Below are 71,156 nucleotides of genomic sequence, written 5' to 3'. Positions count from 1 at the left end.
CTGCCACACCTTGGCAGCCTCTGAATAGACACTCGTCACCCCAATCTGTTCTTCCCTTCCCATCGGTGGAACCCTGGCCATGTCAGGATGGGAGACCGGGGCTGGAGTCTGGGATAGAAGGGAAAGAAGGAAGAGAACCAATAATTGTCCTGATAACTGGGCATCCACCATAGCCTCTTCTGAGCAGACAGGGCCAGCGCAGAGATGGCGAGGGGGCCGGGGAAAGGATGTTGAAAGGAAGAGCCTGGTGGTCACGCTGGGTCTCTCTCCTAAAGCCTCGGGGCACCTGTCACCTCTGTAAGAAGAGTAACACCCTGTGTTTGTCAGGCTTCTTGCAGGGTCCTGGAGAGTAACAAGCACACCATCTGAGCTGGGATGTGGAACCGAGGACGGTGAAGTGAGCTGACATCTGCGGCCTGCCAAGGACACGCACCCCTGACTGATGCTCTCCACGTATGCTCCTTCGCTAAACCCTCAGATGCCCTCAGCAGGACTAGGTTTCCACATGAGGAAAGAAAGCCGTGGAGTCAGGAGCCAGGAGGGCAATTCAGGAAGGCACATCCGAGCTCCTTAAGATGCAAGGTCATCCGGGTCCTTTACAAGTTTGAGGTTCCTTGATTCTATTGGTCTGTTGTTGTGAGTCCAAGAGCGAGGTGTGCCTGCCTGGGGACGTAGATGCGAACAGTAGTTTCCTTCAGGCTAGTAAAATCACAAAACACAGAGGCTTAATTTCTAAAAGTTCCCTCAGAGGTAGCATTGCCTTTATGAAAATGGTAAAGGATACGTGAATAGACAGAAAGAACTAGTTTTGTCAGAAGGGATTCCGTAGTTTGTTTGCACGTCTAGCCTCTAGGGTTTGACATAATTAAGGAGCTTGCCTTTTCCTGGAGTGTGCACACAATGCGCACACGCACAACATACATGTGTACACACACAACACTCTGGGTACTGTGCTAAGCTACCTCTGGCCCCGCATTAGTCACATTCTTTCTTACAGCACAATGCCCTCCTCTCTCTGGGCTGATTGTCTTTTATGATTAATGAACATTTTAAATACCCACAAATTCTGCCGACCGGCTTTGAAAAGCACTAAACAATCTCCCAGCTGTCGTCAGGACGGGCTTTGGAGTCCGCGATGAGAAAGTACCCAGGGGCATCTGTGGAGGAGGGGCCGGGTGCTGGACACAGGCTACTGAGGTCCAAGCCGTCCAACTTGCTAGCTGTGGGACCCGAAGCAGGTGCCTTATCCTCTCTGAACCGCCGTTTCTCCATTTGTAGCCGGAAATACGATAGCATCTGCTTCTGAGAGTTGGTGTGGGGATTAAATAGTTAGCCCAGAACACTGTTTAGAATAGCACCTTTGGTGTCATAAGGCAGGAACTCCAGATCCTCCTTCTGTGGGCTCAGACACCCAGGATCTGCAAACTGTCAGGAGGTTTGGAGCTTCGTGCCCACAGCAGCCACACACCAGATTGAGTCTGGGGACTCTAGTGGTCTGAGCCTTTAGTTTCTGGGCTCCTGGGTGCTGGTTCCTTTTTCAATTTCTCCAGTGAAAGTAACCTGTTGGGCCTGTGAACCTTGCTCTTGGACCCTGGCTTGTCTGGCTCAGCATTGACTCCATATCTGCCCAGTTCAGGGGTCTGTCTCATTCCCACCCTTGTTCGGGAGCTGTTTCCACAATACAGATCCTTCCAGAATTGCATTGCTACCATCTCCCAGACGAAGTGCCAACCCTGTTCAGAAGCTCCTGCGGCCCCAAGATGAGAAGCAGGAAGTCAGAGGAATGGTTCAAAGACTAAGCAAAGTACACCATTTGAACTCCACTGGACAGAGTTTCAGAAACAGTGGCCCCTGGAGAATGGCAAATTCTCATTGGGCCGAACGCAGGGAAATGATCCCGCCCGCCCCACAGGCATCCTGCATGTGGCCCATTTGAATGTGTTGAGATGCACAGTAACCCTGACAAAGATGCGGGAGCGTAATGGCCCAGGGGGATGTGCTCTGACTAGGGTTGCCACCCGCGGTCACTGGTGATGACTGCCCTTTGATTGGTGCCCTGGAAGTCCTGAGGGAATCTTCCTGACCTCCACTCCCCAGGCTCTCCCATGGTGGAAAAAGCCCCCAGATCCCCTATATTAAATCTCTCTGCTTCCCTACATAACCCTGAGCAAAGCCCCTCGGTGACAGCTCTCAGGGTCCAAGGCACCGCCAGCTGGAAAGACCATCCACACTCCTTCCCACACACCCTCTGCAGGAGAATTCTTGCTCACACCAGGTCTTTCCCTGATGCCAAGCCTTTTCTATCTGCAGGCTGGGAGCTCATTTCTCCAGGAAGTCTTTCTTGACCCAAGGACCCAGTTAGGTCTCCTTTCTTCATGCTTGCTACACCGTATGCATCGAACATCTTGCTCGATGTCAAGATCCGTGAACAAGCAATTATGTCTGTTTTGCACCCCATTGTACCAGCACAGGGCCTATATACATAGACTTTGTATTCATGAATAAAATAGATGAAAAATGTCGAAAGGCTTTGAGATCATGATTCCTGGGATAGGGAAAGAGAATATATGCAGCTCAAATCCCCGAAGTCTGATAAGGAATGCATATTGGCACAGACTCTGAGCTGGGTGGGCTCCACGAGGTACAAAGGTGAGCCCACTAGGAGACCACATCCAGGAGGTGTGAACATGTATAAGCGTCTGGTGGTCTTTGTGCAACTGCATTCTGTTAAGGTTTCTGGTGACTTCTGCCTCCCTTTGTCCCTCTAGGAGCCATATTTGTGCCTGGAGGAAAAGCAGTGCCAGGAAGGAGACCATTCCCAGATGTCAGGAAAGCCACCTCTGCACTCCATGGATGGCTTATTTTAGTTCCTGAACTTTCCTTTTCTTTTTTTTTTTTTTTTATTTTTTTTAATGTTTATTTATTTCTGAGACAGAGAGAGACAGAGCATGAGTGGGGGAGGGGCAGAGAAAGAGGGAGACACAGAATCCGAAGCAGGCTCCAGGCTCTGAGCTGTCAGCACAGAGCCCGATGAGGGGCTTGAACTCATGAACCGCGAGATCGTGACCTGAGCAGAAGTCGGACACTTAACCGACTGAGCCACCCAGGCGCCCCAATGTTTATTTATTTTTGAGAGAGATAAGAGACAGACTGAGTGCAAGCAAGGGAGGGGCAGAGAGAGAGGGAGACACAGAATCTGAAGCAGGCTCCAGGATCCGAGCTGTCAGCACAGAGCCCGACAAGGGGCTCGAACTCACAGACTGTGAGATCATGACCTGAGCCGAAGTCGGACGCCTAACCGACTGAGCCACACAGGCGCCCCTAGTTCCAGAACTTTCAACAAAAGGAACCAGTTGGTATCTGTTCCTTGAACAGCGTACTTAAAGGATGAGTTTACCTCATTTAACCATTTTTATATATTTCATTAAGGTCTAGGAAAGAAATTTTTTTTTTTTTTTTTACTAAACAGAGTAACAGTCCTACCTGTTGTCACCATGAGTGGGGAGAGGGGGAGCTGGAACACCACTGGACGGCCAAGCCCTGTTGAAGCTGTGACCAGGTTTTAGCTTGTGAAAGTTCTGCAAACGTGCTTTTAAAACCCTACACGATTTTGTATAGACTGCCCTGGAGAGCAGCAGAGTCCAGCTTTTCCACACCATGTGTCATCTGCGTCTGACTTACTACCGCTGCCCCTCGGCCCCCCTGGCCCAGGGCTCCTCACCCTCTGCCCCCAGGGTACGTCTGGGGCTACATCTCACCCACCTTCCGAGAAGCAGAGCTGTGGGCAACAAAGCTTAAAGCGGAGACATCACCAGGAGTATACACACAAAAGCAGGAGACAGGAGAGGAGCCAAGAACAAGGATCAAGTGGAAGAAGCCATAGGGAGGAAAAAAAAAAAAAAAAAAAAAAAAAAGCCACCAGGTCTATCAGAACAATACTGGACCTCTGCCGCCCTCTAGCAGACGCTGGCCGCACCACCTCCTCTGCCGTGGGAGCCCAGGAACAGACAGCAGGCTCAGAAGCTGGGTTCCACCTCAGACACCGCCACTTTCTAGCAGGTGACGTGGGGAAGTTATTGAAAACAGCTGGGCAGTTATCTCATTTGTAAGGAGGGGGTAATACTAGTCTTCACCTCCTATAAGACTGTTAGGAGGTTTAAATGGCCAAGATGGGGAAACAGGGACCAGATTTAACCTCCCCCAGCAAGAACCCCTGGGAGGTGGGGGGCAGGTCTGACCAAATAGCTGAAATAACAGCTTTCAACACACAGCAGATCAGACACGAAGTACGGGGAGCCCTGAGAGAGAGGAAACAAATGATCTCTCTCATTGCCCATCTCACTGACCAGTTTCCACGGCCCAGGGAGGGGGCCCGGGCATGGCTTGCCGACTCCACGAGTTGAGGAGACAAAGCTGAGAGTCTGAAGAAACCAAGGCAGATACTGAGGAACTGGAACAAGAGAAAGCTGCAAAGAGACACAACCCTAGAGCACTCCAGTGCTCGCCCGGGCAGCACAGATACTCACACTGGAACGACACAGAGAAGTAACATTAGCATGGCCCCTGCACAAGGAGACGCGCAAATTCGTGAAACTCCGGAGAACTCCAGAGAAAGGGTCCCCTTTAAGTATGTAGCAGAGTACCGATCGGCACACGCGTGTGCAGAAACTACCCGAGCCCAGGAGAGGACCACCTGACTCACCGCAGGGCAGGGTACCCAGCACTCACACAGGACGGGAATAGCGTCTCTTCCCTCAAGGCAGACCGAGAACTTCACAAACCACGAGGCATTTACCTGGAGTCTTGCTTGAGGACTAGGGAATGATTACCCCCAGAGTAAACACAGTTTCAGCCCCCCTAAGAAACTTAAAGGCATGACCCGAAAGGGTCAAACTCTTTCTAAGTAACTTAACGGTATCCCAGGACTAAGCTCCAAAAAACATGCAGTAAAACAAAAATATCCAGCACACAACATAAAAAGTAACAATGTTCAGCATTCCATAAAAAAATAAAATAAAATGGCCACACATGCAAAGGGGCAGGGAACGTAACCCATAATGAGAAGAAAACTCCATCAATGGACTGAGTGCCAAAACAGGGCACATCAAAACTGGTGGGAGAGGGATCAAGCAACACGTTGAGGGGAATTCACAGCACCAAACCAGGTTTGGAAGCAAGAAAACTTTCAAATCCCTGTTTATCAGCTTCCATCTTAAAAAAAAAAAAAAAATAGAAGAGCAAGTTATACTGAATGTAAGCGGGAGAAAGGAAATAATAAAGCTCAGGGCATACATAATGGAACAGAAAATAGAAGAACAACAGAGAAAAATCAGTGACATTAAAAACTAGAAGGTTTTTTTTTTTTAAGAAGACCAATAAAATTGATAAACCCCTGGTCAGATCACAAAATAAGAGAAAAGATTCAAACTACTAATGTCAGGAATGGTAGTTGTGATATAATTATAGGCTCTACAGCTGTTATAAATAAATAAAGAAGAATATTGTGAAAAACTTGAGGCCAACATAGTCAAGAAATAAAATGAAACAGACAAATTCTCAGAGAGCCGTTATCAATGCTCGCTAAACAGTAACAGATAACCAGACAGTGCCCTGTATCTATTTTTAAAAGTCAATGTATACTTTAAAAATCTTCTCACAAAGAAAAATTCCAGGTTTCATTACCTAACATTAAGGAAGAACTAATACCAATTCTACATAACTCTTCCAGAAAATTGTATAGGAGGAAGTATTTCTCAAGCCATTCTAGGAGGCAAGTATTGCCCTGATACCAAAACCAGACAGACTTTATAAGAAAACTACCGACCAATATCCTTAAGAAAATGAATACCAAAAACAAAAAAACAAAAAAACAAAAAAAAAGCTAAATTTTAGCAAATTAAATCCAATGATATAAAAAGATAATACATCATGACCAAGTGAGATATATTCCCGGAATGCAAGGTCACTTTATGATTTGAAAATCAATCAGTGTAATTCACCGTATTTATCAATTAAAAAAGAAACACCATATAGGCATCTCAACACAGTAAAAACACTTTCAAAAACTCCAACCTTCAGGGCACCTGCGTGACTCAGTCTTTAAGTGTCTGACTTCAGCTCAGGTCATGATCTTATGGTTCGTGGGTTTGAGCCCCATGTCAGGCTCTGTGCTGACAGCTCAGAGCCTGGAGGCTGCCTCGGATTCTGTGTCACTCTCTCTCTGCCCCTCCCCTGCTCATGCTGTCTCTGGAATCCAACCCCTTCTCACGATACTGCTGCTAGCCTGGCCCCAACATCTGATCTCCTAGCTTCCACCCTACCCTTCAATGAACTGTCCCCAGAGCAACCAGAATATCCATTCCATGTCAAATCTCACATCTCTCTTTTCTTTCCTCGCAGCATTGGCCAGAACCCCAAACACCACATCAAACAAACAGTGATAGCAGGCATCCTGATCTGGTTCCTTAAATTGGAAGAATAGGAGTCTAATGTTTCTCCATTAAATATTAGGTTTCTGGGGGATTTTTGAATATAACTTTGGCCAAGTTAAGAAAAATTTCTCCCATTCCTAGTGTGATATTTTTTAATCATAAAAGTTGAACTTTGTAAAATACTTTCCTACGTTAATTTAAATTGTTCTGTGATTTTTTTTCTCTAGAATGTTAATACAGTTAACATTTTTTTACCAAAAGTTTTAAGATAACTTCAGATGATGAGCTACCTTTGTAGGTTACACCCTATGTGAGCATGATATATTTTTTAACATGTTATTTCATTCACTTAGCTAAGATTTGAGATTTTCCTTCTACCGTAATTAGTGAAATTGGAGTACTGTTTTCTTTACCTTTATTGTTCTTATCTGAATTTTGAATTAAACATTACATTAGACTCACAAAACAAGCCAGAAAGCTTTCTCTTTTTCTAGTGATGGAATCACTTATAAAAATTAGGGATTAATGATTCCTTGAACGTATTCTAAAACTCACCTAAAACTCATCTGGACTTGGGGCTTTGAAGATAGGAAATCTTTAAATACCACTTTAATTTCGTCAATAACTATTGGTTTAGGTAACTTTTATAATTTCTTCATGAACTAATTTTGGCCCTTATTCTTCTTAAACTGCATTCTTTGCATTTGTTTTTTTTAACTTATTAGCACAATTACGCATAATTTAATGTTCAGGCTATGCTGAGTTCACTTACCAGCCTGTAATTATATGTACAGGCCAGTCTTCTTCCCAGTTGGAAAGAGAGAATTGGGGCCCCTGGGTAGCTCGGTCGGTTAAGCATCTGACTTCTGCTCAGGTCATGATGTCGCGGTTAATGGTTTCGAGCCCTGCGTCAGGCTCTGTGCTGACAGCTCGGATCCTGGAGCCTGCTTCTGATTCTGTGTCTCCCTCTCTCTCTGCCCCTAGTCTGCTGATGCTCTCTCTCTCTGTCTCTCAAAAATAAATAAACATTTTAAAAATTAAGTATAAAAAAAACAGAGATCGTTTTCTTTGATAATGTTCATACATATCTCTAGAACTGTGCACAACTGATAATGTCTCCATGAGATTGTGCGCCCCATGTCCTCCTCGGAGAGTCTGTGAAATAGCCATTTCAAGAAGCTCTGTCCTGCCTGGGTTCTTTCTACAATAAAATATAGATGGATCCTTCACACTCTTCTTCCTTGCCTTGCAGTTTCATGCCACCAGGGACTGCTACTGTGTCTTCCACATTCTTAAGATTTATCTCTTCCCATTCAGTGCCCAGTGCATTGCCCAAACAACCATGTCGATGGACTGATTACAATTGGAAGTGTTCTCTCTGCTGCATTACAATAAATCCAGGATTAACCAGAGAATCGTTATCTACAACTTCCAGTTGTTGGAAATATCTCTCTAGTATACCTTCACTTTTAGAAGTAACCAGCTAAGGAGTGCCTGGGTGGCTCAGCCAGCTAAGCCTCTCACTTTGGCTCAGGTCATGCGTTCATGAGTTCGAGCTCTGCATCATTGGGCTCTGTGCTGAGAGCTCAGAGCCTAGAGCCTTCTTTGGATTCTGTGTCTCCTTCTTTCTCTGCCCCTCCCCTGCACACTCACTCTCTCTCTCAAAAACTGAATAAATATTTTTTAAAAACTTTTTAAGTAACCAGCTAAAATAATAACTACCATTCATTCAATGCCTACTATAAACCTGACATAAATCAGCACTTTGGGTATGCTAGAAGCTTTATTAAAGCCACAGAAGGAAAAAAATCTTAGTAACTTTCTTCCACTGATTGGGAAAACATGCCTTACTTGTGTTAAGTGACTTGCCTGAAGTCATTTAGTGAGTAAATAACAATGGGGACTCAAATTGAGATCCATCTGGTTTTAAACTGCTAACTGAAAGCTGGAATTTTTCTCAATAAAGAAGCTTCCAAGGAATGACCCAAATCAAATGGTTTCTGCCAAATCAGGTATACCTACAAAATTTTAAGCTCCTGGCTAATATTTTAATTCTTGGATAGCTATTAAGTTTCATGCTTGTACTAACTCCTGCCTACTGGAAGTTAACTGTCTGCAGTCTTATACTGAGGAAGACTGTGCAACTGCGTTTGTGCTAAGAGACGAAGATTGCAAAGAGTGAATCTAATGTTTGTATTAGTCAAGACTGTCCAGAGAAATAGAGCCAGTGGGATGGATAGATTAAGAGAGAAGAGGAGAAAGAAAGAGAGAGAGAGAGGCAGGCTGGGGGTGGCTGGCTGGCAGACAGGAAATTCTAGCAGGAGTTGATGTTGGGGTCTTGAGTGCAAGGCAATTTAAAGGCAGAATTTCTTCCTCCCCAGTGGACCTCAGTCTTTTCTCTTAAGCCCTTCAACTGACTGGGGACCACCCATATTATGAAGGGTACTCTCTTTACCCAAAGTCTACTGATTTAAATCTAAAAACTACCTTCACAACAACATCTAAACACGTGTTTGACCAATCAACTCAGTACCATGGCCTAGGATAGTTGACACATAAAATTAACCATCACACAGTCACAGACCAGGAAGAGCATATTCTGGACAATAATGGATCTCAAATTTTAGCATGTATGGGAATCCCCTGGAAGGCTTACGAAAACACAGGTGTGGAGCCCCAGCCTCTGACTTTCCGATTCAGTCGAGGGGGGCTGTCTTATAACAAGTGCCTTGATGCTGATGATGCTGGCCCAGGGACCACACTGCGAACCCCTGCTACATAGTTGCTACTTTGCTCTAAGTGATGACATTGAACCATCATGAGCCATCATCACAGAAATGTATGCTTCTGATCTGTATTGTATAACAACAATTTCGAGTTTTTCCAACACTTAAAGTTTTCAACAAGAAGGACTTCCTTAACCCCCAGAAAAATGTCCACCCAGCCCTGAGCCCCCTCATACGATTATATAAAGAAAGTTATGTGACTACTCACGTACCAGTAATCAGTTAATTCATAATTTAATTAACTTAAATTTAATTTATTGCGAAGCTATAGAGACACAGCCCTGCGGGTCAGCCTGGACGTGGCTGAAGTGCGATGGAAGGGTACCACGAGTCAGGACACCTGGGTTGGGCGAGATCACGAGGCTCACAGTTCGTACCACTGCTCAAAGCCAGAACTCCCAGTTCCTAGTGCTTCCCTCCCTCAGGCCTCAGTTTTCACATCCATGAAATGAGTGGGTTGGCTCAGGTCTCTCCAGACCTAATTAGTCTTCCACCCAGGTCTTAACACATCTTGATTCAGTTCAATACAGACACTCAGAGAGTTCGTGCTGGCCAAGGGGGATGGGCTGCTCTGTGAGGTAGGTAGGAGGTTCCTGTGAGTGGAGGAATCCAAGAGGGAGGATACTTGGTGGGAACTTCATAGAGAGAATTCAGAGGGCAGACTGGACACATCTGTCTCCTCTCATACTGTAAAGTTCTCCGAATCCCTGAATTCCAGCCCAAATTCCTGGGATGGAGCTTAAAAGGAAGAAACAAACCTTCAAGAAATACAGGAAGGTGCCATTGTTGCTAGAATCATGACGGATGCCCATTATAAAAATATTCACGGTACTCATGCATCTTATGTGCAGAAATCCAAAATCATATTGTTAAAGCAGTTTCGGGGTTTCAGAAAATAAATAAGTAAATAAATAAGTGTCGGGTCTCTACACCTCCAGGAAAACTGTTCCCACTTGGATTAATCTGGAACTGAATGTCACATTTAATCCTTCCAAGGCTTGGCAGGGCCTCAGGCAGGGAATGGTTTGCATTCCATCCGGAAAAGCGGCTTGGGTGTTGAGGAACCGGTAGTCTGAGCAGGGCCCCATCAGGGTGGCCAGACCACAGTGTTCCTCTGGGAGGACTCATGCAGCACAAGTAAACTGAGGGTCACCCAGTCTGAATCCCGAAGGCAGTTCCCCACCCCCACTCTCAACCTGGCCCCGCTCATCCCTCTGCCAATGTTACTGCTGGAAACACCACCATGCGGTAAAAAAGCTACATTTATTCACAGCTGTGAATTCCCACCGAACCACACACAATGCTAAGACTCAGCGCCTGCGTTCTAAAACTCAATGGACACAGCCTCAAACTTGGAGCCCGAAGACCTCCAGAACACCAGGCTCCACCCTTCAAGGACCATGCGATTTCGGCAAGTCAAATCACCCCTCTGAACTTTGGTTTCCTCGTCGGTAACCAGGGGTTATTAAGACGTTTGACCAGGGGCACCTAGGTGGCTCAGTTGGTTAAGCATGTGACTTCGGCTCATAATCTCATTGTTCAAGGTTTCGAACCCCACGACAGGCTCTGTGCTGAGCTCAAAGCCTGGAGCCTGCTTCAGATTCTGTGTCTCCCTCTCTGTCTGCCCCTCCCCCATTTGCGTGCTCTCTCTCTCTCTCTCTCTCTCAAAAATAAATAAACATTAAAAAATAAAAAATAAAATAAAAAAAGATGTCTGACCAATCAACTCAATACCATGGCTTAAAGTTGACACATAATGCTGGATCTTCCCACCTACATGAGAAAAAGATAAAGTCTGACATCAGAGCCTGTGCTGTGGTCATGCCTGCATGGCGACATTGTCCCATATGGACATCAATGTACGTTTATCTTTGCACATAGATATACACACGCACACATTTCAATTAAGTAGATACAGCCCCATCTTGCTAGAGAGAGTGATTTTTGTCTCGTATAAGCTCCACTCTCCCAGTATGCAGGAATGATCGGTAAATGTCAATCAATGCATAGAATGGCACCGAGAAGAATGGTGGGCTTCTCCTGTGTTCCTAGAATGTGAGATGAGGGGCTCCTGGATGGCTCAGTCGGTGAAACGGTGGACTTCGGCTCAGGTCATGATCTCACGCTTTGTGAGTTCCAACCCCGCTTCGGGCTCTGTGCTGACAGCTCAGAGCCTGGAGCCTGCTTCAGATTCTGCATCTCCCTCTCTCTCTGTCCCTTCCCTGCTCTCTCTCTCTCTCTCTCTCTCTCTCAAAAGTAAATAAAGGTTAAAGAAAAAAAATTTAGACTGTGAGATGAAACCAAAAGCCATCATCAGATTAGCTGTTATCTTCACAATGAGGTGGATGAGTTGGGGGAGGGACAGGGACCAGTGTTGCAGAAAACCAGACCTTTTATCCAGCTTTGCAGACAACACCTGATCCCACCCCGGTCCTCCGGGTCTGGGCCTCGATGACTAGACTCTGGCCACACCTGCCTCCCCACTCCCCAGGGAATGAAGGTCCTCTCATTACTTGAAGGCCCTATTTTCCATCCCCCAACACACGTACTGATGATGTTCCCACATTCCAGCCCCACGCCAACCCAATTTGTCTAGAAATTGCCCTTTGGTTTCTTCATGTGACTTGAGGAAGCACAACAGCAGGAACCAGTGTTCACAAAGACAGTATATCATTACAGTAAGGGGAGAGAGGGAAAGATTTAGGGTGTGAGGGGTTGGAATCCAGCAACACAACTACGGGATGTGAGCGCTTAGAATGCAGAGGAACTCACGGTCCTGAGGACGGGCCAGGTAGGGGGAGACAGAAGCAGTGGCTGACCCACCAGGGCCCTGGCCTGGAAATGGAACCTAAAACTGCACCTGTGGGAAAGGTGGCCCAGCCTTCCCTCCAGGATGGTGCCTGAAAAACATCCATTGTTTGTGGCCAGTCCTTGTCACTCCCTTAAAGTACGGGGATTGTGAAACCAAAGCAGCAGAATCAGTTGGGCAGATCTTCGTGCACACATTGGGTTGAGCCGTGTACAAAATGTGGGTGAGTATAAAATACAAACAACCCCCGCTGTGTCTAGGGAGATGCTGCCCCACCGTGGGCCGCGGGAACAAGCAATACTGCGAGGTCATGGCAACCCCCAGCTCCCCACGGGGGCAGAGTGCTGTTTCCTGCTGCTTCCCTCCGTGTCCTGTAACTACCCCCCACATTGGGGCACAGTGTCCAAGGGCCCAGTCCCAGCTCTTTGCACTGCAGCTCACAGCCATCTGTCAAGTGCAAAGTCTTCCGCTCCAAACTGCCACCCCCAGGGAGCCTATGACTATGAGGACCACTGCTCCTCACTCTCGTCCCCGGAGCTGCAGTACTCCTGCATGGCCGAGGGGCCCACAGGACAAGGGTCTCTGGCCAGCAGTGGGAGTGACAGTGCCGTGTGTCACAGGCACTTCCCAGGATCCCCCCAAAAGGAAGGAAAAGCTAGCAACCATCTCATTAACCATGGCAAGAGGCAAATCAGAGGAATTGGCCAAAACGGCCTATGAAACAAAGTATCATTTGTGAGAGACCGGTGTTCTATTTGACTAGAGCAAAGTAACTGCATCATTTTCAATTGTTTATGCGCAGGGCTGAGCCAAAATCTAGAAAATATCTAAATGAAAACAAAGCCGTGAACTTGGCAGTTTCCGTTGATCCGATGGCTCATTTGCCTTTGATCCACTGACTCCTATTCAGGGAGATGAACAGAGAATTCCAAGTAACAAGGTCTCTTGTCCTTCAGCGTGGTTATTGGATTTCCAGATGGCATATTGGAAGGTATGACAAATGGAAGCAGGCCTGGAAATGAGATAAAACAAGGGGGCTTGAAGGCCAAAATTAGACGCCGCACAGCACGGTCTGACTTAATAGCAGTGGCGAAAACAAAACAACCCCTTGTGACCGAGCTGGGTTGAGAAAACAGCCAGGTCACAGGACCCATTCCTGCAGGCCCTGGAGCAATGCACAGCTGGGAATGTACTAGAAACCTGGGAGGGAGCAGCCCGGTGACATTGAAAGTCCAGCTCGGAGGAGGCGGGGAGGCCCCCCCTCCCCATACCCCGGTCCCCTCGGTGCCCCGTGCTGCCCAGCCAGCTGCAGGGATGGGACGTCCGAAGCGGAGCACCCCCGGGCCTGGCGGAAAGGTCGCCTGGACACAGCAGCACCACTGTCCGCTGCAAATGTCCCCTTGCCCCAGAAACCCAAGCCCTCAGCCTTTCCCAGAGGCTCCCTGAGCCTAAGGTCCTGGATCCGTAAGCAGAGAGGCCACAGGCAGTGTGGAGGAGGGCACACGTGCCTTTCAAGCAGAGAGCTCTGTGCTCAGATCCAAGGGCCCCACTTTCCAGCTGTGACATCGATGAAGGCTCCCAATTCCTCCGAGTCTGACGTCCTCATCTGTGGGGGGAGACAGTGACATCCACCTTACAGAGGACCCAGAACAACCTAGCGCTCAATAGGCTTGCCTACTTTGTCTCCTCTCCTGTCTGGTTGCCTTCAAATCTCCTCTCCTGTCTCAGGGCCCCTGCTCCCCCAGGGACACTGAGGACAGGTCTGGGGCTCATTCCCTCTGGCTTCCCTTGTGCCCAGCATGGCTGAGATGAGTGTCCTGAGAGAATTTCTTCCTGCCCACACCGAGGCCTCAAATCCCCCACACAAAGCTCCAGAGGCCATTCTCTGCAGCTCAAGAATGTTCCTCCGGAGCCACCTCCTACTCTCTGTTTCAAACCCCTGACGTCAGTCTGGGTTTCCTACATCCTAGACCCATGTCAAATCTCATGTGGCCTCCTTCCTCCCCCCGACCCATCTTTCTTTCTTTATTTCTTTTTTAAATAAAATTTATTGTCAAATTGGCTAATACACTGTGTGTAAAGTGTGCTCTTGGTTTGCGGAGTAGATTCCCGTGGTTCGTCGCTTACATACGACACCCAGCGTTCATCCCAACAAGTGCCCTCCTCAATGCCCATCACCCATTTTCCTCTCTCCCCTATCCCCCTACCCACCCTCAGTTTGTTTATTGAAGAGTCTCTTATGGTTTGCCTCCCTCCCTCTCTGTAACTATTTTTTCCCCTTCCCTTCCCCCATGGTCTTCTGGGATATGTGGATCCTTCTTTCCTCCTTGTGCATTTATCTTCTTTCCTTCCTTCTTTTCTCCTTTCCCAGTCTCCACCCCCTTCTCTTTCTCCCTCTTCCTTCCTGCTTCCCTATCTCCCCTTGCCTTGCTTCTCCATTGATGACTGCCTTCCTGGCCTTCCAAGCTTTGATTTCATTTTACTCCCAAAGACATGGCCTCTTGTCTCACTCCGTTTCTCCCAAATCCTTCACTCAGGGCCCTGGGAAGTCATGCCCTCAGCTAGGCTCTGCTCCCTTACCTCCCAAACACTATCACACAGTTGACAACTGTAGTGAGCATTCAATTTACAAAAGTAAAGTGCGGGGAGGTGGGTTTATTCTCTCCAATGAGACTCTCAACACCTGTCTGTTCCAGGCCTGGCTTGCCAGCCCTCTCCTCAATCCTGTGGGCAAACTCGCATCCCTCCAACACATTTTCTTCTAAGTTACTAGCACAGGTCCCTGTTGCTTCCAACCAAAGAACTTTCACTGTGTGAGCAAGAGAGGACAAGGTGCCCAGGACACCAGCTGCAGGGGAACCTTGTCTGAGTCTATTCCAATTGTAGCAGTGAGAATGATTAGCGCCCAAGCTGAGCCAGGAGCAGTGTGTGTGCAGAGAAGGGGGCGGATTAAAGAGCTATTAAGAAGACGAAGACACTGGAATCTGATGTGGAGGATAAGCCCACCTCCAGGCTCCTGGTTAGGGTTTTGGATAGAAGGTAGTGCCCTTGCAAAGGGAGAAGGTAAGGGGTGGGGCGGGAGGTGACATGACCTGCTTCAGACACAGAAGGACTGATCTATCTATAGAGAACCCAAGCGACAATGGATTGTATGGTTCTGAAAATCATCCCAAGAACAGATTATTTGCCAAGGATGTTGAGGAGATGTTCCTGCCTGGGGTCCCAGTGCCAAGCAGGTACCCAGTGGGGAACTTTGGTGCTAAGGTTGCTAAGGTTGGACAAGGAGCCAGAGTGAGATGGCAGAAATCCTGGAGGAGAAGGGTGAGGGCCCAGCCCCAAGTCAGGCTCTCCACCACTCTGTGGCCTCAAAGGCAAGCCACTTACTGCTTCTGAGCATCAGTCTGCCCATCTGTAGAGTGGGGAGAAAACAGCCCCCTTGCCCTCCCAGCAAGGGGAATGATGAGTGTGGGAGGGCCTCTGGGCTACAGGAATAGAAATGGTCCTGTAGGTAAGTCAGGTCATGGACAAGGACCAACAACTTTAGATCAGGGCTGGGGCTGCAGGGAGGAAGAGGAGGAAGCTGAGGGCCCTTAAACACAGAGTGCCATCACACCAATTTATTGAGTGTGGCCTACCTTGAGCAACCCAGCACAAATCACTTCTTCCTCTTCTCAACCAAATGTGAAAGCTCATCAAATTCTTGCCCTGGCCTCCAAGTCCTGGTGGATACACTGTTTTTCTCTCTAGATTTTTAGACTTGAATCCAAGCTGAGGAAAGTCTGGTTAAAGACAGGTTTTCTCTGATTCCTGAGACTGGGGACCAGAAGGGCTCCAGACAGTAGCAAAGTTTCACTGACAGCCGGAGATGTTCCCTTCTGAGACTGGCTGCCTGCGGCTGAAAGACTTCTCTGTGCTGGGGGACCATGCAGTCCCTGGGCCCACGTGTGGCACAAGACACTCTGTGAAAGACACGGAACAACACCCGTTCTTCAGCCACTGGAAAACAGAGCCACTGAGCAGACCAAGGGGAAGCTGTGGACGCTGCAGGTGAATGAAAGGCATGACTGAATGCTGTCACCTGGAACAGTAGTGTTCCACGTATGGCCTCTGCCTTTCAGAGCTACAGTAAAGACCAAAGGAAATGGAGGCACATAATTGAGGACCAGCCTGAGTATCCCCCACAGGGACGAGGGGGAGCATTCCTTGGGTGATTGGGGACAAGCATTAGAAAGAGCAGCTGATGTGTTCTAGAATACTGAGTCTGGAAAGGCCCCAAATCATGTCATCGCTTGGACAATGATTAGTGAGAGAGCCCAAACCAGGGAGAGGGCAGCATTTACTACACTGGGCTCCTGCATACTTGGAGCCTGTTCACATGGCAGAGGCCCACTCACTTGACCGTTGACCTTAGAGAACTCACTTCACGTTTCCCAGGCTCAGTGTCCTCTCCTTAAGCCTTGGTATCCATAAAGCATTAACAGAGCGTTGACACATGATAAGTGCTCAAAAGACTGTAGCTTTCATTTTCTTTGTTTTCTAATGTTTATTTATTTTTGAGAGAGAGAGAGACAGACAGAGCACCAGTGGGGGAGGAGCAGAGAGAGAAGGAGACACCGAATCTGAAGCAGACTCCAGGCACTGAGTTGTCAGCACAGAGCCTGACACGGGGCTCGAACCCACGTGCCATGAGATCATGACCCGAGCTCAAGTCAGACGCCCAACTGACTGAGCCACCCAGGTGCCCCAATAGCTTTCATTTCCTTAAGACATTACTCTTCTCTCCTTTGTCTTTCTTTCTAGCAGCAAAAGCCCAGGGAGAGCGAGCTCTTCCCCCGCCGGTGACAAGCTAGACTTTCGTTAGTACTTTACCTCTCCAGGTCTAGCTTCTTGTCTGCCAATGAGTGGTGAAAACAGATGATGGATAGGGCCACTTGCTGCAAAAAAAATGTACAGAACTGTGAGTCCAACATTGTGTGGTTCTCTGGACTACATGCTTAGGTACCTGGGGAGTCTCCACCTACTAGGAGTTTCCCTCGTACTTCCGTGGGCAGGGAACAGGAAGGGTTGCATTAGCAGCTCGGGCTCATTACCTACATATCCTGGTGATAAAGTCGGCTTCGGATTCTAAACTGCAACAGACTCCAGGCTCCACAGCTCAGTCTGAGAGACAAAGTTCTAGACACTCTGGGAAAACATCATTTCTGGAGAAAAAAAAAAAAAAAAAAACTAGCAAATAGTCCAAATAACATTAATGGATATTTTTAATGAGACAAAAGTTATGAGCGTCTCTCCTTTCCTGTTATTAGTACTTTAAAATATGCAAAATATTAAAAAAAAGCTTGCAAAAACATCCCTAAGTACCACCCCATTGCTACTTAGTCTTGCTCATCGATGACATTTCCATTTCCGTTAGAATATTCTTACAAGACTTCTTCACATCATCTTCCTCAACTCCTCTTGCCTGCTTCTCCTCCTTGGCTCTGTGACACATTCTGGAATTCAGCCCTTCTAAGAATCAGCCCTGAGAAGCCTGATAAATAGTATCTGGCAAATCCATGGAGATGTCCGCTTTCATCGCGAGAATGGTTTTAACACAAGCATGAGTGCCTTTCACACGGCTCAAGGAGGGCTCTCTCATCACTCTTCAGTCCTAACATTGGCAGATCCCACCCTTTAAAGGGCATCTTAGCATTACGTGCCCACAGAAAACAGAGGAACAGTCAGAGGAGTAGCTAAGGGTCAGCCTGTGGGGTCCTCACTCACGTAACGTACGTTTCAACACCACGTCTCAGATCCTCCACCCTTAGCTGGGGATCCAACAATTTAACTGAGTTCTGACACGAACTACCCAGAGCTAGGGCAGACCCCGCAAGTTAAGAGATCGGTCCCACAACATTATCCTTGCCTCAGATGCCAGTGGCAAACGGAGTCCCCAGGCCACCTGCACTTCTGCTCTGCCATCTATAAATTCAGGGTTTCCACAACGCCTCTTCAGCCTTGGTAATTCGCTAGAATGATTCACAAAACTCAGGAAGACTCTACTTAGAGTTACGGTTTTATTATAAAGGATACAAAGCAACAGCAAAGGAAAGAGACGCACAGGGCAAGATATGTAGATGAGGTGCACGGAGCTCACCTGCCTTCTTCAGATGTACCACCTTCCCTGCACTTGATGCGTTCACAGACACAGAAGCTTTGTTGGCCTCATTGTTCCAGAGTTTTTAATCCAAGTTGTTTTTGTTTTTTTTTTTTCATGTAGGCATGATTTGATTACATCGTGGCCATTGGTGATTAAAATCAGTCTGCAGCTCCTCTCTCCTCTCTGGAGGTCAGCGGGGTGGGGCTGAAAATTCTAATCCTCCAATTCGCCTGGTTGGTTCGTCTGGCAAACAGCCCCCATCCTGAGGCTTTCTAGAGAACTGCCAAGAGTCACCTCATTTAGCTAAACTCAGGTAAGCTCAAAAGCAGGGACTCATTATGAATAATAAAAGACACTCCTACCACTCAGGAAACTCCAAGGATTTTAGGAGTTCCTTGCCAGGAACCAGGGACAAAGATCAAGAATCTAGTTTTTATTGTACCACACAGCTGTGGCTGGGCTGGAATGTCACCTGGCTGACTGGGCAAAGCATCAGGTTCCTGAGTGGTAAATATCCCAAGACATCCTCAAACCTTTCTAACAAGTAGGCCATGTGCATCCAGAAGGACTGTGTGAAAGGAGCCGAACCAATGCAACAAACAAGTTGAAACTCTCCACAATGAGATGCTACCTCACAACGACTAGTGTTGCTAGAATCAGAACCATCCGGAGCTTGCCTGCACATGGATGGGCACACCCACTAAAGAGACACGTTTGTTAGTTTCTATAAAGTTAACACACATCTATGCTATGATTCAGCAGTTCCACTCATTGGCATTTACCACAAGGAATAAAAACCTATGTCTACAAAGAGAACTGAACTTGAATGGTCATTATAGCTTTTTTCATAATAGTTGAGAAAACCTAGAAACAGCAGGTGAATGGATAAATGAAAAGTGGTATAACAGAAAGGAATGAACTACTGATAGAAAAGCCCAAATGGATGAATCTTAAAATGTTAAGAAGCTAAGGGTGTCTGGGGGGCTCAGTCGGTTAAGCATCCAACTCTTGATTTCAGTTCAGGTCATGATCTCACATTTGTGAGATCAAGCCCTGCGTGAGGCTCTGTGCTGACAGCATGGAGCCTGCTTGGAATTCTCGCTCTCTCCTCTCCCCCTTCCCCGCTCATTCTCTCTCTCTCTCTCTCTTTCAAAGTAAACATTTTTTTAAAAATTAAGAATCTAGACATAAAAGGGTACGTACTTCATGATCCGATTTATATTAAATCTAGAATACTGAAAACTAATCTAGAGAAAGCACATAGCCATTGGCAGTTGATTGGAAAGGGGTATGAGCTCTCCCTCAATGGAGATTGAAAGCGTTCTATATTTTGTTTTGAGTGGTAGTTACACAGGTATACATGATTATCAAAATTCTCCATACTGAAAGCTTAAATTCTTCCATTTTACTGTTAGTTTGTACCTCAGTTAAAAAAATTAAAAAGTATAAAGCCCTCTCAGTGAAGATCATGGTCCGAAGAACTGTATGGAGGTCTGTCTCTACATGGGAAGAAAGGACCCCGGGCTATACAGGAAAACTCCTGTCTAACCCTACAATCCCAACCCTGAATTCCAGAATTGCATTAGTTGCTGGAGACTTGCTAAGGAAAAGTTCCAATGTCTACGTGGACCTTGCCTTTCCCTGAATCCTCCAGAGGCACTGTTTATGAAATATGTTCTCCGAGTCATAATCCTTGCCTGCTTCCCCCAGCCTGAGCCCCCAAACCAGAAACTCCTGGAACACAATGGGGTGTGTCACCCACCTCTGTGTCCCTCATGCCTGGTGGCGGATAGCAGACCATAGGTGCTCTATAAATATTGAATTGCACTAAGCCACTAAATATCACGGTTGGCTATGGACGACTCCGAAAACTCAATCTTAGATGCCAATATACCTAGTTTGCCAACATGCATTGACTATAGTAACCATGTAAGTATACAAGTTCTTGGTGGGAGCCAGATAGCTTTCTCCTCATGCCACACACCAAAGAGACAGCAAATACAAACCACTCACTCAGAAATTATGTTCTAAGGGAAGCAGACAAATGGGGAAGTGTCTCTCTCTCTCTCTCTCTCTCTCTCTCTCTCTGCCAGAAATTCCGTAATGTTGCCATGCTGATGAGAACAAGTACATGTGTATTTCATGAAATGATTTATTAAGGCAAAAACGAGGTCCTTCTCTTTCATCCATCTCACTTTCTTTTGCACTGAAGTGCAAGGAGGAGACAGAAGGGGGATTTATAACTCCCCTTTAAACCCCTTCACCCCAAGATAGACCCCCCCCCCCAGATAAGTCTCTTAGGTGGGTCAGTTTGAAGTTACCAGCATCACCGTGGAAATGTCTCCACTGCTGGTAAATAACGATAATTGCCAGTATAGAGTGAACGGGATTTGAAAAACAAGGCAGAATTACATAGAGCCCTAAGAGGAAGGATAAAGAGATGATTTGAGTTCAAAAGTGGTCATACATGCACTTGGGTTATGGGGATGTACAGAAGCAACCACTTGCAAATCTAATATTGAAGCTTGACCTCAGCAGTTGGGATTACCTAGTAATGACACTCACATGACATCTTTCTACAGGGTATACATACACCGTATTTGGATTATCCAAGTTTAATCCCTCAACTACATGAGAGAGACCCTAAGAGGGACACAGGAACAGCCAATGATGCGGCATGTTTCACAGCAGTGGGAACAAGATCAGTGTGACTGCAGGTCATTTGCAAGAAATAGCTTCTGATCCTAGCAAAGGACCCCTCCAATCTCAGCCCCAGAGGGAAGGAAGGAGAAGCGGGGCTGAGCTTGTGGACCTGAGGAAGTATCCTGTGGATGTATTACATTTATTACAAGAGAACAGACCTCGAGAGAAAGACCTTCTTGCAAAAGACAAATGACTAAAGCCATTTTGTTAGCATATTAAATAGAAATGAGGTTGATTTTGTAAAGGCCAAGGCTACAAATCAATTCATGTAAGGTCCTTTAACAAATGTTCATAGAGTACCTACTATAAATCCAGCATTGTGTTAGCCACCGGACCAAGGGGACTAAGGTGTATTCAACACGATTCCTGCCTCCCAGGAGCTCAGAGAACAAGCAGTTGGGGGACACAGACACAGAAACAACTCAGCCTGCCCAGCTCTGTGCTTGGTGCCTTGCAAGTACTCACAACTCCTAGTGCCCATGGTGATGATGACGACAATGACATGACAGTGTGATGAAGGCAGCCATTGAGGTACAGTTGAGGTTTTCTGGCCACACAGAAAAGGAATGGCCAAGTCTGCCAGGATGGTCAGGGAATGGGTGCTCAAGCTGGTGAGCACAGGAAGAGACTAGATGCAGGGGACCAGAAGAATGTCTGAGCCAATTGCAAAGGGCCTATGACGACTCCTGGGAGCCCAGAGTCCCTTATAGAGAACTGAAGGGATGACCCAAGAACCCAGAATCCTGGCCCAAGAATCAAGCCAGTTCACATTAGAGCTTTGCACTAACACCATTGCTACGAGCAGGCTTCAGGGAAAACAACATTAGGGGTTTTTTGCCCTTCCTTGAAAGGGGCTCCTTCCCATTTCAAATCCACATCTTTGAGATGAATATCAGAGATGAAGACTGGCCGACAACGAGGAAAAATTCTTCTACAGCGATCTGTGCAATGCCAATCATAAATCTCACCAATGCCTGGGACTTCACATAGTGAAAAGCCACAGAAGGATTTCAAATGGCATTTGATCAGATTCCAGGGGCTTTCCAACACCATCTGCACTTTGTTTTCCATAAATGAAAAGGATGCATGGATTACAGACTGAATATTGAGTATGTGATGCTTTGTATCTCAATTCCACAGATAGCTTTCTCCATCCTGACATTTCAGGATGATCTGTCCTTCAGGGTTTCAGACTCTGAAGTATGCCTCTAGCACTTACTTCCGTCTGGATCCAAGTTACAGTACAGCTTTCCCAACTGTGCACAAGCCCAGAGGAGGACAAGACCAACCAGGGAGAACTCACTCAGCAGAAACCAGGAAAAATCCAAGTGCAAGCTGATGAGGTTCAACCCCCAAGCCAATGGCCCTTGGTACAGCCCCAGTCAAGACAGACCGGCTGGGTCACAGGCGGGTGTGTGCTAAAGTTGACTCGTGTTGTCTAGTGAGAGCTAATGGTTAAATCTCCAGGTATTTAAAGGGCTAGCTGTTAAAGCCACCATTTAAAATAAAATTATATTCAAGTAAATATATAATGAAATGCAACAAATATTCAAAACTGAGTACTAGCACCCCCTGGAGCTGCACAGACAAAATACTGTATAACAGTGTCCTACGGTGCCCCTTCCCAGCTCTAGCATCATGTTGGCAGCTTGAAACCACCATGGTGGGAGTATTTGCACCACAGAAATGGGCAACTGCTACATATAAGGGTCCTCCCCCCCACCAGATGACTGTTGTTGAGCATTTACTAGCCAGCACATTATTGCCCCCCAGCCTGGTGAAGGACCACATACTTGCCCTGCGGAAACTGTTGAGATTTTACACTGGGGACTGACACGGTTCCTTCTGTGTCTCCGAACGACCGCCCCTGGCTGTGGGGTGGCATCTGGAATGGCAAGAGGAGGTGTCAGAGGGGCCAGATCAGCTAGCAGCTGATGGCCCGCAGCAGAGGATAAACAGGCAGGCCCCCGGGCTGGCACAGCCCCAGAGAGATAAGAAGGAGGCACGTGAAAGCGATCCCTGGGAAATGGGAACCACAGGGCTGAAGGAGGGCTAAAAGCAAAACTTGGCTTTGGGGTGTTAAGCCTGAGTGCTCGATAGGTGCTGATATCCTCAGCCAAGTTAGAAGTCTCAGAATGAGGTTTCGACTGAGGACCAGAATTGAGAAAAAAATGAGTCCCTTTGAGCCGTTTGAAAGCAGAAGTAATGGGTGTCGCCCTATGACCCTGAGCTCAGGTGTTGCCTAAGCAGAGATTGGAGGAAAGATGTCCGTGTCCTTGGCTAAAGATTATCCCCACCCTGCTCAGCAAGTTTTCACCTCGTTTTACAATCTCGGGGTGTCAGAGCTGGAAGGATATTTGTGACCCTCAGACCCTGTCACCTCATCATACGGATGAGATCATCACAGCCAGGGGCTTAGGGGAGGTACACGGGCCCCAAGCCCATCACCCTCAGGTTTCCCCAGAACCGTGACATGCCCCCCCACCAGGGGTGGGACCAGGGTCTGTGAGGGGCTCACCTGCCATTCAGCGGGGGGAGGGGGGTACCTGATTTGCAATCAACCTTGATGGTACAGGCATGCTGTGCTCAAGACGGGGTGGGAAGCCAAGTCTCTCTGGATGGCCGCCCCAGAGCTCCCTGGGGAGGGAAGAAGGCTGCTGCAGGGGGGCTGAGGGCACCCCACAGAGGGAGGTGAAGGCCGCCCCAGCTGTGAGTGTTCCCCGGGGTGGATAAGGTAGGGCAGGCCAGGAGACTAGCAAGAATTCCAGCCAAGAAAATGACTCCAAGGGGGGAAGCCCCGCAGCCATCAAGAGAGTGCTGGTGTTCAGAGTACAGCTCTGTGGAGGCCATTTACGCAGGAGAAGCTTCATGTTTATGGGGTCCCCACTCGCCCATCCAGGCGGGCTGAGATGATGCGAAGAACAGGGAGCCAGAGTGAGAGGGTGAGGCGCATGCTCCCTGCCAGCCCAGGAACCAGCCTCAGGCAACTAGTATCATTTGCTTCTCCATTCACTATCAATGTCTGTCGTGTGCCAAGCACTGCCCCATACTGGGGTGAGCGGCCCCACGTAGTCCCTGCCCTGAGAAATGCATATCCCCGTGGAGGGGAGACAGATCGTAAGCGGGCACACCAATGAGAACACGTGTGCACATGTCACGTAGAAACGAAAGGAGAATAAGAGACGCTGAGCAAATTCCCTGTGTTCTGTGCCTCTGTTTACCCATCAACAAAATGGGACTGATGTGGCCACTGACCTCCCCCATCAGGTGAAGTGCAAATGGGACCTGCCGACGTCCCCCAGAGGGCCGGGCGAATGAGCCGAATGCAACCACAGGGGGCTTTCGCCCTCTTTTTTGAGTTTTTATTTATTTATTTTAAGAGAGAGAGAACACATGCGGGCATGAGTGGGGAAAGGGCAGAGAGAGAGGGAGAGAGAGAGAGAATCCCAAGCAGGCTCTAAGCTATCAGCGCAGAGCCTGGCACGGGGCTCGGTCCCTGGGGCTCGATCCCATGAACCCTGAGATCATGAGCTAAGCCAAAATCGAGTCAGACACTTAACTGACTAAGCCACCCAGGCACCCTTAGCCTTTTTTTTTTTTTTTTCACTCTGGGAAATTATGCATGAATTCACCATTTTAGCCATTTTTAAGGGGCTAAATGTTATGCAACCCTAACCACCATCCACCTCCAGGACTTTTTCATCATCCCAAACAGAAACCCTGGGCGCATTAAACCTCAGCTCCCTATTCTCCCGCCCCCAGATTCTGCTAACCCCTGTTTTAACTTTCTGTCTATGAATTTGCCTCTTCTAGGTACCTCACATAAATGGAATCACACACTGTTTGTCTTGCATCACACTTATTTCACTTAGCTCCACCCAGAGGTGGAATTGCCGAATCATCACACGATAATTCGATGGTTAGCTTTTTGAGGGGCTGCCAGACTGTTCTCCAAAGTGCACCATTTTACCATTCCTACCGGCAATGCGCAAGGGTTCTCATTTCTGCACATCCTCACCGACACCCATTATTTTCCACTTTTCGAGTAATAGCCAGCCTAACGGATGTGATCTTTGGCTCTCTTTTATGTACTAACAGATAGTGTTAGATTGCATCCTGCCTGTATGGCCATTACACGCCTACATCGCTATCTACGCTATTTATTTACAGTACATGTTTTTATATAGGGTTGGATATACCAGCCTATGTCTTCTGTGCCCTATGGACAATTTGAGGCATTGTCAAAGGTAATCTCAACAAATTTATAAGTGTCTCTGTTTCTTTCCATAGCACGAGTGGTTACGGGGACTGGCACCCTGTCTAGAAAGCTTGGTGATGTGTCCCTGTCAGACCTAGGGAGTCTAAAAGTCAGTTCCAGTACTGTCCTCTCCCCTTCCACTCCGCCACTGTTGTGCACGCCACAGACTCGTGCCAGGGAGGATGGCAAGTCCAAGGGCAACTCATGCAGGCTTCACATTCATGTTTATGGGCCACTGCTCAGTTTCAAAATGACCGGAACCAATGTGAATGAGTAAACAGGGGTAAATAATACAAGGTCTATAAACTGCCCCTAGCCAGACTGACCTTGCTGCCCACATCTGATCTGCCACATACCTTAACCTCCAACAATAAATAACACGTGCCTGGAGCAGAAGATACAGCAGTAGTTTAAGGTTTTGTGGGTTTTTATTTTATTTTATTTTATTTTATTTTATTATTTATGAGAAGAGAGAGAGAGAGAATAAGCAGGGGAAGGACAGAGATAGAGGCGGGACAGAGGATCCAAAGCGGGCTCTGTGCTGACAGCAGAGAGCCCGATGCGGGGCTTGAACCCACAAACTATGAGATCCTGGCCTGAGTAGAAGTCCATCCAGGCGCCCCAGTAGTTTGTATCTCAAAATCCAAACAAGTGCCAAACTGCAGCCAGTTCTATAAATATAAATCCCACCTCGTTCATATGCTGACTCTCCGTGGTCTGAAAAAGAACAATGAGCAAGAAGATGCCTTCCTGACTAAGAGTTCCACACGGTCAGGTCCTGAACTTGAGCCCTTTTAGGGACTTCAGCAAGGAGTAGGCAGAGATTGGAGGAAAGAGGTCTGTGTCCTTGGCTGGAGATCATCCCTCCCTGCTCAGCAAGTTTTCACCTTGTTTTACAATCTCAGGGTGTCAGAGCTGGGAGGATGTTTGTGACCCTCAGACCTCGTCACATTATCATACAGATGAGATCATCACGGCCAGGATTTATGCAAGATAAGCAGGCCCCAAGCCTGTCCTCCCAGCCAGTTCTTGGGCCTGACTTGCCCTCCAAGGTCTATTAAGAACATTACTGCCATTCTGGCCTAGGCTGAGAAGGAATTGGGGACCCTGTGGAGAGAGCATAGGGAGGGACATAGCAAATATCTCCTGAGTCTGAGCATGAGTTGGACTTTTCATCAAATAACAGCAGCTATGTCTTGCTCTGTGCAGTCCCCGAGTGGGGCAGGCCACTCCGCCAGGTCTGGCTAATAAACACCCTACAACTAAGTCACTTAAAACCGCTTATTATCTTACAATTCTGCATGTTGGTGGTTGAGCTGGGCTCAGCTACACGGTTTTCTCTTCTGTTGCTGGGTCAGCTCGGGGGCTGGCTGGTCTGGGATGGCCTCAGCTGGGACAGCTCATCTCAGCTCCTGTCCTCCAGCAGACTGGCCTGGGCGTGTTCCAACAGCAACTGGGTGAGTTAGGAAAGAGGGGATGTGGAAGCATGTGAGACGCTGAGGCCCATAGCTGGCCCACCTTCTTTTCTACTGCATTCCGTTGGCCAAAGCGAGACCCAGGCCAGCCCCGATTTGGGGGGACCAGAAGGAGCTGCAAAGGCACATTGCAAAGAGCACGGGTACAGGAAAGAGAGCAGGATTCTGCCACCACCCCCGTGATGTGATACAGGTGATTCAGAACCACTTGCCTTGGAGAAACCTGTGGGTTTGAACAGAGAGAACTTCAGGGGTGATTCGTGTAGAACGAATACCAGAGGGCCTCTTCTGAATGTGTGTTTGGGCCATTTAAACCCCTGACGCTCGTGCTTAGTCCTATGGAGAGCGAGGACTTCCAACTGCACAGAATGCATCATCCCCCGGCTTAGTGGTTAGAAGCAGGTGCAGGTTATCTGCTTGGGAGCAGTGTGACAGTTCTTATACTTGAGTGTTATGGACTAACATCTGTACTCACCAAAAAAAAAACTGAAGTGACAAAGGCCCAGAGAGACTAAGTAACTTGCTTAAGGTCACACAGCTAGTAAGTAGCTGAACCCTGAACAGCCCCCTAGCCCTGCTTTAATCAACCATACCACATGATATCCTGGGTGCCTGTGGCTGGAGGAAAATGGTCCACCGATTGGGGAAGTCATAGAATGAACCCTGGGGACTGACAGCTCCAGAGGAAAGCTTTGGGAGACTCCCAGCTGCCCGTCAGGAAGAAAGGGGCACTGGGAACTGGGCTTCCAGACACTGCGGCTTCCCCTCTTTCCCCAGACGGGGACCTGGAAGGTATGTGTGGCCTCTGTGTTGTCGTACCTGCAGTCCCGGAGGATTAGCCAACTTTTCTGTTCTTTTGTCTTATTGGTCTGTGCATTATATAGAATTGCCAGTTCTATATAATGCACAGAGCAGAAAGGCAGTGAAGGGCAAATGAGGGAAATCATTTTGCAGTCCATCAAAATGTAAGTACCGGATCTTCATTTAAGAAAAAAAAAGAGGGGCACCTGGGTGGCTCAGTCAGTTGAGCGTCAGGCTTCCACTCAGGTCATGATCCCAGGGTCTGTGGGTTCGAGCCCTGCATCAGTCTCTGTGCTGACAACTCAGAGCCTGGAGCCTGCTTCGGGTTCAGGGTCCCCCTCTCTCTCTCTGCCCCTCCCCTGCTTGTGCTCTCTTTCTCTCTCAAAAATAAATAAACATTAAAAAATATTTTTTAAAGTGTTTTTTTTTTTAACGTTTATTTATTTTTGGGACAGAGAGAGACAGAGCATGAACAGGGGAGGGGCAGAGAGAGAGGGAGACACAGAATCTGAAACAGGCTCTAGGCTCTGAGCCATCAGCCCAGAGCCCGATGCGGGGCTCGAACTCACAGACTGCGAGATCGTGACCTGAGCTGAAGTCGGATGCCCAACCGACAGCCACCCAGGTGCCCCAGAAAATATTTTTAAAAAAGAGCTTGGACTAAAACCAATCTCAGATTATATGGGTCACCTTGGGGTACCTCCCAGGTCTCACATGTGGGACCCAGGCCTTTCTTCTGCTATATGTTTCCTTGCTGAACACAAGTAAGAGCCAGTCTAATACGGGACAAAGAGACCTTCACTGAACACTGCCATGTGCCAAGGCTGGACCCAGTGCTTCATGCTTGAAATTAAACGGTGAGGACCCCACCCCACCCCCGCCCTGCAGATGGGGTAGGGAGCTAAGCTGGACCCCACGTGACCAGCAAGAGATAGCACTGCTCCCATTAGACCAGGGGTTTCATTCTGGCTGCACCCTCCTGGAACCACCTGGAGAGTTCTAACACAAACAATGCCCAAGCCGGCCTCCCCAGAGACTGGTTTATGGCACTGAGTCTCCTGCTTTTTGTTTGTTTGTTTCCCAGTTGATTTTAATGTGCAGTCAGGATTTAGAGCCCCTGTGTTCGACATGCTCTCAGCGTCACCTGCACATGGAAAGTCACATCTGTGAAAAAGGTATGGAGCCTGGGTCCCACCTGCAGACATTCTGATTAAATTGGTCTGAGGTGTGACCTGGGCATCAGGATTTTTTTAAACCTGATTCCTATGAGCAGTCAAGTTAAGACCCACTGTCTTAGGTGAGCTTAGGGAAAGAGTGAGTCTGGATTTCTCCGAAAGGTCAAAAGACCCCATCACCTGGGTGCTTAACCCCCCAGGGAGCCATCCACCCCATTGTCTGGGGTCAGAGTCTCTGGTTTCCTTCCCCTCCCGAAATACCCCCCACACAGAGCAGCCCTGCAGCGACACCACAGGGCTCAGGCCCGCCTGTGGCCTGCACTGGAGACCAGAGCATCTCTGAGGCTCTTCCCCCGCAGTCCTGACTTCCTGCTTCACTGTTGGAGCCATGAGCCCAGCTGTTTTCCCCGAAGACCCAGCCGGAGGCTTTTCGGTTCTTCCTGGTCGATTTTCTGGGTCATGTTACCTTTGCAAGGGCATTGGCAGCCTGACATCTGAGGAAATCGAGTTCCCATTTCTCCAAGGAGGCCCCTGAGTGGCTGGGGAGCCCTGGCAGCCTAAGAAGAAGCCGAGCAGAGAGGGCAGAGAGGAAGGTTCAGCCTCAGATCACCCCGGAGGACCAGCTCAGCGACCACAATGAGGGCAGGGAAAGATGACTGCTCCGGAACAGCGTTCTAAACCCCAGATTGCTGGACCACCCCGCCAAGAGTGCCTGCTTTGGTAGGACTGGGTGGGACCGCTGCATTTGCGTCTCTAATGAATTCCCAGCTGACACTAATGCTGCCCAAGAGCATCCTTTGCAAACCACTGATCCAAAGGCTGCTGGTTTCTACCTTTCCCACGGTTGCAGCTTTTCCTCCCACAGGATTCTCTGCAAGGCTAAATCCGATACCCCAACTTCTTGTGCTTAGGCTCCCTGCCCCAATCTTCTGTAGAAAACAGGATTTGCAGAGGGAAGATGGCCAGTGCAGCAGGCAGAATAATGGCCCCCGATAATGTCCATATCCTAATCCCTGGGACCTGTGAGTGATGAGTTACATGGAAAAGGGAAGTAAGGCTGTAGGTGGAATTAGGCTGCTAAGGAGCTGACCCTAAGATACTATCAGTTACCAGGTGGGCCCAGTGCACAGTGCACAGTGGAGCCCCTTCCCCATCTGGGAAAGAGATGAGATGAAGGAAAACATTTGAAGGTGAGACACGGGATGCAGCCACATTTGATGGCTTTGAAGGTGGAGAAAGGTGGCCACAAACTAAGGAATGTAAGTGCCTTCTCGCAGCTGACAGCCAGCAAGGAGACGGAACCCTCAGTCCTACAGCCACAAGGAACTGAACTCTGCCAATAACCTGAATGAGCAAGGAAATGGGTCCTCCCACGGAGGCTCCAGAAAAAGGCAACACCTTGATTTTAGCCCAGATACCAGATTTAGCCCCATTGCAGACCAGAGCTCTGTGGTTCTACATCCCTGTGTGCTATCCTATGTCTGTGCCCTGGTGTAATCCCCACCATCCCAGAGTTTCCAGAATCCCCTTCCAAGACAGTCTTTGGATCAGGTAAAACAGGTGGGAATTACACAGGCAGAAACTGTAGGTGGAAGGAACAGAGAGGTGAGGCATCACAGGAAAACAGGAAAAGTGAGACCTGTTTAATTTTTTTTAAGGTTTATTCATTTTTCAGAGACAGAGCGTGAATGGGGGAGGGGAAGAGAGATGGGGAGACACAGAATCTGAACCAGGCTCCAGGCTCTGAGCTGTCAGCACAGAACCAGATGCGGGGCCCGAACTCATGGACAGCAAGATCATGACCTGAGCTGAAGTCGGATGCTGAACCAACTGAGCCACGCAGGCGCCCTGAGACCGGTTTAAAACCTGAGAACATACACATGAGGAGCTGACCAAGGTGGCAGTCAGAGTGGGGGACTTCGTCCCAAGCGGGAGATTCTGCAGGCGTCCCCACTGCCCTAACACAGCCTCTCTCCGGAAACGTCCCTTGATGGGACCTCACCAAGCACAGTTCAGCTCATCATTAGGCAGCTCACACAGTGGGAGAATTACTACAAGTGGTGAATATCATCGCTGAGATGGGGAAGGCCCCTGCCCCACTCACCCTCCTTCCCAGCTGGGGAGAGAGTCCCCTATAACCAAGCTGGGATCTCCATGTCCCTTGGCCTTTACGTGGGCCACAGTCATGACTGATGTGGGTCCAGGCTTCCAGCAGGTCTTAGGGATCGGCTTCGGTGCCTGTGGATGGCATGGGCTGGCATGATGGTTCTGGGACACTGTGTCTTCTCCATCACTGAGGCCTCCACATCTGTGGCTTGGAGTGTTTCTAAACCATTTCCGCTAAGAAACCCCTGTGTTGTTTCTCGCCCGTGCCACTAAATTCGTGCAGCTTTTAAGGTTTTTAACTGTATACAGCTTTGTTCTCTTCTGCAGTACCAAATAGTAGGCCTTCCTTATATAAGCATTTATAATGCAGGTGCATTATTCCAGGACACTTTTAAGTTATCGCTTCTCGGCCTTTTGGCTAAGATCAAGTGCAGGACACTTTTAAGTTAAAAAAAATCAGTTATTTAGCAACATGCATGTTATCATGTTGTGGCAAGAAAATATGGGGGTTTTTTTGTCTACGCATAATAGTATAGCTAAAAGAACACATTCTCATATATTAACATCCAGAGAAGGGGTACTTTCTTAATTTTTAACCCTGCTTCCTTTTTCAAAATGCATTTTATTTTTTTTCCAACTAATAAAAAAGTAGCCAAGCTTAATATTTCAAGAGACAATAAGAGGCTTAAAGCAGCAAATCAACCAAAACAACAGTTACAAAAAGTTGTCCCCTATTTCTCTAATCCCTCTCCCCAGATCCACTCTCCAAAGATAAGCATTGCCATTTCTTCTAGCAAATTCTTCTGATATTCACTGTGCTATCTTTTGGTAATATATTCGTGTTGCAATTTTTCATTGATCAGCTGTAGGCATTAACCTTTGACCTCCCCATCACGGTCTCTCCTTTCATCTTCCTAAAATTTAATCATTCTAGAGACTTCTTTTCTTCAGTTCTCAGAAGTTTTCTTGTGTTGCATCTTCCATACTTCGTGCTCCCCACCCCCGTCAGCCTTTCTGGAAGTCCTGGAGATCAATAGACATACCCTTAGGCTTTCTCCTCTATTTCCTTTTCTTTATTTTTTTGTTGTACTGGATTTTAGTTTCTAACTGGTCTATTATTTTATTTTGTTTGGGTTTTGTTTATTTTTCATTTTGAGATTCTTTTGCTCTGGGGTTGCTATCGTGTATTCAAAATACAGTGTATTCTGTCCTTGTTTCATAGATGTGATACCTTCCATATGTCTCTCAAGATAGTAATTATAGGGTTTATTGTTTTTAAGCTTTCTATGTGTCCTCCATTGTCTGTACCTTCTCTCTGGGTCTTTCTTTTCTGTTTGTCTGGGACTCTCTCTGTGATGTTGGAGCCTTTCCTCAAATATGACCTAATACCTATGACAAGGTACTAAAAAACTGATTGGAAATGTGGAGACTGATGTGGAGACTTTGAGGACTTGGGGTTTTCACCAGAAGGCCATGAGACTTTTTGGTCTCCTAAAGTTAACTTTCAGGTATTCTGTGGGGCTATTCACACTTTCCAGGAAAGCTTCTCTCTAGGGTCCCAGGTCTGCCTCTGCTGTTCTAGAGTCAAGTCAGGGAAAGAGCTGGAGAGCCAACAGTTCAGCACAAATCTGACTTTAACCCCTATCTTCTGTCCTGTGCCTCGCCTAGCCTCCCAGAGCCTGACACATTGCCATTCAGTTCATCTGGACAATAAACTTCTGGTCTCCATTGGATGGAGGAACAGGAGATGAGCAGGGCAGAGAGAAGGGATGGGGGGGGGGGCAGATGGCATGGGGGAGGGAAAGGACCTGAGAGTCCAACTGCTCAGTTTCCAGACTTTCAACTATTCGCCCGTTTTTAGCTCCAAGCCTGACCCTGGCTCCCTGGTCCGTGGTGTCCCTGAGTGCTGAGCCCCTCAGGGATTTGCAGGGCGAAACACTCACTGCTCACAGGAAATACCCACTGCCGGCCAGTAGGTCGAACCGTCCCATGTTCTGCAAAATCAGTTGCCACTTCTCCATCCACCTCCACTTGAATTCCGCTGTTTGCTCTCATCTTGTGTCCATAGAGTAATCGTTTTAAATTGTCACACTCCATTTGAGTGGGGAAGAGCCAAATGCTTATCATTAAAAAAAAAAAAAAAAAAAAAAAGCCACATTCATCTGGAAGCCCCTGTGTTTTCAAAACTAAACCTTGGTGTTGTTGGTTTTTGGTTTTTGACTTTTTTTTTTTTAGTTGTATCAGAAAAAAAAAAATTAGCAATTGGGTGATGTGAATGAATGAAGAGACTCAAATGAATAAAACATGGTTTCAGCACTTAGAGAAGATACAAATGACCTTGCTTGACTTCTGAACAAAGTTCACCAACAGGACTCTCATTTTTCCTGACAGAGCCTTAGACATCTTTTGAGAATTAATTTAAACCAAAAAATCAAAATTTTCAAAGACACTATCATGAAAAGCACGGACATGGAAGGGGATATTGTAGCTTCCCCTCCTAACTTCACCCCTGCCCTTACATTTCATGGCGGGTGTGGTTTTTTTGGGGAGAGCAGAGCCAGAGCCTTCATGAAGGAGCCTGTGTTCTTTCTCCTGAGCTCCCCTTGGGGTTCTGATTGATGTGGAAACCCCTTCCTTCCAGCAACAACAGAGGGGAACCTTGTCTGAGGCAACTTGGCGCCTTTGACTAAAATATTATTTCCTCCACATGTTGGAGTTCACTCCTGGGAGCGTTGGGGATTTAACCTCCTAAATGCTACAAACCTGGACAGGTATTTAGTCTCACTGTGCCCCCTGGGAGGACTGATGTCAGAGACCAATTTCCCAAACTCTGTGGTCATCAAGAGGGCCAAGCCCGTGAAATGTTTAAAACCTCTTGTGGCCTCGCACTGTAAATCTGTGTCTCGACAGACAGTCCCAGGAGACCTGGCTGCGACGGCAGGGCCGTCTGACCACGTCCGACGAAGCTTGCTCAGCAGAGCAGGTGGTCCCCGTGTGTCAGGCCCCCATCAGGCATGGCCATCCCTCACTCTGTCAGTCTACCCTTTCAGGACAGCTTAATTGAAATGGAGTCCAGAGTTATAAAGTCCACAACCTCAGTGACTTGGAAAGATCTGAAGGGACCACCTGTTTCACTGTAAGCGTGACAAAACCAATCCCCAAGAAGCATGACCTGTCCTAGTTCACACTGACCGTTAGAGGCAAGTTGGAATTCATCCCCGGGTAACCTGGCCTGAAGACCACCGCACCATCCCCTCTCCCAGAACCAGTGTGTTAAAATGGCAGCTGCCAAGCATGGCAGACCCATGCCGCTCAGTAGCCCACCCCCCCACCCCATTCCAGAGCAGGTGTCTCTTCCTGCCCTGCACAGACCAAAACATGGTGGACCCTGGGCAGCTCTGCCTCCCTGTGAACTCAGACTCACAGAGGAATTGTTAACACAACCCTGTACAGTAGCACAGGCCTCGTGCAGATCGTTGGTAGCCCCTGCACTGTGAGGAAGCATACACAGATGGCACCAAACTTAGAGAAAGAGGGAGAGGTGAAGGACAAACCTGAGTTTGCCTGAAAATGCATCCACTGCACCCTTTACACTGTCGAGTACGTGGCTTTGCCTACTTCCTGTGCTTTGGCTAAATTGATCCTAAAGAACTAAAATATAAACGAAGGGTCCCCTTGGACAAGACGTCCTCATTCATTCAAGTATCTACCATCCCCGAGTCCATAAATCTCACCAGCCAGTGGAAGAGGCCAACGTTAACTCGGCAATTGCTAATACAATGCGACCGGCTGCTGGGGTGCTACAGGTCTGAGGATCTCTGTTGTCTTCTGCAGACACTGAGATGAGGGCCTGAAGAGGTCAAAGGTTTAGATCCGCTCCAGGGATTTGTCTCCGGGGCCAGGCACTTCCTTTGAGTTATGCTCATGAGCTTCCTACTATTTTGTGCAAGCTTCCTCATCCCCCAACAAATGAAGATTAGCACACCCCCACATTTCATCCTTTCCTGACTTCTCATGCTCCCCAGTCATCCTGGGCATCTAGAAGTTTCGTGCTGCTTTTAATGGCACACAATTTATGGCCATCCCATATGGCAGAGTATATCTGTAAAGCGTCCATATGTAGCAACGCACAGAAGCTCTAGACAAGGCCAGAGGCAGCTGCAACCCAGCCTCCGGGGACACTCATTCCCATGAACCATCGTGGGAAGACAGTGGAGAGCTTCAGCAAGTCCACCATCACCTCCTCCAATCTGAGAGCAGTTTCCTTTAGAAGCCCTCCTGGATGAACTGCCCCAGGGTTACTGGAATGGTCTTCTCTCACTGGGCAGCCTTATGATAAAGGCACCTGTAAAACCAGAGGGCACAGCAGAGGGAGCCAAGCAGAGACCACTGGGCTCATTGTCTCCTCGTTTCTGTTTTGTGTGATCTTGAGTAAATGCACTTAATCTAACATGACTGCTTCCTCATCTATAAAATGCGAATAAAAGAATAGGGTTGTATATACAGCACTTAGCACAGCACCTGGAATGCAGTTAATGTTGAACAAACACTAGTTATTATAATTGTCCCTGACGTTATCACTAGTTTTCACAGCCCTGGAGGCAGGACATTTATTACCAAGCAGCTTGAATTATTATAAGCTGATTGAGTCTGACTGCCTTCCTATGGTTACAACACACAGGGACTCTGGTTAGTGTGCCGTGAAATGAAACAATATAGCAAACAAAGCTCTGGGTGAGCCCTGTCATCCCAAAGAACAGCTTTTCCCTCTATTTCCCTGAGGTCAGGGCTGGGCCGTGCCCCTAATTGGGAGTGTCGTTGGTTCACTGGGTGGAATCCTATTGTTACAAAACCTACAAAAGGTTGACCACAGTGCAGAAAGTTTTCTTGGTTCACTCCTAATAGTAGATCCCGTTTCCCGGCATCTGCTGTAGACAGGTACTTTTGACACAATACTTCTATCCCAGTGAGACACCTTGTAGACCCATTTGATAGATAAGAAAGTTAGGACTGAGAGAGGATAAAGAATGTCTCAAGCCACACAGCTGTTAACTGCGGAACTGAACTGGCCACCCCTCCTCTCCCTCTCTGCACTGCTTCTCTGCCCTGGCCCGGCTGTGGACAGATGCACAGAAGAGGAACCAGGAAAGGTAGGAAATTCTGGCTCTCTTCCTTTGCATTCTAGGTGCATCCCTGGCACTTCTCAGGGCAATTGTCTGGATTCCTTTAAGAATGACAGTCATCTGGAATCACAGACTCAGGGGTCCAAATCGTCTGATCAGAGCTTGAGAATTGCCCTCAGTGTCAGCAATGTAAACGTGCGCACACACACACACACACACACACACACACACAGACGGTATTCTTGGGGGCTCCAGGGAGCTCATGACCTCCCACACCAGCCTATCTTATGAGTGGGGAACAGCTGAGAGAACACCTTCCCCTACTGTGAACTGAAAGTTTCTCCCCATAACGCCCACCCATTAGGGCAAGTTTAAATTCTTCCCAACGCAGCCGGAGTGGAAAGTGTGCTTTCTCTGTGCCGTACCCACGCCACACTGTTGTCAGGAGCAGTGGGGCCCCTATCTCTCTGGTCCTTATACTGCTGTAGTCTGAGGCTCCCTTCCTGCTGTGCAGGGTACTTTTCTGCACTCTTTATACAGGTCCCTCACAGCCGTGCTCAGTCCTGGGTCCTTCCCTCCACCCTTTCACAAGCCTCTTGGAAGCCCCCTGATCTCTCAGGGAAGTGCCCCCTTCTTCTTCCTCTGAGCCCATGAAGGACTACAAAGTCAGACCTGAAGGTCTGGGAGCTTCCCCCACCTTCACAGTTAGCTTCTATTTCAGGGCCTCTGGCCCTCGGTTCCTGGAAATCTTTTCTCTGAATTCTGAGATGTCTGAGGACCTTGTCTGCCAGCCAGATTTCTCCTTTCCCCACAGAGCTCCACAAATCAGCTTAGTGACAGCAAGGCCAGAAACTCTGCCAGAGTCTTCTTTGCAGTTTCCTCAAGCCAGCATACAAGGGGTCTCGTCCACTGCGTGCTTTCACAACGGGCCATACCCTCCTTCCTCCACCAACCCGACCTGCACTGGGCTCTTGAGCTGACAGTGTGAAGCCTGCTTGGGATTTTCTCTTTCTCCCCGTCTCTCTGCACCCCCCAACTTGTGCGCACACACCCTCTCAAAATAAATAAGTAAATGTTTTTTAAAATGTAAATAAATAAATAAATAAATAAATAAATAAATAAGGAACAGGTAAGTTTAGCAGCTCCCTAAGGACATCCAGTGCCCAGTGCTGTTGCCATAGCACTGGACAGACTCAAGTGCTTGTTTCGCCCTTTGCCTTGACCCCCTCATCACCAAGGAGCTGCCCATCCTGATACAGGTGCACTCACGGAGGGGGAGCCCAGCCCATCCTCAGGCCCCTTGTTAAAAGCGAGGGACACTTTCCCAGAAGTACATCAACACATACCCTTTCCAGGCTGTTTGGCCAGAATCGGGTCACACGCTCACTCCTAAAACAAAGGCACCAGGAAGGGAAGGCTATAATCGGGCCTGTGGAGTTCAACAGACCGTGGCAAGCAAGTCCTGGAAGGAGTCTATGTCTTCTGAGCAGGCAGATGTCAGACACCCAGCAAAACCAGCTGCTGTTAGCAAGGAGGAAGCAAAGCGTGCTGCAGGGCTGGCCAGAGCTTCCCGAGGAGCTGAGAGCACAGACCCCCACGGGGCACGGAGCCACAGGACTGCAGACCCCCCGGCCACCCGCAACAACATCTGTGCGGTTCAATGTGTGCTACAGACACCCAGGTACCAGCATGTGGAAGAGGGGATGTGGAGCACCAAGACCTGTGAAAAACTGGGAACTTTGTGGGGCGCCTGGGTGGCTCAGTCGGTTGAGCGTCTGACTGCAGCTCAGGTAATGATCTCACAGTTCATGGGTTCGAGCCCCTTGTCGGGCTCTGTGTTGACAGCTCAGAGCCCGGAGCCTGCTTCCGATTCTGTGTCTCCCTCTCTCTTTGCCCCTCCCCCACTCACACTCTGTCTCTCTCCTTCAAAAATAAATAAACATTTAAAAAAATTTTTAAAGAAAAACTGGGAACTTTGGAGTTGATAAACACAGCTGACCCAAGAAGTAAATATGTCAAACCATACATTTTTCAATCTTTTTAAAATTGTTTTCTTTCTTTTTGAGAGAAAGAAAGAGAGCACATGAGCTGGCAGGGGGCAGGGGAGGGGAGGTACTGGGGGGGAGGGGGGGGGGAGGGTACAGAGGATCTGAAGCAAGCCTTGCTTCATAGCAGACAGCAGAGAGCTCCATAGGAGCTTGAACTCACAAACCATGAGATCGTGACCTGAGCTGAAGTCCGACGCTCAGCTCACTGAGCCACCCAGGCGTCCCCAAACCATACATTTTTAAACTTGATCTTAAAGGTCACATGAACAACAGTGATTCTTAAACTGATTCAAATGGGGGAGATTAAAAAAAAACTTGGTAATCTTTATGGAATGTTATGAAATCTTGACCAAATTAATCAATCATATTAGAATAACTTTGTTATTTTTATTTTTTTCATCATAATAAGTCTTTAATCCTCATCCTCTATATCCCCCATGCCCCCACCCACCTCCGCTCTGGTAACCATCAATTTGTTCTCTATGGTTAAGAGTCTGTTTTTTTGGTTTGTGTCTCTCTTTTTCTTTGCATGTTTGTTTTGTTTTTTAAATTCCACGTTTGAGTGAGATCATATGGTACTTGTCTTTCTCTGACTATCTCACTTAACATAATACTCTCTGGCTTCGACCATGTCATTGCAAATGGCAAGATTTCATTCTTTTTATGGCTGAATAATGTTCCAATGCGTACATACACCACATCTTATTATCCGCTCATCAGTTGATGGACACTTGGGCTGCTTCAGCAATTTGGCTATTGTAAGTAATGCTGCAATAAACATAGGGATACATGTACCCCTCTGATTTTGTGTTTTTGTATTTTGGAGTAAAATAACCAGTAGTGTGACTCTTGAATGATAGGGTAATGCTACTTTTACTTTTTTTTTTTTTTTTTAATTTTTTTTTTTCCAACGTTTTTTATTTATTTTTGGGACAGAGAGAGACAGAGCATGAACGGGGGAGGGGCAGAGAGAGAGGGAGACACAGAATCGGAAACAGGCTCCAGGCTCCGAGCCATCAGCCCAGAGCCCGACGCGGGGCTCGAACTCACGGACCGCGAGATCGTGACCTGGCTGAAGTCGGACGCTTAACCGACTGCGCCACCCAGGCGCCCCTCTTTTTTTTTTTTTTTTTAACATTCATTTATTATATTATGTATATAGAGAGACAGAGCATGAGTGCGGGAGGGGCAGAGAGAAAGAGGGAGACTCAGAATCCAAAGCAGGCTCCAGGCTCTGAGCTGTCAGCACAGAGCCGGACGTGGGGCTCAAACTCACAAACCATGAGATCATGACCTGAGCTGAAGTCGGATGCTTAACCGACTGAGCCACCCAGGCGCCCCTACTTTTACTTTTTTTTGAGCAACCTTCATTCTGTTTTCCAGAGTGGCTGCCCCAGTTTGCTTTCCCACCAACAGTGCAAGAGAGTTCCTTTTTCTCCACACCCTCATCAACACTTGTTTCTTGCGTTTTTTATTTTAACCATTCTGACAGGTGTGATGTGATATCTCCTTGTAGCTTTGCTTTTAATTTCCCTGATGGTAAGGGATGATGACGAACATCTTTTCAGGTGTCTTCTGCCCATTTTTTAAATGGATTATTTGTTTTGGGGTGTTGAGTTGTATCAGTTCTTTACGTATTTTGGATACTAACCCTGTATCAGGCATATCATTTGCAAATGTCTTCTCCTATCCTGTAGGTTGCCTTTTAGTTCTGTTGATTGTTTTCTTCACTGGAAACTTACAATAAATTTACTAGAGGGGCGCCTGGGTGGCTCAGTCGGTTAGGCCTCTGACTTTGGCTCAGGTCTGATCTCACCATTCATGAGTTCGAGCCCCGCATTAGGCCCTGTGCTGATAGCTCGGAGCCTGGAGCCTGCTTTGGATTCTGTGTCTCCCTCTCTCTCCGACCCTCTCCCTCTCACACTCCTTCTCTCTCTCTCTCTCTCAAAAATAAATAAACATTAAAAAAATTTTTTTTAAATTTACTAGAGAAAAATATGTATTCGTTATATGAAGGCGTATGATCCTCACCAAAGCAATAAGCAAAACAGACTATGCCTGAGCTTTTTGTTATTATTAGAATTTAGTTTGGGGATTTTTTTTTTTTCCTAATTTGGTTGTTCGGCTGTTTATTCCACTTGAGCAAAGGGAGAAAAGATTTCAGAAAAATGCCTGGGAGGAATGCTAAAAGTTTTCATCAATGAGTAAATTGTGAATTAGTAAAAGCCCACGATTGTCAGCTTTTAGAGGCTGGGCTTCCTGGAGCAGCTCTCAGAACATACCCTGAGAATCACCGATCCAGCCAAACCCTCTCATTTATCGTCTGCAAAAGTCACTAAGGCTAACAAACATCTTTGGGTTTCCCCAAGGTCATCCAGTTAATTATTGACACAGAAAGTCCCCTCCCAAAGAATCACAGTGTTTCCCACATCACACGTCAGGGATGCCTGTCGGGGATAAAGGAGGGTCCATGTGTGCTATGGGCCTGAGCTAAGTATAACTGGTCAGAGTCCAAATCTAACATGGCTGCAAAGCTTTCTAATCCACCTATATGCAGAAGAATAGAAGCTTGGAGCTCATTTCATGAGTTGTTTCTGCTAGTGATTTAAAGACACAGCTTTCTCTTCCACACGAAACGGTCACCTCTAGACAATGACTTCCCCGGACCCTGTGGGCCTGAGGTCCAGGTGTGACTTTCTCAGAGCTGACCAGTAAGGAAGGGCCTGGGCTGGCTCCTCGGCTCTCCCCTCCCACCCAGAAATGGTTAATTGCCAGCTCCAGGCTGCCTCCAGCCCAGCCCTAATTGGCCCGATCTCAAGCGGCCGTGCTGGAGCGGCAGCAACTCTGGGCCAGGCCGGAGCTGCGCGGAGCGAAAGGGGCACTCTTCCAAGGTAATGATTAAGCTGAGCTTCTGGCAAGGGCACAGGCAGCAGAGCCGGGAAGGTGAGCCCTGTTCACACCTCGGCCAGGCTGTGGTGGCCAGGACTGGTTTGGAAGGCAGGGCCCCGGGGCACGGGGGCCCAGAGCCGACAGCCACAGCCTCCCCCTGCACACGGGCATCCAGGAGCATCTCAGGCCGGAGCTTCTGCTGCCTGCCCTACTAGGACCCTGTCCTCGACCCTGGCACCATGAAGCTGCAGATGTTCTGGACTGGGCTGGAATACACCTGCCGGCTCCTGGGCATCACCACTGCTGCAGGTAAGACCCCACCTCCCCGCTACAGTCCCCTGCGCCCTGGACACAGCAGACATGGCTGCTCAAGGGGTGGGGGCCAGCAGGCTGGGGACAGATGGACACATCGGGCTACATCTGCTCTCACTTTTCTTCCCAATGCCTCCAGAAACACTGTTTTGCAGGGCAGCGGCAGGTGCAGTGGGGTGAGCCTGAGTGAGGGAGCCTGATGCCAAATCTCCACTTGGTAACCCACCACCCATGTGACCCTGGGAGCCCTCAGTGTCCTCATCTGGGAACTGAGTAGAGAGGGTCTGCTCTACCTCCTGGAGGGCTATTGTGAGGTGGAGGTGGGGTCTGAAGGTGAAGGTATAAAAAACCAGGCCAATGTGAGAATCAGATGCCTCCCTGTATAGTTATAAAGATGATCAACAGAGCTCAAACCACAGCCCTATTTCATAGAAAGAGAATTCCCAGCACTTGGGGCAGGCTGAACTCTAGGACTAACATAGAGATCCCCGGCTTCCCTTGGCCCACTCCCACCTCATTAACAGAAAGTCCTGTAGAAACCCAAGCCCCCTCCCTGTGGCCTGACTACAAGAACACAGTGTGGGTCTGGAGAAGAAATGGTTCCCTAACCTGGGCTCCTCTCCCTTACCCGGCCTGATCACAGGCTGCTTGACTTTCTGGAAGCACAGACAGAGCAGAACCAGAGCACCCACGATCCTGAGTTCTGCCTGCTCACTTCCCCAGTGCAGACCCCAACCTTTAGTCCCATAGGCCCCACATGGCCAGAGTCTGTGTGGGGGAAGTGAGAAGGCAGCGTTCTGAGCTCTTAGCTCTGGTCCCACTGACCCTTAGGAAAAAGAAGAGACACACATTGATCACCAGGTCCTTCCTTGCCACTGGACAAAATCCAGGATGGGTCTTGGCAAATAGGAAATGTCCCCCAGCTCAGACTCCAACAGTGCTGGTTCCAGCCCCCCACCCTGTCATCTGCTGATGTGTGACCTTGGGAGAGCCACCCAGACCCCCTCGGATGGCACTTTCTGATCTGGACCTCCTGGCCAGGTATTTTGAAGGATCAAGGATGCATAAGCTGAGCCGAGTTAAGTGGAACTGAGGGCATAAACCTCTTGGGAGAAGCCTCTATGACATGGTTCAGAGCTTGTTGGGGAGGCTGGCCAGTGGGTTCTTCTAGCATCCAGGTCCTCAGCACAGGAAGTCAGCTGTTGGGGAAGCTCTAATGCCACCCTTCTTATTGCAAGATGGAGCACCTGAGCCCAAGTAGGGGCAGTGACCTTGCCCAAGGTCACACTGCAGATCACAGGGACAGCAAGTCTGGAGCTCAGGTGCCTCAACTTTTGTAAAGGCCAGGACTCTGGCCAAAAAAAACCCTGCTTCTCAGAGTAGGAAGCCCCACCCAGCAGACACCAAGAAGGGTCTGGAATTGCTCTGCTGAGGGTCCTGAGTAAATGGGCTGGCAGGGTAGCCAGCTCCCACCTCCAACAGAACCACCTTGTTACCTACATATAAGGGAATGAATGCCAACGCCCATAACTTTACATCCTGGGGAGAGAAAGGTAAACCTATAGAGTGTTTCTGTGTCTGGGGTTCGAGTCCTGGTCTACCCCTGTTGATCTTTTTTTTTTAAATTTTTTTTTTCAACGTTTTTTATTTATTTTTGGGACAGAGAGAGACAGAGCATGAACGGGGGAGGGGCAGAGAGAGAGGGAGACACAGAATCGGAAACAGGCTCCAGTCTCTGAGCCATCAGCCCAAAGCCTGACGCGGGGCTCGAACTCACGGACCGCGAGATCGTGACCTGGCTGAAGTCGGACGCGTAACCGACTGCGCCACCCAGGCGCCCCTACCCCTGTTGATCTTGAGCCCACCCTGCCCTCCTCCAGGCCTTGGTTTTCAGATAACTATAATGTATCCTTTTTAGCTATCAGATATCTTGGTGATATTCTGCCCAGAGCTGCCTCCTGTCAGGAAGCTGTTTTAAGACATATCTATTTTTCTAATAGCCTAGCAAAAGACAGTTTAAAAGTCTGATTTATCTCAGTCAGTGGAAGGGTCTGCAGCCACACACACACACACACACACACACACACACCTCCTCTTAAGCACACTCTTATCTCTGTGCAGAGGGCTGCTGTTAATGCTGAAGATGGGTCTTCCTCTTGGTTTTGATAAGATCCAGGCTAAAAATAGGCCACAAGTTGCCTTTTAATGGCCAGGCTTTCCAATAATCTTGTTTGAGCTTTTTAGAGTGCTGGGAGCACGTGGGAAGCTAGAGAGAGGGGCTTTGGTGCTTTTGGGCAAATCTCAAGTTTCTTCCAACGTCACTAAACTCCTGGCCCATTTCCAGTGTGTAAGATTTGCAAATTCTTTATTCCCTTAAGCCTCTTGTTGTTGAAATCTCCGTTGAGAAATCTGGGCCTCATTTACAGGGGCATTGCTACCAGAGAGGAAAAAAGACTTGAGACAGAGGCTGTCACTTTACAAAAACCCCAGGAGACCTAACGCAGCCCCTGGTCCTTTCGTCAGAAGGAACGTGGCATCTCCAGAAATGAGGAGAAGCATGTGGCCCAAGGTTGCCCAGTGTCACCTGAAGGTGACACCTGCCAATCCACCTGCCAATCCCCTCTGCAGATGGGATCTGGGACTGTTAGAGTTTCTAAGGGTACCAGACCCCAGGAGACTCCACCATGATGGCAAAGCCCAGTGGCTAAGGCCTGGTTAGCTGAGCTCATCTCTTCTTCTCCTCCCAGGCCCTTTGGATGAAGTTTCTTCAGGATGTCCAGTAGTCCCACGGGCCATTGCTGTCCCACCCCCATGCCCAGCCCCACAACACCAGTGGGCACAGACAGAGCATTGCCACTGCTGAACAGGGGCAGACAGGCCACGAGCAGACAGCACCCAGCTGGAAGTGTTTCTAAAATTAGAAAATTCTCTCCCATGAGACTTTTTTATGACTTTGAACCAGTCATAAAGTTTCCAAGTCATCACAGAGCTGCCTCCCCCCCAAAACGTTTGTCTTACCCTTGGCCGGCTTCACTCATTTGCATTACCTCCTTGGCATGGAAGGAAATACGTGTGTGAGTGTGTGTGTGTGTGTGTGTGCGCGCGTGCATGCACATGTGATGTCTGGTGCCTCTGCTGCTGAGATGTGGCTCTTGGAGTCGCTCAAAGAAGCAGACACAACTGGGAAATGCACACAGACTGTGAGCTCTCCACACCTCCCCTCGCAGATGCCCACTTGTCCAACCCTCAAAGCGGGTTCTCATTGTGTCCACATAAAGGCAGGGACGTGCCATCCTGAGTTAGAGACTCGGGCCCCAGGGGATGTTCAACCCTGGGCTTTATTCTCACTACAAACCCACCATCAGAAAAGGGAACCTGGGAAGTGGGTTGTAACTGAGATGGGAGGCCAGAGGTACAGGGCGCCCCTTCTCTGTCCCACAGGACTGGTCCCCATCCCTGTTCTTGGAAAGCAGGATTGGCTTCCCTTTGAACTTCGGCAGTCCTCTTAGTCCCTGAGAGAGAATCTCCATGCACTTCCTCACCACTCCTCAGCCTCAGCCCCGAGTCTTTGGGGAAGAGAATGGAAAGAGCCCACTGTGTTGGCCCTTTGGTGACACCCCTGCAACTTTCCTCAGAGCAATGGTGGCTCGGGGTTGAGGCTTCTCACTGCCAGTGCTTGAGGGCTTTCATCGTTCTTCCAGCCCCGCTCGGGTGTGAGAGCCGATAATGAACATTATTATTTGAATATTTACTGGGAGCCAAGCTCTGCGCTGCCTGTTTCAAATGTAGTGTTGCATTTCGTCCTCATAATGACTCTTTGAACCATCATCATACTCCTCCCCATCCCCACTGTATGTGGGGGGAAACTGAGGTTTGGTGGAGTGAAACACCTCATTCAGAGTCTCACAAACAGGAAGCAAAGAGGCAAGATTCTGATTGATGGTGGTCTATTCCTGAGACCCGACTCTTCCACCTAACTCCGGCTAAAGAACACGTCTTTATATGTCTTGGCTACCCCAAGATGCGGGAGGTAAAACACACAGAGGGTCCCAAAGAGGCCGGACCGAAGCCACACCATACACAGGCTCAGGCATGTGGGGTCACAGCGAGTTGGGCACAGCTACACTGAAGCCTAGTAAGCATGACCAAACACTTCCTGAATCTAAAGACACTGACATTTCATCACTTCCGGTCTCTGAACATGCATACTTTGACTGGCACTACCAAATCCACTCCTGGACCTCCTCTGAGGACAGACAAATCTGCTCACCTTTCCGGAGGGAACTGTCACAGCAGGACCTCCCATTTATGGGTCCAGAGATGCACAACTGATAACAACAGCAGAGTCATGATCTTGCTAAAGCCCCACCAGTGTCTATGAGGGCCAAGTGCTGACCTTAGTCCTAGTTTACAAATGAGAAAACCGAAGCTCAGAATGTTCGGGTAGCTTGGTAGAAGTCGCACAGCCAGTAGACAGCGGGTATGGTATTGGGGGTCCAGTCTGCCCATTCGCAGGGATGCGGTGGAACATCCAGGGACCATCAGTACACTTCTCCAAAGAGAGGGGTGCCACACAGCCAACTGGGAAATGGGCCGGCACTGAGACAGGGCCATTTTGAATGAGCCCTGCTTATCAGGCTAATGTGCTCTTTCTCACAAATCAACTATTTTAGATCAACCTGGAATCACTTAAGGGTCTGTTTTGTTCCAGGTTTTTGACCTATTAACCTCTTCTGTCCTCTAAAGGACAGAGCCACATTCCCCAAAGCCCCATTCCTTGCCAATATTCGGTTCAAACTGGAGATTTGGCTTATTAATAAAGCCTAAGACAAAAGAAGCATTTAAACCCAGATGTTCTCATTATTTTTTAAAGAGTACAGCAAATGCATAGTTTGACCTTAGCGCTGACAAAGCCTTCAAAAAAAAAAAAAAAAAAAAAAAAAAACAACAACTAATGCTTCTGAGGCAACCATCTTGGGCCCTCCATGCTAATTTCCATCCTTCTTAAATGTGTATCCCCGTGACCATTTCCTGCCATCTAAGGAAGCTTTGTGCACTTCAACATGTCCACAAGTGAATTTATTACCCAAGCGAGACCACATTATTTTCAGATCCTCCAAATGGATGTTGACTGTTTTTCCTTTCTGATGTGATTGTTCCAATCAGCAAATGAGATATCCCTACTTCTGTTCCGCTCCCTTAGCACTGAAAGATCATATGACTTGGGTCAAACATTTTGTTTTTTTTACCTCTTTGTGCCTGTGTCCTCCTTAGATTTAGAATCAAGGAATCTGTCACTCCATTTAGGATTCATTTATTCAGCAAACATGTGCTGAGTTCCCATTTTGTGTCGTGTAGACACATAGATTAGTATGGTCTGACCCTCACCCTTGAGAAGCACATGGTCTGACCAGGGAGACAAGCCAATAAATACACATCCCAGCACCAAGTGCTGCAGTGTGGAGTTGGAGGGGTGAATTTGTGTTCTTCTCTACCACTTACTAGGTGTGTGACTTTAGGCGTGTTACCTAACCACTTTACACATCAGTTTTTTCACCTATGAAATGGGAACAATGACTGTATTTACCCTCTAGGGCTGTGAACATTCAACAAAACGATGACTGAAGCATGAAAATGCCTGGCACATATATTCTCCATCAGGGCTGGTTAGTTTTTAAAGGGATGTGTTGAACACAGGGATTGTAGAGCATAAGTGATGGGCTCTTCCTGAAGGATGGAAAAAGAAGAAAGACCAGAGGAAAGGAATAAGGCAATCTATGACCCTTGAAGCTGCAATGGGAGGAGGAAGAGTCCTTAGAATGTGAAGAGTCTTTTACTGAATAACATTTTCCTTCACAGTTCGAGGTTGGGTCATTAGGATCAGCCCACAGAAAAACCGATCATTTCTAAACCACACGTAGTGATCAAATCAGAAGAAAGGTGGTAGCCTCGTTTTGTTTTTTACCAGCTGGCAATTCTCTTAAAATTGTCTTTAGTTCTGAACAACTATCTGAAGAGGGCTATTATCAAGAGATTGTCGTTAGATATAAGTGGCAGATGCCGAGGAGGAAGAGCCTTCTGCGGATTTCCCCCCCAAGGCTTCCTAGATCACCAGAGGCCAGGTGAAGTCAGACGAAGAAACATGGCTTGTGTGGCATGGATAGAGTATCTGGAGGGATGGCCATTGTTTTCCGGCACGAGGAAACTGCCATATGGAAGGGTGAGCAAATGTCTTCTCTTTGAACGCAAGAATAAGAAGCAAATACCTTGGGCAAATACCTTGACCTGAAATCAAGACCTAGAAGAAATTCCCCCTGTAGGTCCTTACAAGAATGCTATTCTGTGCTAGAGGTGATATCCTCAATAGTATCAGTGATCCCTGCAGAGCCATCAACGATGTCATCCCCCAAAAGTGGCGTATCAGCCTAGATGGCTTCACAAGTGAATTCTACAACATTAAAAAAATAATATCATCTATTCTACACAACCTTTCCAGAAGTCTGAAAAGGAAGGAATACTTTTCAACTCTTCTATAAACTAGCATTGCTCTAATACCAAAACCAGACAAAAACATCATGAGGAAACTACAAATAGCCCTCAAAACATAGATGTAAAAGTCCAAACAGTGGTTTAACAAATCAAAAAATATATATGTCAAGAGGATAGTATATCATACACAAGTGGAGTTTATCCCAGGAATAGTAAGATTGCTTTAACATTTGAAAATCAATTAATATAATTGACCATATTAACAAACTGAAAAAGAAAAGCTTATATTATACAAAGCATTTGACAGAATTTAACATTCTTTCATGAGGAACCCTATCATCAAACTGGGTATAGAAGAAAACTTTCTCAGCCTAAAAAGAGCATCTACCAAAAACCTTACAGCTACTTACAAGTAAAAGATCAAATGACCTTCTCCTAGGATTAGTAACAAGACAAGAATGTCCACTCTCACCACCTGAGCCAACATGGTACTAAAGATTATAACCAGCATAATAAGGTAAGAAAAAGAAATAAAGTGCATACAGGTTGGCAAGGAAGAAGAAAACTTGTTATTCACAGATGACATGAACATCTATGCAAAATCTGATGGAATCTATCAGAAAAGCTACTAGAACTAATAGAAGGTGTAGTAAGGTTGCAAAGGACAAAATCAATATACAGTAACCAACCATATTTCTCTATACCAGCAACAAAAAAATAGAAGATGAAAATTTTTATTTTTTTATTTTTTTTGTAGTTTTTTTTTTAATGAAAAATTTTAAATACAATTTACATAACGTCAAAAATATGAAGTACTTCAGGATAAATCTGACCCAAAAAGAAACTAAAAAAAAAAAAAAATGTTAGAGGTAGCAAAGAAGACCTAAATAAGTAAAGAAATCTATCCTGCTCATGGGTCAGAAAACATTACTCAGATGTCAATTCTTCCCAAAATTGTCATAGAGTTTAAAAGCAAACTCAGTCAAATCCCAACAGTTTTTTCCAAAACCTGAAGGCTGCTTCTAAAGCTCACATGCAAATACAAAGGTCCTAATATAGCCCAACAATGTTGTAATCAAAGAACAAAGTTAGAACATTAACACTACCTGGGGCGCCTGGGTGGCTCAGTCGGTTAAGCGTCTGACCGTCTGACTTAGGCTCAGGTCATGATCTCTTGGTCCGTGAGTTCGAGCCCCGCGTCGGGCTCTGTGCTGACAGCTCAGAGCCTGGAACCTGTTTTAGATTCTGTGTCTCCCTCTCTCTGACCCACCCCCATTCATGCTCTGTCTCTCTCTGTCTGAAAAATAAATAAACGTTAGAACATTAACACTACCTGATTTTAAGACTTATTGTAAATCTGCAGAAGTCAAGACAATGCACTATTGACATAAAGAAAGACAAATAGGTTAATGGAACAGAATAGTGTCCAGAAATGGGCCCATACACTTATAAACAACAGAGTTTTAACAAAAGTACAGAGGCAATTTAGTGTAGAAAGTGTAACTTTTTCAACAAATGGTACTGAACAATTGAAAATCCATTTACCAAAAAATGAATGTCTATCTATAGCTTGTACCATACACAAAAAAAGACTAAAGTGGATTATAGACTTAAATGTGAAACCTAAGACTACAAAACTTTTATTTTTTTAATGTTTATTTATTTTTGAGAGAGTGTGTATGTGTGTGAGTGGGGGAGAGGCAGAGAGAGGGAGAGAGAGAATCCCAAGCAGGCTCTGCATTGTCAGCACAGAACCAGATGCAAGGCTGGAACCCAGGAATGGTGAGACCATGACCTGAGCCAGAGTCAGAGCTTAACTAACTGAGCCACCCGGGAACACCTAAAACTAAAAAACTTTTATACTACGGGATAAACTCTAGGTAATGAATTAAGCCAACGTTTCTTATTTATAATATCAAAAGTTCGATCCATAAAAGAACAAACTGATAAATTGCATGCCATCAAAATTAAAAACTTCACTTTTCAAAATATAATGTTAAGAGACTGAAAAATCAAGTTGACAAAAATACATGCTGGCCAATAAGCCCATGAAAAGAGGTTCCACATCATTAGTCATTAAAGAAATGCAAATCAAAACTACAATGAGCTACTACTACGTAGTATTAGAATGGCTTTCTACCAAGTACTGAGTGTTGGCAAGGATGTGGAACTCTAATACAGTACTTATGGGATGTAAAATGGTACACTCACTTTGGGAACGATTTGGCAATTTCTTTAAAAAGTAAACATATAACTACCATATGATCCACCATTCCATTCCTAGCTATTGATACCCGAGAGAAAAAAAAAAGCAATGTCCACAAAAAGATTGTACATGGATGTTCATAGCATCTTTATTTGTAACAGCCAGAAGCTAGAGACAACCCAAACGCCCGTCAACAGATGAGTTATAAACCAGCCCAAGTATATCCATACTGCTTAGCAATAGAAAGGCGTAGGGGCTACCTGGGCTCCGTCAGTTAAGTGTCCGACTCTTGATTTTGGCTCAGGTCATGATCTCATGGTTTGTTGGATTGAGTCTTCTATCAGGCTCTGAGCTGACAACACGGAGCCTGCTTGGGATCTTCTCTCTCCCTCTATTTCTACCCCTCCCCCCCACTCACATGCGCTCTCTCTCTCTCTCTCAAAATAAATAAACTTAAAAAAAATAAACAATAGAAAGGCATAAGTCCTGATATGTGCTACCACATGGATAAATCTCAAAGTAATTTTACCGAAGGAAAGTAGACAGCCAAAATAGAGTATATATTGTATGATTCCATTTTTGTAAACTTCTAAAAAATGCACACTAATCTCCAATGACAGAAAGCAGGTCAGTGGTTGTCTGGGGGTGGATGGAAGGGTGGGAGTGTCGTATTACAAGGATACAAGGGCCACTCTGGTTTCTGCGTGCCTCATGCTCCAGCAGGTTGGCTCAGGTAGCTGTGCATGATGCCTGATAACATCCTCTTGCACGAAGCAAGTCACATTTCTGAGCTCAGATTTGAGGGCTTGGGGAATCAGCCTTCGCTTTAATGCGGGGGACTGCAAAGTCACAAAACAAGGGGTGTGGACACAGAGAGGGGCATTACTTACTGCAATCTACCCCAGGACTTCTACAAGGCCAAATGAAGGAGACCTCCTGGATGGTCAACTTTGGTCTATGGCTCATGTTAAAAGAATCTAGTCTAGAAAATCGAACGGGTGCAAAATCTTGCCTTTGGGAAATTCTCCCCTAACGGGCTTGTGAGAGGTATTAAGGGGACTGACTGCCACACTATACTCTAAAATCTCTTCTAATTGAATATCTAGAATTTTCTACTATAAAATCTTGACCTTTTCTCCCAGTGTCTCTGAACCGTGGCCCATATGTGTCAGCTGACCGTCTCTCAACGTACAGGTAAACCTCCCTGCCAGGCTTAGACTCTGCCAAAGCTTCTCCTGGGTTAAGAAGTCTACAGCTACTACCTCATTATCTCAGTGGATCCTTAGCAACTGGCTCCAATATCTTCATGTTCTTAGAAATGGTGCAAGTGTAGCTTTTACCTCTACAATGAGCTGTGACCTTTTCAGAACCTAAACCATCCCCAGCCATTGTCATCAGCTGGTACATCCTTACCCGAGATGTCCTTGTGTATCCTACGACCAGTAGGAGATACACCATACTTGAGGAAGAAGAGGAGAGACAATCATGACGTGGTGAGTTATGAGGCTGCCCTCAGCAGCAGTGAATATGACATTCTCACCTTGCTCCCCACACAGCCAGAGCCAATATCACTGCCTGGCATGAAAAGCCAGGTAATGTGACCTCTAGTGACCTCTGTTGCCATCAGGGCACCGCACTGAATGTAAGACAGATATCAAAACTCCACCCAGGGATGGAGTCGGAACAGACAACCCCCAGCCAACCATGAGGTCAGTCCTGAGACAAAAGCAGCACGAGGCCAGAGGCCCCCAGGATAGCCCCTCAGCAGTCAGCACCACGGACAGGCCACATCCTCATGAGCACACTGGTCCTAAGCCCTTGGCATCCCTAGCAAGTCACACAGAGGACGCGACACAAGAGATGTTGAAATGGATGGGGATTTGGACTACTGATATCCCAATCAGGCCTGCAGAAGGGACCTCAGGCAGAAAAATCAATGAACAACATCAGTGTGCAGAGAAGAGCTCTTTAGCCACAATAACACCGCGTATTAATGGAAGGAAAGGATGAGAATAAACCCTCTCCTCCCCCTTGAGAGTGCTTGCCTCTCTCGGGCAGGAACAACCTGCCTCTCCTGATAATTCTATGAGCCATCGTCTACATTTGCACAGCAATCTGTAATGTACTAAGATTGAGCATTCAGAGCCATTTGTGCATGCTTTTATTACCCTCATTTTCCGGAAGAGGAAGCAGACGAGAGGGTTATGGTTTGCTTGAGAAGCCGGGGCTCCGCTTTCCTGATCAGGCCTCACGTTCTCTCTGCCACAGCCGAGTACCCGCACAGCTCCCATCCGCCCCTGCTCTGAGACCAGCACATCAAGACGCCTAGAAGGATGCCCAGAAAGCGGTGCACCACAGAGTCTCGGGCCAGAACCTCTGATCCCTGCTAACCTGAACTAGAACAAACCACTCAGAAAGGCAACTCAGAAGAAAGCCCTGGCCTCTGGGAGAAGAAAATACTGCGCCTCGGCCCAGACAGGAGGGACAGAGGCTAGAGGGCAGGGGACAAGGTGAGGAGTCCAGGCCTGTCCACAAATGCTTGTGGAGGAAGAACTGGCCCTAATGGGCACCAAGTAGGATGCCTCCCCCAGGGGACGGTGCAGGAGGGGGGAGACAGAAGGGTGGGGCAGACTGTACAGGGGGTGGGGGGCTCCTAATGTGGTTCTGTGGGTCTGGGAAGAGAGGTAACAGGGCCCTGAGGGACAGATAACAGGGAGTGTTGGAAGGAGTCAATGGGTCACTTGATGGTGGTATAAAAGTAGTTACATGGCAGTTCTGCCCAGCACCACCCTCCCACCTGCAGCACAACAACAACAATGACAACGACAACAACACATCTAGGGATCACGGCTGTTCTTAGGGGCAAGTTTTACTTACAGAGAATTTATCGTAATGAAGCCCTGATTCTGGGGACATGTATGGTGTTTGTTTCCATGGTCAAACTGTCCGCTCCTCTGTCTCCACGCCCAGCTCTGGGAAAAAGCCTCAGGGCCATTTGTCGGAGTGAATTGCTGACACAGATTGTCCATTTCACACTGAACTAGAGCCCCATGAAGCCAGCGTTGCAGAGACACCAGCCAGGCTGCCTTGTCAGGAGGAAAGGGGACCAGGAGTACAGGCCAGATTCCAGGAGTAGCTAGAGGCTCCCAAACCCTGGGCCATGTGCGTCTCTGGATGCCAGGGCCGGAGACACCCATTGCCATGGTCACAAAAGGGCCAATGCCGCCTCCGCATCACCCTGGGAGTGAGCACCTCCTTATATTTAGGTCTTAAATTTAGAGTGAGCGCCTCTTTAAATTTTGTGCTCACCTCACATCAGTCCTGGCTTCGCTGGATGCCGAAACTTCTCTGTGTCTTATAGACAGCCCTGCCTAAATTTGGAAACCTGGCAGAGTTCCTAGGTCCGATTCCACCAAGCAAGGACTATACCCATTCTCATCCACGGGGCTGACAAGAGGCCTTGGAGAGAGCAGGTGGCCCACTCGCGCGCCGTCCTGGGAAGACAAACGCACAGGAGACAAGATGGCCAAACGACTTCTCACACACCCGTCCCATTTTTCACCTAACACCCCTCCTTCCAATCGAAGGCCACACATCATGCTCATTTCTTGGCTTCTGAAATACCCCAGTTCTGGAAACTAGTCCCCTGGAAAAACATTTAGGAAGCTCCAGACCCTCAGTCAAAACGGCCTTGGAGTCCTGTATCTGCATCACATGGCACTGTGGGGCCTCCCAAAGACAGTGCGTTCCCAGCACAGTTCAGTGAGAACAGCAGGCGGGGAGCTGCCATGGCAATGGCTGATGTGGCTGTCTGGGGTGAGTGCTAGATACGAGTCACAGCGTTCTCCCGCAGTAGATGGGTCTCAGTGTTTGCTTTCCTCACTTTTTCCACTGGGAACCTTTGTAAAATGAATCTGCAGAAGGGAACTGCTTTGGATGAGGCAGAGCCTCACCGATCCTGCATGAAATCCTAAGCTATTATACCAGCGAATAGGATCCTAGAGACCCCACCCCCACTCCTAATGAGCTGCCTCGCCCGGCCCGTGCCCAAAGTTGAGCAGGGGGAGAGTTGCTACAGGACCTGGGAGCCCACAGGTTGGCTTTCTGACAACCAAGCTGAGGACCAGTGAGAAGGGCCAGAGGCCCAAGGGGCTTTGGGCGCACGCTCAACATTGAGAGTCAGAACATAGACCAGACCAGACACAGGGACTTCTGGGCCAAAAACCTCAGGTAGTTAAGAAGATAGGATAAGCTGCTTTTCCAGTTCTGTGGCTACCTAATAAAACCACTCCAAAACTTAGTCAATTGAGGCTACAACAATTTTATTACGCTCAAAATGTTGTGGCTCGGGAATTCAGGCAGAGACAGTGGAGACGGCTCATCTTTGCTGCATGACGATGGGGTGGCTGGAATGACTCCTCAAGGGCTGAATGTCTGGAGCTTTGGTTCTGACTGTTGGGTTGGCTCGTCCATTTTTCTCCACTTGGTACCTGCTGGGGCTGGGACGTCCACGGAACTTCCTCATGGAAACTTGCCTGGTGGAGAGGGCTGAACCAGCTGGGGCTGGCTGTGTATCTGTCTGTCTCTCTCTTTCTCTGGCGTTCCCTCTACATGGCTTCCTCGCACACAATGGTCCCGGGAGCATCAGACTTCTTACGTGGTTGGTGGGTGGCCCCAGAACAGGCATTTTAAGAGGCCTGGGTGGAAGCTCTTTGCGAATTAGCAGTGTAAGTCCTTGAACTGTCTACATCATTCTACTGAACTGAGTCACTAAGGCCAGACCATATTCAAGGGGAGGGGAGTTAGACTCCACCTCTTGATGGGAGGCATTGCAAAGAATTTGTGGGCAGCTTCCATTAACACATCCTACTGTAACAAAGAAACCCCAAATCACGTTGCTAAAGTTAGGGGTATCTCTCTCACCTAACTGTGTAAAGTACATGGGCGTCCACTCTCCTTTTCTGCCATAGAGCCCAGCAATTCGTTTATCAGGTGTCTGGGAGTGTGGCTGCCCCAGGGATCCGTGGGAACATCTTCACAAGACCATCCCTGGCTCACTTACCTTAGTCATGGCAACTAGTGTGACCTTCAGAGGCCCGGGAGACCTTTGGGGAGATAAGTGCTAGGGAGAAGAGCAAGTTCTCGTAGAAACAAGTCCAATCCCCAGGGTACGTGTCTACACCCAGGCTGCAGGGACAAGGGTTTTCCCAGCACCACAAGGCACAGCTTTCTCAATGGACTTGGCTCCCTTGGAGGAACAGGAGGAAGTTGCAAAGTACAAGAGGACTTGAGGGTGTGGGCCCAGGAAGCCACACTGTCACTGCCCTAGTGTGGAACCCGTAAACTTACCTGGTCCCAGGAACTGCACAGAGAAGCCCAGAGACAAGGCCCTGTCCCTTTTCAGCCACGGCGGTTCCAGGTTCTTATTCATGCTGCTCCACGCTTCTGGCATCACCTTGCCTTCCTTCCCTGCAGAACCGTCCTCGGCTTCCAGACAGAATGGAGCCAGCACTCGTCCTGTTCCCGGGGTGCCGTGACCTCTTCCCACCCTCCCCCGCTCTTCATTTCCTGGGTCCGCGACAGTCTGCCCAAGCCCCAGGGTATATTTCCTTTGCACCGCTGTGCTTTACCCAGGCCTGGCACAGAGGATGTGCCATAAATGAGGGTGCAGGCTGACCGCTGGGGACTTTGGACCCTGGCCTATTAGGACAACTCTTGGGTCTCTGGGGGGCACTGCCCTGGGCAAGGAGATTCAGCCGTGGCTACTTCTGACATTCAGAAGACGACTCTGCTCAGACTGACGGCCCCTTTCCAGAGGCCTGGGGTGAGGGCCAGATGGGTTACTACCACACTGAGCCAGAGTTTAGACATTCGGCAGATCATCAAGGCAGTGAGGCAGGAGTTTCCTGACTCGTTCTGTGGCAGACATTAGAGAAATCCATTCACAGCTGGGTTTGGGGGACACAGTGGTCCACTGCCTATGGCAATGAGGGTGTCATCCATGTAACACCCCCATCAGCCCATGTGAGGGCCCCCAAGAAATGTCCTCCCCACCACCACCATTGTCACCAGAGTCCTTCCTCTGCTGGGGGTTCTTGGGGCCCCTTGGAATCAGTCCTGATTCTGGCTGCCCTCTGCCCTTTACAACAGCATGCCCCGGGCAAGGTGCCGCACCTCCAGGATGCTTGCTGGGATTTTTCCATAAGTTACATGAGGGACGTTGTGCAGACTAAACTAGATGCACGTAGGGGCCTACTGGAATGTGCCGGCACGTGCTGGGACCTCCCTGAGAGGCAGCTGGGTGGTCACGTCCAGGGAGGCTCCAAACCCAGACGCCTTCTGGTCCCACCCTTCCGCCTTCCACTACCCAGATGAAAACCAGGATGAAATGGCAAGGCACGCCCTTCTCTGTGCCTGGTCTGAGCCCCCAGACAGAACCAGCCCTCCCCTCCTGGGCTCCTGTGCCTACTGGCACCCTAGTATTAAACAGGGGAGCAAGGGCACCGGGGCACGCCAGCAGGAGCCAACACCAGAGCTCGTGGCTACAAGTGTGCTGGGAGATGGGGAGGCCAGGAGCAGCTGGACCATGGTCCTGTTTCTCAGTCACCGCCTCACGTCTGCTGCTTGATCTCGGCCAATCACCAAAGCCTCTTGCCCTGTCTGCCCGAGGTCAGGATGCTTTCTGAAATGCCAATCTGAACATGTTGCTCAACTTCTCCAAAACACTCAAGGCCCTCCCTGCCCATCCTGTGGGGGCTGATATTTAAAGACCCACCCGCCAGCCTCAGTCCACATGGACTGCCCAAGGCCCCCTCTGAGAAAAGAGAGAGCTCTCTCTTTTCTCTGCTGTTCCATTGATTTGTTTTTTTAATCGCAGACCAGTGCTGCCTCTACAGCATTCCTAGAATGCCCCTCTGACTATTGACCTTCTGTTTCCATCAAAAGGCATCAAAATACCTCTCCACAGGCCTAACAAACCAGGGCAAAGGGCTGTTTCCAAGACCCTTTCCTGCCACCTGCTGGCCAGTGGCCACAAAGCATGCGAATCTACAAATGTGAATAAAGCCACCCGCCGAAAGTTAACAAGCGACTGAGCAACTGTGGTGTGCCTGGCGTCAGTTAGCTTACTGAATCCTTACAACCATTCTGTGCAAGAGGGATGACGAGGAAACTGAGGCTCAAAGAGATTGCGTGCCTCAGCTATTAACTGGCGGATGTGAGGTTGAAATGCAGGAATGACCTTGGTTGGTAGGCTGGTTTTGCTTACACTCTCTGTGCCTCAGTTTCCTTTCTGTAAAAGGACGGTAACACTAGTACCTTCACAGAGCACTGTTGTGATGACTTGGAAAGTTAATAAACGCTAAGTGCTGAGGACAGGGCAAGATACATACATTGAGTGAAAACTGAATAGACAGATGGGCATTTGCCTGCAGCATATACCACATCACAAACACACACACACACACACACACACACACACACACACACACCGACAGTGGAAACCAGGAAACCGCCCATCACCCGGAGCCAGAGTCTCAAGTTTGGTCTGCAGATCGTTTACCTTCTGACATGTGTCCTTGGGAGAACTACCCAAGATGACAGACTGAGTAGGAAGTATATACCTCCCTGTGTCTCGGGCTGCTGTTGAGAAGCCAGGACGAGCTTGACCACCGTGCAGAAAGCATTAAGCTCTCTGTAGGTTACGCCGGCCTGCTGGATGTATGTGGCCGACCAGCATCCCTGGCCCCTCACGGGGTACAAGCCAGTGAACATCTAGAACCTGGAGAGGGCACGGGGCCCTCCATGGCTCCAGACCAAGCCCAGGGGAGCACCGGAGCCCTCCATCACTACGAATCCTCAGGCACCGCCCCTCCTTTCCTGGACAGAAACACTCTGTGCCCTGCTCCCCAAAGCACTTTCACATCCAGTCCCCCCAAGGAGGAGCGAGAGGTGCCGTGGCCTCAATGAGGGGCTCTGCACTGCTCTTCAGCAGACAAAAGTCTCAGGACATGGGGATGAAAGACAAAATTTCTGCAGCAGACAAAAGTGTCAGGACATGGGGATGAAAGTTTACAATGTCTCTGCCAGGGAGGAGAGGACTCATCAAGGGAAGCAGCCTCCCGACCAGCAGAGGTGAAGGGCCACACATGGACAGGCTACCAAACACGACAGCCTAGCCCTGCCATCTGTGATTTTCTGGGAGGGAGACAAGGTGAAGCCACAATTCAGCCAATAGCAGAGGGGGTCATCTGAGCCCAGAGAAGAAATAGAGGATGCAGTGTAATCAATTAGGACCAGAAAGAACTCTGGTTACTGGGCCATGTGGCCCTGGAGGAAGTTTTCAGGACACCTCCGTACTGTCTGTGGAATGTTTCCATCAGCGAGCGGATGGGGTCTGAGCCACGGCTCATTGAGTGAAGGGGTAAGAGCAAGGGAATCCCCATGAGGAGACAGCCCGGAGCCAGCAAGTCTAGAAAGGAGAGTCCGAGAAGAAATTCATGCTGGACAAATGGAAGGTCAGGTGCTTGAGCACAAACACCAACCGCCAAGTAAGAGCAGGAGGAGGGACGAGGCTAATCAGCTTCCTGTGTCCGAGCAAACCCTCAGGGGCTTAACCAGCACTGGGGCCAAAGCAAGGAGCGAGGACTGTGTGATACAGGCATGAAACCAGCGAGTGAAAACGAGGTCACAGAAATAGCTAGAACAGTGAGCTAGGCAAGGGGACAGGGGTTGGGGAAGTCCCACGGCCAAGCATGAACCCAGACACATGGCATACACGGGTATGGCTTGCAGGACAGTGAGGGCCCTTAAGGCCATGCCACATGGAAGACAGCCGTGGAGCAGAGGGGCTGGTGGCCCGTCAGTGTGAACTGTCTCTGGGGACACTAAGGGACGACCCATGTGGGCAGAGGACAGGCATCTGTGCCCCGGGGGCACTGCTGGGGTTCTGCCTGAAACCCCTCTGGCTTCCAGAGACCATTCCAGAAGGCTCCCTGCTCTCCTGCATCTTCCCAGCCACCAACCCCTGTGCCATGTGGAGAAGAGCCCACCCTGGCTCCCGTTCCCCAGGGAGAAGCCTCACTCCACAGCCAAGGAACCTTCCACAGGGCCATGCTCTGGCTGGAGCACGTGGGCCCACTCTCCCCTCTCTTCTTCCCCTCTTAGTGTTGATCGGCGTGGGCACTGAGACCTTCCTCCAGGGACGGTTCAAAAGCCTGGCTTTCTATTTGCTGTGAGTATGCGTGAATGTGCTTTCCCTGCCCACATGTTCTGCTCGGCACATCCCAAGTCTGTCTCTTCAGACTAACACAGAGCAGCCCCCACCCCTTTCCCATGCTAACTCCGTCACATCCCACAGGTAGAAGAAGTAGAGAGGGCTTTTAGGATATTCTCTGCTTTGGGCAGGGCTTTGGTCAGACTATCCCATAAATCAAACAATTCTCCTTCCATTCATCTACCTACACACCCATCCTCCCATCCATCCATCCATCCACCCATCTGTCCAACAACCCGTCCATCTATCCATCCATTCAGCCAGCGAGCCAGCCAGCCGCCCTCTACCCACCCATCTATCTTTCCAATCATTTCTTTATTCAGCAACCACTAACTGAGCTCTTGTTTTAAAGAGAGAGGAATCAACTCAAGAGACTATATATGTGAGCCCTTGTACATGCCATGCACACACACAAAAAAGGTTTTCTTTACATCATGTTCTTTAATTCTGACCGCATCACGGAAGTGCACACTGTCCTAGTTTTTCAGGTTAGAAGGTTCAGAGGGAGTAAGCAGCTCAGCCACGTCACCAAACATAAGAGCAACAGGGCAGAGACTCAGGCCTGGGCCCATGTAGCTCCTCCCCAGCATCCTTCCCAGCCAGCTGCCTCTGCAAATGCCTCCCGGCAGGAAGGAGATCTCTGTGCGGTGGTGACCCAGGGAGGGAGGAAAGCCTTGGGTCCCTGCCGGCTCTGACCAACCAGCTTCTCGGCAGCCCCATCCTGAGGGACACAGGGAGCCTGGGCTTGGCCTGCAGGGTGGCCAGGCTGCCTCTGCAGCTCCTCCCTCTCCTCCCCATCTACATCCACCCTCATCACTGCCCAGGGCAGGTCTTCAACCTGCTAGACGGGTCACACCCACCATCTCCCATCTTCCACCCTTCCAGCCCACGTCCACACCACCACACAATTAGCCACCTATAAACACAGGGCTCTTCCAGAACCTTCAGCAGCTGCCAGGGTCTCCCGGCCATACTCTCTGCCATTTCCTGGCTTCCATTTTAGTTCTTGTCACTCAGCTTCCACCCCCGGAGCTTCTGACTCTTTCTCAAACTCACCTGCACCACCTCACCTCCTAGCCCGTTGTTCATCCCGGTGAGCACCCAAGGTGATTTTCCACCCACCTCAACATTCCCAAAGCCTGATATTCCTTCCTGGCGTTCTGCCCTGGGAAGCTTGCCCGGAGCCTGAAGCCCCCACTGCCTGAAAGTGACTTCTCTTCGCTCTGAACACCCTCCATGTCGCACTGAGCCTGTCCCCGCTGCTCTGCGCTGTCTTTCCGGAATCCAGAAGCGGGCCCGGCCTTCCCCTCTCCGCACGGTTGTGCAGCTCACCCACACGGTCACTTCAAGTTAGAGGTAGGGTTATCATCCTGCTGTAACAGGTCAGGTCAGTAGCTGGTTAATGCAAACTGCTTTCTGCCCAGAACCCTGCCCCTTCCTGACCGCTCTGTCCCTTTCCTGAGAGGACGCTGTGCCCATCTGGTCACTCTGCGGCCAGTCCTCGAAGACATTATTTCCAGCCTCCGGTCCCCCTGCCACTTGCGGTGAACTGGCTTAGGTTCTGCACCCTGCACTGCTCTATAACCCCACGGGACGGGCAGCCACCACCCTCCTGAGCTCACAGCCACCCACACCTCAAGGGCCATCTAAACGCCAGCCTCCCTCTTCCTTCTTCCTCTGCCGTCCTCCTTTGCACTCACTCAGGCTCCCCTGCAGATCTCAGACTCCTGCCTCTGCATTCCCTCAGAGCAGTCCTCAGTCCTTGATGGCAGCGCATTGAGGCAGTGGCAGCGCATCGATGGCAGTGGCTGTAGGACGGCCACTCCGTCCTGCATGTCCCCGGGACCCTCGCACTCTCCAGGAGGAACTGAGCTGTTGTTGGCTTTCGCTTGTCCTTCACTTCTCTCTGCCCTGGCTTCCTCTCCCATCTTCCTCCTCCCTGCAAGGCCCCTCACTGTCTTCCTCACATGCACCCACAAACAGCAGCCACACCTTTAGCTGAAGGGTCTGCGTGGCTTGTGTGGCACCCTGGGCAGAGGCCTTGGTTTGTAGGATGTTGCTGCCACTGCAGGGCTCTAGCCTTGGATTCATTGCCCCACTTGAGTAAGCAGACTTCCCTGGCCTCAAGAGGCACAGCCTCTGAGTCACTTTATTGCCCAAGCCTCAGTTTCCTCCTTGCCACCCCCCCCATCCCAGGCAACGACGCTTGTTTTACAAAGCATGCACCTTGGTGTGCTTGTTAGGAACACAGGCTCTGGAGTCTGAGTGCTGGGTTCAAATTTTGCCCCTGCTGCTGATCTGCTGTGTGACCACAGCAAGGATCTTGACCTCTCTGTGCCTCGAGGCCCCTAGCTGTAAGCTGAGGGTAATTACAGTGCCTCAACAGTAATATGGTTACAAGGACTGAATGGATTGATATTTGAAAGCCCTTAGGACATAGCTGGCGCATCGTTGTCATTATATAAATGTTAGTTACCCAATTTAAAAGCTAAGGAGTAAGAGGGAGATACTGGGAGACATAAAGAGAATGGGAGAGAATGGGGATTAATTACTAAATGGTCACAGAGAGAGAAAGAAAAAAGATAATAACTAACATGTATATAATGAGCACTATGTGCCACAATTGAAAGGCTTTGCAAATATCAATTCATTCAGTTGTTATAAGCAATGTTATTGAAGCAGTGTAATTACCCTCAGTTTACAGATGAGGATACTGACACACAGAAAGGTCAAGCCGCTTGCCTATAGGCATACAGCTGGTCGGTAGCAGGGGCAACGCCCAGGAACCTGAGGAAACCGCGGCCCCCAGCCGCAGTGGGCCTGGGCTACATGGAAGAATTAGAGAGGGAACTGCCAAAAGGCGTTCACAGAGGCTCAGGTCACACAGGAAAACCGGGAGAAGCAAGAGGTCACCAGACAGACAAAAGGAGGAAAGGGGAGTCTTTCCATGAGGGACCAGCCTGTGCAAAGGCCCTGTGGCACTAGTAGCTTCCCGTGTAGTCCGAGGACTATAGAAGTTCATGTAAGACTTTAAAGGCATGCTAAGAAATTTCCATGTTATGGGCCAGTAGGACCCTCCAACAAAACATTCAAGTTCCATTCCCAAAGATTCTAATATATAAAGTCTGAGGCTCACCCAGGAATCTATGATTTTACATATTTCCCAGAAGATTCTGACTGGAAGGCCCCTGGACCATACTTGGAGCACAGGGAACTTTTGAAGCATTCTGGATTGGGAGGAATACCTTCACATTCAGGTGTCAGAAGGAGCCCTGGGGGCAGCCCAGTAGTGGCAGAGTGGAGAGGCAGGAAGGGGAGAGGGGAAGCAGGGAATCAGGGAGGCAGAGAAGGGGAGACTAGTGCAGGGGTTGAGAGGGCAGTGCCCAAACTCAGGTCAGACAGGTGAGGCCAGAGAGAATGGGAGTGACTCTAAACCGTGGAAGGAGTACAACCAGCCCCTCCTGGAGACGGTTTGGACAGTGGGAAAAGAGGAAGAAGGGAAGGAGTCTGGAACAGATCCAGCCTTCAGGTTTCTACAGCCAAGCAGTGAATGTCCTCCTAGTGACGGTAAGTAGAAGTATGTGCCTGCCAGTGTCCACACAGGGGCCTGGATCAAGGCGGCCTCCCCTGCTGGCCCATACTCCCTCACCCATGTCTGGGCCCTGGCCCCCACCCCTCCACTGAGGCCCAGGTCCTAGCATGAAGGCAGCTCCTGGCAGATGTTGGCTTAGCGGCAGCATCAGATCGGGAGACCCCTGGTCAGTCTGCTGGCTGTGCCTGGCCAGGAGCCCCGGATGCTGTGAGAAAAAAAGGCTATGGGAGAGCGAAGCGCGGACCAGATGGCACCAGACCTCCCTTACCTGTCTCCTCCACAGGTTTATAGGAGCTGTCATCTCTGTGTGTGAAGGGGCCTACTTTGTGGCTCAGCTGCTGACCATCTGCTTCCAGTAAGTACCCTCCAGAGCAGCCCCTCCACCACCTCCCAGCCCCAGACGCTCCCAGATACCCCCACCTGTGAGGCCACAGCCCAGGTGATGTTCTGCTTCTGCAGTCGCTGCGGATGGCTTCCCTCCCCCCAGCGCGGCCAGCCCCCGCCTAGACATGGGATCAGGCCCGCACGGCTCAGTGGTCTCCTTTCCCCGCTCCCAACCAGGGGAGCAGAGTGAAGCATTCACTGAGGGCCCGTTCCCACCCAGAATTCCCCGCAGAGTCTGTCCCCACCACCAAGAACAGATCATACCTGCACCTGCCATCCAAGGCACCCACAGAGGGGTGAGGACCCTGCAGAAGGTTTGGAGTAAGCAGAACTAGACTTGAGAACTGGTTCTTTTTCCTGCTGGGACCCAGGGACAAGTCAGGGGCTGCAAGGATCTTGGGGAGCCTCAGTTTGTAGAAGCTGTCATCAATGTGGCCAAGGGCTGTCCCTGGACCACAGCTCTCAGAACCTAAACAGTTGGGTTTCTAGGTAGTCAGGGAAAGAGCCAGGCCTCAAATCCAGCCGTCCCGGTACCTTGCAAGGCTATCAGCTGCCTCCCAAGGTCACCAGCCCTGAGGCCACGGGCTTCCTCCTTTCTGATGTATGTTACTGCCAAGGGATCTTTTGCAACTTCTCTAGAAGGAGGAGGGGCAGGGAAGAGGGGGCAGGGAAGAGCCCTGAAGCTGAAGGGGCATTTCTCCCTGCTCTGGACTCCCTTCTCCCAGCCCGGGTTTGGTCACAAAAGAATGTCCACCAGAGGGCACCAATGAGCCATGGCCACGGCCGTGGTGGAGGGCCTCGCTCTGGACCAGCACAGCATCCTCCAGGCCCCTCCACTGCCCCCAAACTTGCCTGGCCAGAATTCAGCTGTGCAGAGCCCTGCTCCAGACCAATTCAGAGGGTGAAGAAGATAGACCTAAAGGCAAGCCCTTTCCTCCTTTGAAACCTGGAAGCAACACCCCTGAGGAAAACTGCTCAGCATCAGGCCTCTGCCAGACCCATGTGTGGTCCTTGTGTGACAGTTTTTAAAAAAACCCCTCTGGGCTGATGCCATCTTATGCCTAGGTGACACTCCATGAGCAAGGTATAACTGGATTCCAGCCTGTTCATACAGGTGGCCAGGCAGCTTGTGCAGTGCACAGTCAACACAACTGTCCCAGCAGGCTATCTCCCCTACTGCGTGCCTTCTCCACTCCACGGGGGACCTCCCAATGGGGCCCTGGTTTCCTTCCCAGTCTTGGCTGAGTCCTGATATCATTTGGCTCCTTTCCCCCTTGACCTAAAGGCAGGGCTAGACAGCATTTCAGAAAAATTGTGGACCCTCTGAAGGGACTCAGACAAGACCCCTAACTGTGGAACCCCTGGTGAGAACACCAGCCCCTGGGGAGTGTTCAGCCGGAGGTCACTAAAGAGAACATGGACACAGAAAGACCCAGTCCAATAGCTTCACTTGTTGCTAGGGCTTGTCTGGGTTGTTTCCTGTCTCCTATTAATCCTGGACTCCCTCCCGCCAGGTGTCGGCCAGCGTCCCTGGCCTACAAAGCAAGGGAGAAAGCCCGCTGGTTGGGCTGCTTCCAGAAGTTCCTGGCATACATGCTGTTGTCTGTGGCCTGCTTTCTCCACCCTGTCCTGGTCTGGCACGTGACCATCCCAGGTAGGACCTCCAGGAGTTAGTGGAGGCCAGCAACCCCACCACAGACGGGCTCTGAGCAGGAAGGGCTGAATCCCCTTCTCACAGGCCTCACGGACACTGGCTCCTGGGGCCCCAACTGACCCCATTGACTTCTCCGGCCTAGATCTTGGGGATGAGGAAGTGTCAGACATCCTTCATGCTGTCAAGGGGCAAGAATGTCCCTTCATACAGGTATCCAGAGGCTGCACCCACAGAGACTTGTCCTCCAATGCCTCTGTGTGGTCAGAGCTTTCGGAGGGCGTGAGATGGTCATTTCTCTGTACAAACCCATCCCTGTCTCCCCAGTGCCTACCCACTCAGGGGCAAACTCCTCAGCCTGGTTTGGAAGGTATCCCATGATGGGACCCAGGGCAGACCCTCAAAGCCTCCTCATCTTCTCCCACTCCAACTTCACAGAGCCTGCTAGTCAGCCTGGTGCCTGATCGTAGAAGCCAGGACTCCGTGATCCCGCCCCTCAGTGTTGTCCATGACCTCTTCTGCTAATACCCTCCTCTCCCCTCCTCCGTAGCTGTGAAAACGCTGTCCCTTCTCATGACCCACCTAAAATGCCAGGAAGCCAGCTGCCCCAGGGAAACAAAGTCGAAAGGCAGAGCTTCCTCTTCCTCCCTGTGGTTTCTTTTCATGTACCTGTCATAGCATCTCAAGGCCACTCTGCACAGCCCTCAGTGGACTCCAGAGAAGGATTCAGCGTTGCCGAGGCCAGAGGCAGCCACAGCCTCCCGCTCCTTGGAGACGCCCAGAGGCTTTCTCTGGCCAGAGCAGCCATCTCTGCCTGAGACAGAGGGACCTCTGGCCTGGAAGCTGGGGGTGGGGGGCCCCCAGGAGGGGGGAGGGCCCATGCTAGGCCAGCCCCACCCCATAGGATTTACTCTTTCCTCTGTGTTCACTGGGGAGGCTGAGGAAGGAACATGTCCCCGCTGCTGGGAACGGAAGGAAGCCCAGATCAGCCGCTGGAGCCTAGCATTCAGAAGAGAGTGCAGACCCATTGAAGGTCCAGCCTGACACGCTGTCCTAGCAGGGAGGACAAGCACGGTGATGAGAGGCCAGGCAGGCTGAACCAGGGTTGGCTGTCACTAGGCGGGGGACCTCAGGCATGGGGCCCCCTGGCTAACGATGAGGGTGAGGACCCCAGCATAGCGCTGGCCCTGCCGACGTCCCTCAGCCGGGCATCAGGCCTGCCCCCTGAATGTGAAGTGGGTGCGTGAGGACAAGTCACATGGGCAGGCTGGAGCACAGGAGGGCCTGAGGGTGCCGCGATGGCCTTTTGGGACAGCGGGCTTGGGCAGCCTCTGGCCCTTCTCCAGCACTCACCCAGCATGCTGACCTCCCACATGCCTTCCAGGCTCCATGCTCATCATCACTGGCCTGGCCTACTTCCTGCTGAGCAAGCGGAAGAAGAGCAAGGCCAAGCCCGAGGCGCCCGCTCCCCCAGAGCAGTACACGGACCCCTCCGGCAGTGCCGTGAGCACCACTGGCTCTGGGGACACCGAACAAACGTACACCTTCCACGGGGCCTTCAAGGAGGGGACCGGCTCCCTCTTCATCCACGTGAAGAGCATCCTGAAGGGGACCAAGAAGCCCGGTGCCCTCCAGTGCCCGGACACCCTGACAGAGCTGACCCTGGAGCCAGCCGACTCGCTGGTCAAGAAGAAGCAGGTGCACTTCGAAGACAGCATGGTCAGAATCATCCCGTCTCTCACCGAAGACCTGGACGGGGGGGACAGCGAGCCAGAGGAGACCACCTCTGACACCACCCCCATCATCCCTCCCCCGCAGGCCCCTGCCTTCTTGTCCTCTCTCACAGACGCCAGCCTGTTCTGAGCCGCAGGCTCCAGCCGAGGGGACACTCAGCAAGGGGTCTGCATAGATCCATGGCCCTGCCTGGAGTTTCCTGACATCTGAGGGCCCCCCTCCCAGGGAGCTTGGGGTCTTCACAGGTTAGTGCTTCGAGGGGTGACCAGACATCCCCGTGGTAGCTGGGCTACTGGCACCATCAAGTGGCATGGCAGATCCTGGAGACGCCTCTGGCAAGGCACAGATGAAGCTCGTGCTGTCTCAAGCCAACAGAAGCTCCTCCTTCCTGCCCAGGGGGTGGGGAAGTCCCTGTGCTTTCCCCAAGAGAGACCATCAGCCCCATTTCACACAAGGCTGCTCCAGCCCCAAGAGCCGATGAGCTTCTCTTGCTCCTGACACGGGGCCCAGCAAGGCCTCGTTGTCCATCTCGAGTCAGATGCCGCAATCCAGCTCTGAAGGCCCAAGGATGCATGGGCTACTTAAGCATCTCAAAGGCAGGTGTGAAGGCAGCCATAGACCCCAAGCCCCAGCCGAGCTGGCTCAGGATGTGCAGGGAAGGCACGGCTGCAGGCCCTCAGGAGGGGGGCAGCTCGAGCAGTGGGCCGCATTCTCTGCGTGCTCTGGGGCTGGCCCTGTGCCTCCGGAGTTGCACAGCCACTCGGGGACACAATGCCACACTGTGCTCCCTGCAGGGAAAACCAGGCCGGATGAGTGAGGCTCATTCCAGAAGCATCACTGAGAACTCCCTGCCTCCCCACCACATAAACTTTCCCGAGATTCCAAGTAGATGATGTAAACTGAAAGGTCCTGAAAGCCGACGACAATCCGGCGGTGAAGACCGCAGCACAGGACACAGTACCTCGGGCATGCAGGGACCACGGGGGTGGTGCCCTGGAGACACTCAACACAGAGAGGTGGCCCCGCCACGTGTGGGTGAGGGTGCGTGGTGGCAGAATAGGTGACAAATGCACATTTGTTTAAAATGTAAGGGGGGAAAGAGGAAGGAAAGAGGGGGGAGATAGGAGAGGGGGCGGGCAGGCTAGCCCTCTGCCCCTGGGCTGTGGAAGTGACAGTCCGCTTAGAATGAAGGAAGAAATTCGAATCAGACCTTTCCTAAAGGATTTTCACCATGGTATTTGTTTCTAAAGAGCGTCCTCTGGTCCGTGGGATTGTGGCAAGGAGGAGCAGACCCGTTACCCTTGGGAAGCAAGCTCGATGAATGGGCAAGCTCAAAAAAATAGTTACACTGTTGACCAGTTTGTGCCACAGCAACTCCTCCAGCACTTGCTCTAGGTTCTGGGTAAGAAACACGTGTTCCTTCCGCCTTCCCTGGGAGTCACACGGCAAATGTGTGGGAATACAGCCAGTCCAGTCATCACTTTGGTGCCAGAATCCCATAGGTGTTGCAAACGAGCAGCCCTTTTCCTGCACGAAGCCAGGTCTCCTGTAAAACCAAGTGAGAAAAAAACAAAGAAATATGTTCCCATGAACCCTCGATGCCGGAAGCGGCAGAGCTGTTTAGCTGCCACCAAAGAAGAGCTTCAGGGTCCCAGGGTCCCCGGGGGAGAGTAAAGAACATTGGTAGACAGGGACGGCCCCCAGCTCCTACCGGGCCAGGTGTCCCAGGAAGGCCCCCGGTGCACAGAAGGAGCCCACGTGGAGAGGGGGCAGGGCTTCTGCATCCGTCACACGTGGAGGGGGACATGATGGGCACAGACACCCCCCCAGTATAGGCATGGCAGTCTTCTGGGGAACCCCAAAACTTCTGCTCTGTTCTCAGAACCCAAGCCAGTAGAGTGGAATGGATGCCCAGGTCACAAGAAGCCAACGCTGAAGTGTGATATCAGAGTATCAGATTTCTAATAAACTTCTATAAACCCAAGGGGTAGAGCATTGCTTGGTATGGTCCCTAGAGGGAGCTGCACGTTGGGGGCTCCAGGTGACACAGTGTGCGTACCATCCTGTGACATCTGGGCTTCCTGGTGCCCGTCCTCAGTTAAGGGAGAGTCTGCAGGGCTCTGGAGCAAGAGGTTGGGACAGTTACGGTCTCGCCTCGCTCAGCAAAGTAAAGCTCTCACTCTTACTGCCGCCCAAAACCACAACAAAGCTGGGATGAGGTCGTTAAATAGGCTGCAGCCCGTGCCTCTGTCAGTAGACCAGACGAGAAAGTGGCACCTCGTGAAAAGCAGATGAATACCACATGTCGCCATTTGACTCTCGGCCGAGACTCTCTCCACCCACGTCCTCATCCCCTGCTATCCCTGTGAAGATGGTATAATGGCCCTTATCCCTGACAGGGACAAAGACCAGAGGGACTGACCCTGGCCTGTCCCGTTCCCTTTCTCAGCAGAAAGTGGAGCAGACATTCCGTAGATGTGGAACAGGGCAACTGGCCGAACAGCGTTGGGCTGGGATCGTTGGCTCTGCCGCTAACATGCTGGTTGACCTTGGCCAGCCTTCCTCAGGTCGCTGGTCTCGGGTTCTCGCCGTAGCGTGTGGGAATAACAGCTTTCTCTCAGGGTTGGTGCAATGACTCAACTGAGAAAAGTGGGGAAAATGATGTTCAGATTACACACCACCCATGTCCAACGTCCCCATCGCTGTGGGGGCCTCACACTGTGTGTGAGTGCTCTTCAAGGAGGCCCCAAAGTAAGGAAGCACTGAGGAAACACCACCAGCATATGTCTCAGCGGCAAGGCCACTCCAGAGTCCCTTGCTTGAGCCTCGGAAGGGTGTAGCCACCATCCTCCGGCTTCGACAGAGAGCCACAGCGGACCCTCAATCGTGAGGACCCATGCCCTGGGGACCATCCAAGATGTCCTCTCTGACTCCCATCAGTACTAAGGGTTGTTTTCCTTTTTTCTTTTTTCCATTTTTTAGTTTTTAAGATGTATTTATTGAGATATAATTCACACACCATGAAATTCACCAACTTAAAGTACACAATTAAATGGTTTTTGGTTTTTGTATAGTCATCATCAGATTCATCACAATCTAAGTTCCCAAAATTTTCATCATTCCCCCCCCCCAAAAAAAACCTGGTACCCATTAGCAATTACCACCCCAGCCCCACCGAAAGCAACCACTAATCAATTTCTGCCTTTATAGATACTCCTATTCTGAACATTTCATATAAACGGACTCATATAATATGTGAACTTTTTTACTTGCGTTGTTGACTTAACCTAATGTTTTCAACGTTCCTCCATGTTGTAACATGTATCCTCATGTTACCCCTTTTTGTGGCTGAATAGTATTCCATTATATGGATATGTCACACACACACTGTGTGTCACTGTTCATCTGTTGATGGACATCTGGGATGTTTACACTCTGTGCCTATCATGAACAATGCTGCTATGAGCATTCATCTACAAGTTTTGAGGTGGATATATATTTTCATTTCTCTTAGATGTATGTCTAGGGGCAGAATTGCTGGGTCAGTCACCCAACGTTTAACTTCTTGTGAAACTGCCAATCTGTTTTCCAAAGGTGCTGCACCATTTTACATTCCAACCGTGTATGAGGGTTCTGGTATCTCCACATCCTCACCAACATTTGTTACTGTTTGTCTTTTTTATTACAATCATCCATTCGTTATGGTTTTGATATGCATTTCCCTAATGACTCATGGTATTGAGCATCTTTTCATGTGATTATTGACCATTTTTGTATCTTCTCTGAGAAATGTCTATTCAAATGCTTTGCCTTTTTTAAACTGAGTTGTCTTTTAATTGTGAGTTGTAAAGGTTTCTTATCTATTCCAGATACTTGACCCTTATCAGATGTATGATTTGCAAATATTTTCTCCCTTTCTGTGGGTTGCCTTTTCTCTCTCTCGGGGGTGTCCATGAAGCACAAAAGATTTAATTTGGGGGGAAGTCCAATTTACCTATTTCTTTTCTTTTGTTGCTTATTCCTTTGTGGTCAAATCTAAGGGGCCATTGCCTAACCAAAGGTCATGAAGATCTATTCCTATATTTTCTTCTAAGAGTTTTGTAGTTTGGGTTCTTAAATTTAGAAATATCAGCTTGGGAGTAATTTTGAGCATGTTGTGATGTGGAATCTAACTTAATTCTTTTACTTATGGATATCCAGTTGTCCCAGTACCGTTTGTCAAACTAAATTGTTAACGGCACCTTTGTTGAAAATTCATAGACCATATATTTCTGCACTTGTAACTCTATGCCATTGATCTGTGCATCTGCCTTTATACTGCCACAATTTTGACCACTGTAACTTTGTAGTAAGTGTGTTTTGAAACTAGGAAGTGTGAGACCACAATTCTGACCACTGTAACTTTGTAGTAAGTATACTTTGAAACTCAGAAGATTAAACCCCCCAACTTTGTTCTTTTTTAAGATGGCTTGCCGATTCAAAGTCCCTCATGTTTCCACATGAATTTTAGGATCAACTTGTCAACTTTTGCAAAAAAGCCAGCTGGGGTTTTGATAGGGATTTCGTTGACTCTGTAGACCAATTTTGAGAGCATTTCTATCTTCGCAATGTTGTCTTTCCACCCAAGAATACATGGTATATTTAGATCATCTTCAGTTTCTTTCAACGTTACATGCAAGTTTTGCCTGTCTTTGTTAAAATTATTCCTAAATATTGTATTTTTTCATGCTTTTGTACACGGACTGGTTTTCCTTTTGTCTCCAGCTTTATT

The 71,156-nt window shown here is 49.1% G+C and overlaps 1 protein-coding gene and 1 non-coding gene across 5 annotated transcripts; both read left to right on the top strand.

The window, feature by feature from the left end:
- Positions 1–4,497: 4,497 nt before the first annotated feature.
- Positions 4,498–4,607, top strand: LOC131493747 (U6 spliceosomal RNA). The gene has a single exon (XR_009252838.1). It is a non-coding gene; the product is annotated as a U6 spliceosomal RNA (small nuclear RNA).
- A 35,735-nt stretch (positions 4,608–40,342) lies between these two features.
- TMEM72 (transmembrane protein 72) lies at positions 40,343–69,511 on the top strand. 4 transcript variants are annotated; one of them, XM_058697059.1, is made up of 5 exons: positions 40,343–41,052; positions 58,916–58,982; positions 62,900–62,971; positions 64,515–64,654; positions 66,036–69,511. In XM_058697059.1, the coding sequence occupies exons 1-5, from the start codon at positions 40,983–40,985 to the stop codon at positions 66,512–66,514; spliced, it is 828 nt and encodes a 275-aa protein (XP_058553042.1). In that variant the 5' UTR covers positions 40,343–40,982; the 3' UTR covers positions 66,515–69,511. The 4 variants fall into 4 exon arrangements, with proteins under 4 accessions (XP_058553042.1, XP_058553045.1, XP_058553043.1 ...); XM_058697062.1 differs by lacking the exon at positions 58,916–58,982 and having other exon boundaries at positions 40,810–41,052; XM_058697060.1 differs by lacking the exons at positions 58,916–58,982; positions 64,515–64,654 and having other exon boundaries at positions 40,980–41,052.
- Positions 69,512–71,156: the final 1,645 nt, after the last annotated feature.

The sequence above is a fragment of the Neofelis nebulosa genome, chromosome 13 (genome assembly GCF_028018385.1).
Source record: "Neofelis nebulosa isolate mNeoNeb1 chromosome 13, mNeoNeb1.pri, whole genome shotgun sequence".
In the NCBI taxonomy this organism is placed as follows: Eukaryota; Metazoa; Chordata; class Mammalia; order Carnivora; family Felidae; genus Neofelis; species Neofelis nebulosa.
This window is presented reverse-complemented; position numbering and strand designations above follow the sequence as displayed.

Bases quoted from the DNA above. Each gene is read 5' to 3' on its own strand.
- TMEM72 (XM_058697059.1), top strand. From the start codon at position 40,983: ATGAAGCTGCAGATGTTCTGGACTGGGCTGGAATACACCTGCCGGCTC. The intron at 62,972-64,514 runs GTAAGTACCCTC...CCCTCCCGCCAG, and splicing joins CTGCTGACCATCTGCTTCCA to GTGTCGGCCAGCGTCCCTGG. The intron at 64,655-66,035 runs GTAGGACCTCCA...CATGCCTTCCAG, and splicing joins CTGGCACGTGACCATCCCAG to GCTCCATGCTCATCATCACT.